The following is a 72,089-nucleotide window of genomic DNA, read 5'->3' on the forward strand; positions in this document are numbered from 1 at the left end:
TGTCCGTATGTGATTAAGGATTGGACCAAGTTGCATTGGCAGCCATAGAAAATTCTTACCCCGGGCTAAAACCGGATGTGACGTTTTTGGGCGTTCCTGTCTTGCTTCGTGTCAGTGTATAGAACTACTGTACTATTTATGAGAATGCCTTTCTGGTTGTTCGTTGTTCCTAAATCTCTTTTATCAATTATTTTGGTTTTCAACCATACGTATCCAATATTTGAGTCTGTGCAAACAGACCACTAGGGGGCACGCCCAACACGTTTGCACAGCTTTTTGAAAACCTTATACCCATACCTAACAGCACACCAAAAAACAAGTCACCAAAAGCCCAATCTTGCTGATTTCTTACAAGTCCGGCCCCTGCTTTTACTGATAATGTTTGCATCGCATAAGTTCTCCCTTAAAACACTGGCACATGTGATCAGGCAATCATGTTAAGACATGCTCTCCCTATAGTTTTTCTTTAAGCTTCAACAGTTCATCAATTTGAATAATGTGTCTGCCATTATATCTTGTGTTTCCTGGTGCTTCACACCAGCTGGGAGAGACAGATAGATGCTCTATGACAATCTGTCTGCATGGGTGACTCTGACACAATACAAGGCATCTAGCCACTAATTTTCAAAATGCACTTGAATGTTTTCATATTATCCTTATCCTCGCCCCACACAAATAATTAAGAGAAGACAAGAGAAGTTTAAAGAGAGGGCTGAACATGTAAAGACTAAAGAGGGTTGAAAAACAATATTGCTGTAATCCGTACATTTTTATCTCCGCCAGCGGAGATCATGCATTGGTCCTGTTTTCATGTAAATGTGTCTTGTCTAAGTCTGTCGACAGTAATATTGCTTTTGCATACTAGAGCGTCATATTTGTTGTGTACATGGAGATAGCAGGGCAAGGACCTCAATTCTGTAATCATTATCAAAACTGCCAATGACAAATCCAGCGTAGCGATAGTTCAGGTAGGCCCGGAAGGTAGGAGGTGTACATTGCTAGCTCACACCGGACCCCCCCCCCCCCTTCCCCAGCCCCATTCAGTCGCTAACAACTACAAGTTAATTCATACATACATCCACAAGTCAGTCTCTCTCCACGTTCAACCTCACTTCATTCTCATTCGCTAAAAGCTATCTCACACACACTTTCATTCCCCCAGTGCAACTCAGGTTGTCCTTTTAAGCGGTCCTATGTTCACCGTTCATTCTACAGAAATTTGAAAAGGGCACCTTTTTGGAACAATATGGGGAATAAAGTGCTTTAACTTAAAAGAAAAAAGGACACTGTGGCTGCCTCACTGCTTTAAGTGTCCTAAACAAACAGCCCATAGACTTGGCTGGCACCCTAAAGCGCTGTAAACACCCAACCAGCCACTCTGCCCTTTCACAACCCAGTAGCATCAGCATCACCTAGAGCTATTCAACATGTAGGCTATATTTACTCTGCAACGAATAACGATGGAACACAACCCTGTTTTATATCACTTATATGATATGGGCAAGTTGCCCTGATCATAAAACTGATAATATAAACAGAAACCACCACCCAACCAGTCTGGAGTGTGCCCTGCAGCCCAAATTACTGCCTGGTTATCAAAGTAAAATGAGCAGCTGCTTGTGTTATTTGTTATAAATATTATTAAGTATCACATTTGCTTGGTTGCCTAGAATGCAGACAGTTTGTGTGATCACACGAGAGACGAGAGAGAGGAGGTCCCTCGTCCGGTGCTCGGTCCATGCGTGAGTCGTGACAAATTATTTGAAATGAGTAATAAAACCTTTTCTTGTCCACACTAGGGCTGTCAGAACGAATTTCATAATATGAAAGAAATTCGAATATTAAAAAATATATATATATTCGAAAGCTAAAATTGCCATTCGAATGGAGCTTTTATCATTTATTAATTCTATTTAATATTTTTATTTTGTTTTATGTTATTTTATCCGCTCACTAAATGTATTGAGTAACGAATCTACCGCTGTGAAATCTCCCATCTGCACGCACACACGCGCGCCTCGTCACCTCCTCCCTCCTCTGCACGCATGCACACACGCACAGTCGCACAGCGCGCTGCAACTAAGAAGAATCACTCACATGTTTTATTAGTACCGTCGAGTCTGTCGCATATTGTGGACAGTTTGAAAATGCGGGTCCTACGTGCATTAAACCATTTACGTTGGTCCGGCTGGTTTCATTTTGTCCTACGCGATTACGTGAATCAGCATGGCTGCGCCTGCAGTAGGCTATTACCAAAACAAACACATGGTAGCCTACTTTTGTGTTGCACATGGAAAGCAACTGAAAACGACCATGGATATATTAAAGACAGTTCCCCTGTGCACAGCGGAGATAATGCAAAACTCCAGGTACGAACAAAAACACTGACTGTCTGAAGCTGATCATCCACGACTAACTATCTCCAGACTAGTCCTGCAGTCCCGCAATGAAGGAAAGACAATCTCGCCTCTCACTATAGTCCACTACAATGCCATTCTAGCCTTAAAACCTACATTTATGTGTTATTCAACAATTACTTTAGCGCAAAATATAGGCTTCTCTATATATCTTCATTGCTATTTACTAATGATGGCCTGTTCATCGTGACAGCATTCTGTTTAAAAAGAAAAAAGAAAAAGTTCATGATTCCTGACTAGCCTACTCACTACTCAGACTATACTGTATCAGAAGTATACAACGTTCACTGTAAAATGCATTTGCACTATAGACAGACAACAATCTTACCGTGCTGAGTGCACTGTGCTCAATAAAACAACAGTTTAAACGCTATTTTGTGCCGAAAACCATTATTACATGGGCTGAAAGTACTGCTTTGTCGTTTGGAAGGGGGGCCCCTCTAGTGGACAGAACGTGCAACGTCAATCTGTGTATTATTATAGGCTAAATATGAGCTAAAATAAACAATGTAAATATTCGAATATTTTCGAAAATTACAAATAATGAAGCAATGAAATTCAAATTGGATTATAGAGGTGAACTGACAGCCCTAGTCCACACACATACGTGACATCTTACACGATCGCGTGGCAGTCAGCCGTAGCCTGTGTGCACTCAACTTGTGATCAGCTCGTTTGATTCTTCAGCTGTGTATACTTCCACTTTGTTGTGCGGAGGCGGTACCGCGGCCGATCTACAAGCTCACAACGCGTTGCGCTGCAACACACTCTGAGCTTGTAGATCTGCTATAATTCTGTGTGCACGGCTGCGCGCACCACACCCCCACACCCCCACGGCACTGCGCTCAGTTATGTAAGATTTACTGCAGATGCGCGGCGCTGATGATGCGGGCAGGCAGGTTCAGAGCCCCCAGAGGGGCAGAGGGGAATTCTTTCAACATTAAATGCTACATTTCAGTTCAGGACGGAGAGGTCAAAAGGGCCCCCTCTCATGTATTACTGTGCACGTCCCCGAGTACGTGCTCAGCGGTCACAACTTGTTGTACAGCTGTCAGTGTTCAAATTCCCTCCACCTCCCCAGCCTCCTCCCTATGTGGCATTGAGTTTCATATGATTATAGGATGATTATGTGGATTGTACTGTGATTCCATGGATTGTACTATGATGATGTGGTATCTTCTTAACCCATGCAATGTTCATGTAAAAACGGTATATTATGCTCTGCTCGGTTTTGTGATCTCAGATTCTCTGTCATGCTTGCGCAGGTAATCTGTAGTATCACAGGAGCAGAGTCACACCACCAAACTGAATGCAATAGCCAATATTTGGCATGAATCTTTGGTAAATGGTTACTCCTCCTGAGCTGAACTATGTCATTAGTTTTTATTACAAATTGGAGTAATGGTCCCCCAAGGCTATGACATAAGCATCCTCTCCTATTTGCTGAACTGCAATCCGAGGTGAGAGGCCACTGAGGCCAGACTATCAAAAGAAAATGTATTATTAAATTACAGACCAATCAATTTAAAGTATGGTGCTAAGTTCTTATTGCCTTTTACCACTTGTTTAGGGCAGCGAAATCCAACCCTTACATGTTTGTCATGACAACACCCCACTGCTTTTCAATGTTCTCACTCTCCAAAGAGTTGTCTACTCTAGCCTGTCTGATTTCACCATGCTAATGTAATCAGAATACTTCATTACAGGCAGAAAGATGGAGTCAATGCATGTATGAGAGAGAAGGAGACAGACAGGATACACTTTAGTTTGCATGCATTCAGGTAGAAATGCAACGTAATGTGTGTGTGTGTGTGTGTGTGTGTGTGTGTGTGTGTGTGTGTGTGTGTGTGTGCTCGCGCGTGCGTGCGTTTTGTATAGTCAATTATGCACTGGTGTCACACGCCAAAAAACGATGTGATCCATTGCAAAGTTGTAGATCAACCACCAGATCAACTCTCTACCCCAAAGCCATCACAGTCAATTCTTTGACACAGATTGTACCCAGTCCTCTATGCTGTCGGTCAGGAGCATGTACTGTAAGTCTGCCCAGCAACGGCGGCCAGATGTCCAAAGTGTCTGTCAAATAGAAATAATCCCCCTCAGTTAGAGGCAGGTATTAGCTAATTATTAAATTTGTCTGCGTGGCAATGATTAGTGATTGCAATCTGGTCACGCATGTGGCAGCTGCGTGCTCTCGAGCTCTTCAAGAGCGGGGAGGGCTGAGAGAAAGTAATTTGCATATCTGTGCACGCTAAATCTGAATTGTCTTTGTTTTACATTAGCTACAGCATAATTCTGTTGTGTACATGCATTTGTGTGCACTTAGTCGCACGTTGACCTTCTCTGTGACTTTGTGTTAGGAAAGACAAGTCAGAACATTGTGTCATATTAAATATTAAATGCCAAACATTTCCACTATTTACTTCTGTTGTAAGGGGTGGAATATGATTCCTCATAATCCATTGCAATACCAACTGTGAAAAGAATGGTAAGTAATTAATCAGGCATGGATTAGAATTTAATGGAGAACAATAGCCAGTGATAAATTAGAATTTGCGGTTCATTAACATAGTGAGGTCTTATTATTTACTATAACGTGTCAAAAGTCAGCCATCTTCAGGCTCACACTGCAATATTCTGCATCCCGGGGACTAATTATCATGTGTTAATGCATTCTGAAAAGGCAGCCATTTCATTTTGAAAACAATTAATTAAAAAGTGTGATAGTACATTGGATGCGGCAGAGTCATTATACAGCATTCAATGAGGCTTCAGGTATTGTGTGTATTACAGATGCTGCCTTCGCTCAAATTAAACTCATATATGACACCTACTGACAGCTGTGCTGATCTGTTGAGATAGTTAGAGGCAGCTCAGCTCCTCAACAAACGTTATAAGGAGGATAATGGTCTCCTCAGCTTATGCCAGGAGCTCCAGTATACTCTGAAGGGGACGTCATCGCTATATATGGGTTATTGGAAGCCTCATGACTCAGTGTGTACAAATGGAACTCAAGAGTTTAATTAACACATGTTACAGTGTAGAAAGGGAATTATCCACGGTCGTGCCATGTGTCATCCCAGACCAATCTAAAACCTGTCATGGCTCAACGTAAAGGAAAGGAAAGGTTTACCCAGGGTAACAAGACTAAGCTCAAGAACTTGTTTACAGCCAGGCCCTGCTCATATAGAACATTTCATGGTAGGGGTTCAATGCCTTGTCCAAGGGCACTTCAGCGGTGGTAATTTGAACGTGCCGGTCCGGGGATAGGAACTAGCGACCTTCCGATATCAAGACCGTTCGGCCACCGCTGCCACGAAACGTGCCGAAACCTTTTTAACAGGTTGTTTTCCATCGCCAGTTAGCGGTATTACTTAACCCAGGATCGATAGCCATGTCAGCTACCTCCCAGTGGGGGAAAGGCTCAGCTCAACTGACTCAACCCAACACGTGCCCACATACTCACGCACACACACACACACACATAGTCCTTCAATAACGCCGACCTATTTTGTGGAGATGTCAATAATGGGAAGGTGCTTGTCTTGCTGACATCTTGCTGAATGGTTGACTGTTGGTGCTGCAGGTGAAGGTTGTCTTTTATTACCCCATTTCGACCCTTACATACCGGACCGTAGGAATGAAAATAAATCATATGGACAGTACAGAAAAGTGCAGCACACAGTAGTATAGTGGCAGCAGCACTTCAACTACAACTGCTTTCTAATTTGGAATGAAAGTGCCATTGTATGAATATGAAAAGTTATGAAATGCTACACACACACACACACACACACACACACACACACAGAGACACCAGGCTTTCCTCCGAGGTGCAAAGCCTGGAGACGCGAGGTCAGTACACACTGCATAGTTTATTTTTTAACTCATTGCCCGACAATGACGAGATTTTTCATCATAAAGCTCTGAGGTCCACACTGCCAATGACATCACATCGTCATATTTTATGTTCTGTAGTTTTACACTAGATGTATCGGCTCAAATCATCAATGCCATTCATATTTTGTATTCGTAAACAAAATATGTGCATCTGTAAAAGAATAATGTGAACTTGTAAATAATATTTGGATCGTCCATTCGTGTCTATCTATGAGCTTTATCTTTTTGGGTCTATTCTGGGTCATTCCAATACATTGACACGAAACAAGACATTTACCCTGGCAGAATTTTCTATGGCTGCCAATGCAACTTTTTCCAATCCTTAATAACATACGGACAAACATCTATGCCGATAATATCTAACTTGCGGAGGTAGCGTGCCTTGTCCACGGGCAACAGATCTTTCAACGTATGTCATTGCAAATAAGTTTGATAATCGCTACTCTGCGCAATATTGTTTTGGAAATGCCGCAAATTACATTGCAGTGAACGAGAGCAAATCACAGTTTACCCGGGGGGTGGTGACTCCGCCCTGAATACGCGTTTTCGTGTCAATGTATACAGGCTGCTATGTGACCCTCACACCTACATCCCACCGCCGATCCGACTGATATGGCCATATATGGAGTTCTCTGTGTCTGTCCTTGTCTGACATATACTGATGTCATGAGTATATGCCCATATATGGGCATGCTTATATGTCCATATGGAGAACTCTGTATCCGTTAAGTTCTATGCCCATATATATAGAGAGATCCCTGATGTCATCAGTGTATCCCCATATGGGACTACGCCCTTTTGTGCCCACACATCACTCGTCGGGTCAAAGTTGATGTTGACATTCCGAAAGAATAATCAATGGCTGAAGTAGACATCGGGAGTCATTGCCAAATCGATACATGCAATCAACACGATTTCCTGCCTTTTGTATGTGATTCATGTAGCGGCATTTTCTGCCTTCAGCACAGAAGCAGAGCATCCCATTCATGTCCAGAGGTGTCGGTTCAAAGGGAGTGTCAGACCTCGGGCGGCAGTTCACGCTATCCATGTTCATTACAAGACTGCAAGGGCAAAGAGCTGTTACCGGTCATATGCCCACAGTGTGAAAAGCATTTCTGTTTGGCCCATCGGCATCAAGATGATCACAAGTGTGAGAAACTGGAGACGCCCAAGCCTCGCATGGCCGCCACCAAAAAGCTAGTGCAAAGGATAGTGGCGTCAAAGTCGGCGCCCACCAAAAAGGGACGCGAGGGCGCAAAGAATAGTGCGACTGCAGCAAAAGTGGCATTGATGAAACTGAAACTGCATGCTTTGGGAGACAAGGGACTGCCACAGACGGAGAGGACCTATTTTCAGGTGCATCTCCCCAAAGCGTCAGAGGACTCCAGCAAACCCATGTTCTTCTGTTCTAAGTGGAGTGTGGGGAAAGTGGTGGATTGTGCTGCCACTCTAGCCGGCCTCAAAAATAACAACAATGTCATGGCAGCTAAGAAGCTGCGGTTGTGCCATGCCCAGACAGGTGCAGCTCTGCGGATGGACGACACGCTGCAGTCCCTCCTGGCTGCCCCAGAGACACCCCTATACAGTGGGGCTGATGTGATCCTGGAGTACCTGGACAATGAAACCACATGCCTGGAGAATGTGCTTGAATACTATGTGCCTGGGTGACTCACTGCATGGGTGTTTTTGACCAGAGGGGTCCCGAGGTGTACGTCATGTGGCAGCCAAGTCTATGGACTTTTATGCCCCCCCCACCCCCTCCAAAAATAAGAGCACATGATGTGACGTCATGTGGCAGCCAAGGCTATGGACTTGTATTGTTTGCTTTAAAGGGATAGTTCAGTTCAGTATCCCTTTAAGCATGTTTGTATGTCATCATGATAAAAGGTGCCCCTCACTTCACTTTACACAACTGATATTTTTTAGGACGATCATGAACACTCTCTCTCTCTCTCTCTCTCTCTCTCTCTTGCTCTCTCTCTCTCTCTCTGCCTGCCTGTGTTCCGTCATTCCTCGACTGTTTGCTCCTTCCTGGCAGCAGATGGCCTCTTGGCCTTAAAGCGTATAATCCATTTGCCAGATGATTTTATATTTACATTCGCCCCCAGCCTGTGTGAGGAGTCAAAATAATATGCAAAGCAATTATTAATGATAAAATGTTTGAGAGCACACCACTGCACAGTCTCTCTCACTCTCACACTCACACACACACACACACACACACACACACACACACACACACACACACACACACACACACACACACACACACACACACACACACCAAGAAAAAGAGTAAGCTTATCCCAGCTTTCTATTTAATCATTTGTTTGCTTTTTCTATTCTAATTGAAAAGCCTTTAATATTCTGATTTATATTTCATTCTCAATGCATTCATGGGATAGTGAAAAATCTCTTGGTCTTTGTTAACTGAGACGTCTTTCCCCCCCACATTTGATGTCAATTAAATAATTTGTTGCACAGATGTCCAAGGCTTTGCTGCAAGTGAACTTGTGCTCTCTTTCTATACAATATTTGAAGATGGAGTGCCGTGATGTCTTTCCACCCTAAAACATGTTCATCAGGTCTTATTGTTATATAAGGAGGTATAATTCTTTCAAAAAAGTGTACAGTATTTGTTAAAATGTTGTTTTTATGTGGGCACGCCCACCAGTTCATTAAGTATGCCTGGTTTGCCTGGTGGGTGGTGATGGGTGGTGGTCCACCTGAACTGAAGCCGCACCCACAGCTGTAGTTGTATGATAATAGGGGAGGGGCTGATAGTGTGATGTCACTATATTACTGTTTATTTCATTGGCCCGTTTTACTGTCAAGGGTTCAGCCTCCAGGAAGAAAGTAAGAAACCCTAAATACAAAGTTAATACACCATTGCACATAGAAACGACTCCAGGGTGTCTAATGAAGTAATGTCACGGCTGTCACCTCACAGACACATGAAAAACTGGAAAAATACCAAAATTGTGGCACTCCCTTTTTAATATCCACTATTTAACAGAGGCAAAAACAGAGCAAGCAAGGCCTTGACAAGTGGTTCCACTGTGGCACCCAAGGGCTCGGCCGACATGGCTAAAGCCACTATATGGGGATTTAGCCTCAGCCTTAGGGCTTAGACGATGGAACTCGTATTGTATGCTTCTGTCATTTTCACTGATGCTATCTCTACATGTTCAATTGACTCAACACTGCTAGACCCAGAGGCTACAAAGCCGTGCGTTGATGATTTTCCATTGCTGATCATGCAATATTATAAATCTCCAAGACCCCACCCTCTCACCAGAGCCATCCCTCCAAAAGTTGATGTAGTTTTGATGTTTGCAGCACTTTTCAAAATTGCTTTCTTTCCGTCGTGCTCACTCAGGGAGGGCAACACTGGCCCGTCTGGCTTTGATCGTCACCAGATCACCCGTCATCATCATCATAGCGTGCGTTTAAACGTGGCATATTTCATTTAGTGGTGTGTTCATGGATGCAAAGCTATCTGTTGGGAGCAAATATCATTCTATCCGAAATGGAGCTGCCTCCTCGCGACACTTCCCATTTCCTCCGAATACAGAAAATGCATGGATCATCATTTCTGCCATGTACTGTATATCTCCTTGTGCCTCATTCATATGCATCAGCATGACACTATACCAAACAATCAGAAAAAAGTTAGAAACCAACACAGTGGGTGCGGTTCCACTTAATAGCTTCTTTCCTTCCTCTTCTTTCCTAGTGCAACCCCACTGTGTTGGATTCCATTAGAAACTTAAGTCATAGAAGATGGATGGATGACAAAAATGGCAGTACCTGCAGCTGAGTAGAGTGTGTGAAGGATCAGCCAGGCATACTGTGGACTTAAGGTCTACAGTGAATAATGGGGTGGGGGAATAACGGCACAGAGCCGTGCAGTTAAAGGTAAAAACAGGCGAGGTATAGCGCCACCATGAGGCCGAGTTGAAAATGTTCACATGGCATTTCTTCCTCGGCCTAGTGGGAATGTGCGTGCACAATTTCACGGAAATCACACGATGTGTTCATGATTTGCAGCATTTTGTTTGAAACTGAGCATTCCTGCGAACTTTGGAAGCCAATCTTAGCCAATCAGGATGGAGTCTGAGAAATCTGAAAGACCCGTTTCGTTGAATGGCTCACACACACACACACACACAAAAAACATACTCTCTCCCCATGCCTTCGGCCTGGTGGAGACAATGAGAGAGACAGATAGAGAGGAAGGGGATGAGAAAGTGAGGGTGGACAGTAGACAGAAATAGTACAAGAGACTACATTGCATTACATTATAGTACACCAGGATTTGCCTGCGGTGTCCATTATGTCTTAATAAAACTAAAACACACACACACACACACACACACACTACTCTGTACTCTGTACTCTGTACTCTGTACTCTGTGTGTGTGTGTGTGTGTGTGTGTGTGTGTGTGTGTGTGTGTGTGTGTGTGTGTGTGTGTGTGTGTACAGTATGAGTGTGCGTGCGTGCATGAGTGTGGGTGCGTGCGTGCACGTCGTGAGTGTAACGTGGGTGTTGAAATATTCCTGCACCAGTATCAGCAAGGCCTTCCTACACAGTTACAGTAATTAGCAGATAACGTGATTGAGATTATGAACCCAATCCCCATGCCCAGCGCCCTCTACGCCGCTCCACTCCATGCCACCAATTCCCTATCCAAAATGGCTGGCGAATACGAAAGGCAGCGGCTGTACCCCGCGATGAGGATCTGACGCCAGCCACCCTGGTAATAAATCAATCCTTCTGACCTTTTCACATCATGAAGGAGTGCCTCCGCGTTTGATCTGACCAAACTAAAGGCCTGGTGTTGGAGGACGCCGTTGGTCCGACATGGCCTGGAGACCTGTCAGCCTCAATAACCCATTCTGACCTGAGATCAGATTCATACGAGGTTTCCACTGGACACACACTGGTCTGATTAACCCATTCTGACCTGAGATCAGACTCTAAAAATGTCAGTCGTTCTTCGATTAAAAAAAAAATAGCAGACCTACAAGCTCGTAGCGCGCCACTCGGTGGCGCGCTATGAGCTTGTAGATCTGCTATTTTTCAATAGCTAAAGCATAACATGATGCTAACACCAAAATGGGTTCCCGTTCAGAATGGGATAATAGATGGCTGTTGTTCTATACATCAGCATGGATGTACTGTGGGCATGTAATCGCACCATGCATGCATACAGTACACATACTTGTGTAGACCATAGAGCTATAATATATCTAGAATGGATTGAGGAGTGATAGTCCCTCCCCCTGCTATTCACTCCAATGGAAGTTGCTCAGTGGCGTTTTTAAGCCATATAGAAGAACGACAGGTGTATTAGTACCCCTCGAGCGTTGATATGATTGGTTGGCTCCTATCATAGAATCCCTCGTGCTGTTCTTGGCGTACCTCTGTCACAAATTCATTCATACATTTAACCGGGGCCCAGCCCGCCTGCAGACAGTACCACTTTTGACCAGTATAGGAGAGACAACTTCAACCTTGCCCAGCCATTCTGAGGCCTTGGTGTATACACGGACAAATGGAGTAAATGCATAGATATGCACACGCCACACATTTTTAATTCTTAATAATTATTCCGCCTTTGCAATGGTGGGTAGTGGGATTTAACCCATTCTGAACGGGCACCCGTTTTGGTGTCGGCATCATGTTATGCTTTAGCTATTGAAAAATAGCAGATCTACAAGCTCATAGCGCGCCACCGAGTGGCGCGCTACGAGCTTGTAGGTCTGCTATTTTTGAAAAATCGAAGAACGACTGACATTTTTAGAATCTGATCTCAGGTCAGAATGGGTTGATCATACCAGTGTGTGTCCCCAGTGGAAACCTCGTATGAATCTGATCTCAGGTCAGAATGGGTTGATCATACCAGTGTGTGTCCCCAGTGGAAACCTCGTATGAATCTGATCTCAGGTCAGAATGGGTTAACTCTAGACAAAAGCTGGCAGAGATATAGGAGATTATGGCAAGGCTGTTTACGTGTATTCTTTGTGTTGGCCAATGTTTGCAATTTGTGCCTGTATACGTAGCTGTTCTTTTCTTCTTAGTTAGCATAAATACATAAAAAACAGACCAAGGATTTCTTTTACTATTTAATTATCTTCACAAAACAATCTATTCCTTTATACATAAAATGTCACTAATTAATTAATGTTTTTTTTTACCTTACTATTGTATGCTTTCAACATGACTCAACACTTGAGACAGTACTTAAGAACACAAGAATCTAAATCCTTCCATTTCCAAGCGATCAATGTTTTGACCTTGCTATGCTTTCAAGTCAACATGATTAAACACTTGGTATTCACATAATAACGTTAGCTGTGAAAATCTCAATCCCTCCATTTCCAAACTATCATGAAAGTTTGTTCTAAACTCCAGCAAGAATACAAGCCTCGCTGAACGCCATGTGGAGTGAGCCAAAGCGGTTTGCCGTGATGTCACGGACTCACAACAGATTGATTGATTGATTGACTACGCCCCTGGTGATTCAAACTTAACATACAAAACTAATTTGAGATGGTCGGACACATTTATCAGCTTCTGTTTTAGCTCCTGCCCACTACTGCCAGCTACAGCACATCATGTAATATTATGTAATATTCTGTAATCCGCCAGTGACAATCAGACAGAGGTCCACGTGTACAGCACTGAATCTTGCACATGGACATTTTGACAGCTTGACTATGTTAACCCATTCTGAACGGGAACCCATTTTGGTGTTTAGCATCACGTCATGCTTTAGCTATTGAAAAATAGCAGATCTACAAGCTTGTAGGTCTGCTATTTTTGAAAAATCGAAGAACGACTGACATTTTTAGAATCTGATCTCAGGTCAGAATGGGTTCATCAGACCAGTGTGTGTCCCAGTGGAAACCTCGTATGAATCTGATCTCAGGTCAGAATGGGTTAATTGGTTCTGAGTCTCCATCTTCTTTGCACCATTATTAGCTGGGCGGTTTGACATATGGTCCCCCGCTTATGCTAGTACTGTAATGGCGTTATGGGAATACGAGTGACAGCTGAGGGCAATCATCTGTTTGATTGGCCATCGACAAATAAGGAAAACCGTCGCCTGTTTGACAATCTGTGAATAAATGGATCATGTTAATGGTTGATGCATTTCATGTGGGATTTAAGCTAGTTGGCTAGTTTGTATTCAGGGAAAATGAAGAAACATTGTACAAATTGTAAGCTTAGGATTTACATTTCCTAACATTGTTGTCTTTGCTCATTCCTCTAACAAAATGTTAAAGGAAAAATAAAGAAACGGTATAAGACCTAAGAAAAGTAGTTTGAAGAACCAATAATGTGTGTGTGTGTGTGTGTGTGTGTGTGTGTGTGTGTGTGTGTGTGTGTGTGTGTGTGTGTGTGTGTGCGTGTGCGTGCGCATATTTTCAATCTTTCCAACTAATGTTCCTCATTGCTTCCTCATTACCACAGAACAGGTCACTGAAACACTGTCACACATCTTAAGTGGTTGCTATGCATACCGTATGATGTACAAGTTACCATAGAATAGTGAAGGACACGTTGTGCATCTACAGTGAGAATGTACAAACATTCCTGTGTCATTTCATCCTTGTTCCAAACTTCTTTACATCTTTGACAGCTAATTTACAATGTGTTGTTGTTCATGAAGAGTCCAGGGATTGGGAAGTGTCTGTGTTTAGAGATTGACCTTATCTTAGATGAAGGCTTACGACCAAAGTCATACCTACATACCATCTCAGAGTTATAGATTATTTCAAATCAAACTTTATTTATAAAGCATGTTTAAAACTACCAAGGTTGACCAAAGTGCTGTACAGATCAGTGGCAAAACCTTTGTTCTGGCAAAATAGTGCTGTCTCTGCTATAATTGGCAGCTGCCATATGGCAGAGACACTGGTTACTGTACTGATTGACATTTGAGTGGCGGAGCCGGAGACACTGTTATTGTAGTGAGTGACATGCTTATTGAATCATTTAAACTTATTACGCCATGATGCTGTGAATGTAACCTTACTGCACATATAATATTTGTGTCCCTGTACGTTTCTCCTTTATGTGGACATAAATAAATGGTTCAAATGTGTTGTATATGGTTTGTAAAGTTTGCAGACAACACACCCGTTATTTGTGTGCATATCCCATTCTTACAGAAGGAAATATTATTCTATGCAATGAGTATAGTATAAATGGCCTAGTATATATTCTGATTAATAACATTCCCATCACTATCACTAATCAAATAATTAACCTGTCTTATACAGTATATTTTATACCTACTGTATGTGTGGACTATATGCATGTGTCTATGCCATCATGAATATTTGATATTGCTTTCCAGTCTTTATTTGCTTTGGGAGAGTGGGTGATAAAAGGACAGACAGAGAGAGAGAGAGAGTGATAATCACGCAATGATGAGACAGCTGGCCACAATTTAGGCATTTAACATACACTCTTACCCATGTGACTTACAAAGTGTAAGATCAGAGTAAATGGCATGAACACTATGGTGTCAACAAACGACAGGATAAATTGTCACAATAATACAGTGCAAAGCCAAGGGACACAATGTGCAAAAACTGTCACCACAATAATTGACCTTGCTGCTGTAGGAACTCACCATGTCAAACATGGACAAAACTCGGCTGCCAGATATGGTTGCTCCAGATGGTGCGGTCAAATTCTCAAGTGAAGAGACGGTAAATGTTAAATGGGTGCAGAAGAACTGAAACAACGCTGAAACAGTGACTTTTTTAGAGTTCAAATGCCTGTGTACCAATGGCCTGAACCAAGTTCATGAAATTAACTTTTTCTCTCCTTTCTACGATTATAAACGTAGCTAAAGCTAAAAGGTACTAAAGGTGCTATGTACGTACATGTTCGTAGACAACCGTATACTCCATTATATGAAAGTGGCGACCATCAATTTACCTTTTAGCATTGCTCCGGAGAGCCTCCGTCCCCACCAGCTATGGGATTTTTAAATAAATAACGATAACCTTTATCATAACACATTATAAAGCTTATTATACTGACTTATTAATGTCAAGTATTATAATGCCTAAAACACTTTATGTTTGGAATATACACAGTAAAAAAACACTTTGTGTTTGAAATAGACACTTGTGCTTTCTAAGGTATATTTGGGGCCCTAAGGATGAACAATATGAATATCAACATCCTAATACTGTCCAATAATTAGATAGGGAGGGGGGTGAAATTATGACAGGCTGTTTCTGCTGTCAAAATATGACTCCCCAGTCAAAAAACCTCTGTTTTAAATAGACACTAGTGCTTTCTAGGGTAAAAGAAAATAGACACTCATGCTTTCTAAGTGATTTGGGGCTCTAAGGATGAATACAAAATTAATATCAACATCCTAATAAGGAGGGGGTGAAATTATGACAGGCAGTTACTGCCGTCAAAATATGACTCCCCGAGTCCCCAGTAAAAAAAAATATATATATAATAAGAAAATGATTGAAATAGACACTTATGAAGTATTATAATACTTGATATCGACTCTGAATAAGCGGTTGAATATGGATGGATGGAACCTCAAGTGGGAAAAGAACCATAACTCTATCACCAAGAGGTTCTGATTTGCTACTTCCTCTGCTGTCTGTGCAGACAGCAGCAGATAACTCGGTCAGCTGAGTGACCATTCTCACCCTGGACATGACCTCTTCCAACAAGTATACCTGCATGTAGACTTGAGTGTCCACTGTCCACATTGAAGTGAAAGGCAAGCACAAGCTTCCTAGCTGAGTGGGTAGAGACTGAGAGGCCGTTTGGGAATCGTAAGATCGCCTCGGCCTGCCCAGTCTATGTGTCCCAGAGGAAGAAACGTAATCGCTCTCCCAGTGCCGTTAAAACTGGGGACGGGGACAGGGACGGATGGATGGACGGGGTGGTGGTGGAACGTGTGTGTCGAATTGGAAGTCGACGGGACAAAACAATTCTCGAGTTACGTGGATTACAACCGTACACACAGACAGAGCATTTAGTTAGATATTCTACTGTTAAAACTGATGGGCTACTTATGAACCTAGATGACTATTTCTATGCATAATATGATGTATTACCTTGTGTTGTCCATGTGAATGCTTACTGTAGGCCTAAAGTCACTCTGGATTAATTGCTAAATGCCTAAATTGTACACACAGTATGCAAACATGCATATGGTGCACTGCACATGCATACAGTATGCACACACACACACACACACACACACACACACACACACACACACACACACACACACACACACACACACACACACACACACACACACACACACACACACACACACACACACACACACACACACACACACACACACACACACACACACACACACACACACACACACACACACACACACACACACACACACACACACACACACACCTCTTTAATTGAACACTTCTCTCCGCTCCCCGTTTCCCACAGCCAACATTTCCATCAGGCAGTTAGTGAGATTGAAACAGGCATTTATGTTATTGCATACTGTGATTATTCTAATAAGCATCGCCTGGCTAGATATTGCACTGCCTGTAATATTGAGTTTACCACCACAATGAGGCCAGACAATTAAAGAGATATTTGGTCCCTCGACACAAAATGTCACCTCCAGAACGATTGAGCGAGCATCTCTCTGGCTCCAGAGAGAGCTCTGGTATCGCTGCCGTGACAGACGGACCGCCACAACACTCTGTCCCATGCACAGTGGTGCCTAGGGAACCACACGGATCCTCACTACCCGTTAAGACGAGCATAATACTACACAGGGAAATTGTTTGCAGGTCAATTATATATATAGTGTTGATCTGCTGCTGGTGATGTGTGTGTGTGTGTGTGTGTGTGTGTGTGTGTGTGTGTGTGTGTGTGTGTGTGTGTGTGTGTGTGTCTGTCTGTGGGGGGGTCACATCTTACAGAATGGTCCCAGAGTGCTTTGCCGTTTGGACAGTGGCGATGATAAGAGTGCTTTTAATTGGATCATTCAGAATCAATTCAACATTGCAATTTACATGGGGGGGATAGTTATCTTGATTTCCTCCCCTTCATGATCACAATTATTTCAGCTGGGGGGGAACTGTCGGAACACCTATCATATTTTTACAGAGAAGTATAAAAACGATGTTTCAGAACTTCACTAGCTAAGATTTAACTTGTCACCTGCCTGCAGGCTTTGTCTTTTCCTCTAAAGAATGTGAATAATCACAGGCTCACGATTTTCTAAACACTCCAATCACTGCTGAGATATAATGAAGGCAGTCAGATTTTGACAAGCTAAATGTGAAGGATCCACTTCTATAGCTGGGGGGAAATTAAGTAATTATAACAAATTAAGACATTCTACGCCCAGTGTAAACACACTTTTATAACATTTTCTGTGTAAAGTTTAATGCCTTGTCATATAGATTACATTTAACTTTGACTGCTGCTTTGAGCTTCTCAGTGCCTAGCTCTGGTCCATAGCTCTAATGCCGTTGCATTTAGAGCTTTGTTGCCAATGACTTCCGGGGCTCGCATAAAAACCAGCCTCTCGTCTTTAGCGTAAATTAAAAAAAAAAATTTGCTACTCACCAATACAAAGGCGGGTTGTGTCATTAGAAAGCCTACTTTCCTTAGTGGAAGCCTCGCAACACACGTATAAAAGGTACTTTTTGGCCAGAAAGGGATTTTTTTTCACTGCGCAGTGGAGTAATTAAAGTAACTGTTTTCCGGTGGAAAACAAATCTCTTTTTGGCCAAAAAGTACCTTGAAAAATCACACCCGTGTGAATGTGAACTTAGTGGTGTAACTCCACTCTCTCTCTCTCTCTCTGGCACATCAGCGCCCCTACATAGTCATACTGGTGCTCATTAACACACACACACACATTAACGTCACATAGGTGAACACGGACATTGCTGTTCCTTGGAGTGGTTGCACCACTCAAAAATGACCAACATGACCAATTTGTGTGAGTTTTGGACACAAGGGGGGGAAATAGCTTGATGGGTAGAGAAGCCATCTGGAATCATAAGGTCAGTTGAGGTTTCCCTGAGCAACACACTTAAGCCCCAACTGATCCCCGGGTGTTGTATTAATAGGATGGCTTGAATGCAGAGGACACATTTCCTTTAATTGTCAGAGTTCGCTCCAGTGCCTTCCTTCTTCTATACATACCAGTGCCGCTCCCGAGATGCACCGGGCCAGCCTGAATTTGTCTTGAGTGGGTAGAACCCCTTTGTTCGCATTATTTGCAAATGTACTCTTAACAATACGCCCTTTCCCTTGATGGAAATACTGCAACTTCCCCATGCTGTAGCCAGACCCTATCCCAGCATTCCTTGCATTTAAATAACTAGAGCTCAGGGCCAAAAGCGTCCTTTATGTGTGTGCAGGAGGCAGGCAAGTGGAGACTCAGTATGGCTATAGCCATAGGACTAAGGGGGAGGAAGTCAGGAGTGGCCATAGCTGAATGGGCAGAGAGACCACCTGGGAATCGGAAGGTCCCTGGTTCACCCTCAGCTCGTACAGTCTATGTGTCAAAGTGTCCCAAAGCAAGACACTTAAGTAACCCCTGACTGCTCCCTGGGTGCTGTATTAATAGCACCCATTGCTCCTAATACAGTAGTTTAAAAAAACATGGTAAATGGAAAGGATACATTTCACGTATGTGCAAAAATGTGACAAATACTGTATCTAAACCACAACTAAATAGGGGACTGAATTATTATTGCTGTTACTAATATAGTACTAGGTACTCACTTTTTTGTTAATGATCCTTTCATTTCATATGAAAGAAATAATAAATGCAACGATCCCAGTCACAGCATTCAGTCACAAATTACATAGTTAGAAGGAATCATGGATTCCCCATTACAATCCCATTAACAACGAGTGTTTCATGAAATGAAATCTAACAATGATATAAAAGCTGGACTAATTAAAATCCAGATGGCACACTGATGCATTCTTCTCATATTTTCATTCATTTCATTCATTATTAAGGCTTCACTTACAGAAGAGATAGCATTACATATAAGAGCTAGAATCACGGCTCACAATAAGAAGTCTATTTAATCAAGCGAGGCTGTGTGTTGAGGCCTTGTTTTGCGGCAACGCCGTGCAAGTCTCCATTTAACCCATTCTGACCTGAGATCAGATTCATACGAGGTTTCCAGTGGACACGCACTGGTCTGATTAACCCATTCTGACCTGAGATCAGATAAAAAAAAATGTCAGTCGTTCTTCGATTTTTCGAAAATAGCAGACCTACAAGCTCGTAGCGCGCCACTCGGTGGCGCGCTATGAGCTTGTAGGTCTGCTATTTTTCAATAGCTAAAGCATAACATGATGCTGACACCAAAACGGGTTCCCGTTCAGAATGGGTTAACGTACATGCAGCTACCATGCTCTCTCTCATTGCTTAATAATTCAATGGGGAAATGAGCAGCGTGTTTTCATTTGATCAACAAATCACAGTCAACACGACATTTCCTCGTGACTTCAAATAAAGTTGCGGCTCATTATTGCAAAGCTTCCTTCCTGACCTCACTGGAGAAGCTTAATTACATGGTTGGTGCGAATTCACGTGCACAATTGCACATGCACTTGCAGCCATAACAAACCCACGCATACGGCGGGTGTTTATGCCCAAATTATGTTCATATACACACAAATAGCACACACACACACTTCACATTCACGCTCGCACTCCTCTCATTTACTTTGTTCTACACACAGAATTACCTTAAATTCTTAATGAGCAGGAGAGAGTGAGGGAGTCATAATGAGGAAGAGATATGAGATCAGATAAAAGGAGGAGTAAGCATCACACTCCTTTGATGTTAATATGATTTTTCCCTCTCCTTACTAGAGCAACCTGGCGGCAAGTCTTAAATCACAGCCAGTCGCCGCAGGGCCTTGTTGGTGTCGTCTCCTATCTCCACTCAGCCCGTCTGTTACATCAATAGTTCTTAAACTTAAAAATATATTCTGACAGGGACGCCCTGTTAAAATGTTTCAAATGTATTTGACATCTATAAGACCCTCTGTGCACATCTAAAAGCTCACACTATTTTCAAATAGTGGACCCCAGGGTCCATTAAGGACCCCTGGGGGACCATACTTTGAGAACCACTGTGAAAAGATATCAAAAGAAAACACCTGCAGTGCACACATCACACATACACACCTAATCACATTCGTGTGCTCACACACCCATGCAAAGCATTCCAAAAGCACATCTGCATGCACCGTTTTCACAAACAAATATAAACACACTATTTTTGGAGGAGCCTCAGCAGAGATGACTCTTGCGCTCAGCATGAGAGTAGATGTTCATCAGAGATGTGGATTGAATTTAAAACACACGCACCCCTCCCATGTTGACAGCCAGATCGACAAAGCACAGTCTATCAAAGCTGGCATCTTTGCCCCACAGGCCACAGTATGATCAAACAGTCTGTTGACACGGTTACTTTCTGTTCTCTAGTGATGGCACTGTCTTACCCCAATGTCTTCCGATTGCGAGAAGACGAAGGGGCAGCTGGAGGCTTTAGATGCATCCATTTTTCATTACAACTTAGGCAAACAATCATGCTTCTCGCCTCTTGCCAGCTCAATGTCCTCACAAGCTTGAAAGCACAAAATGTCAGCTTGTTCTACACAGGCACGGTGAAAAGGACCAGTGTCAAAATGGGATTCATAAATGGGTTCCCACAAAGTGTAATCTGTCTGGGTGTATATTGACACTTGCTTAAAGGTTCACTGCTAAAATACAGCTTTTCAGTGTCTTACCACTTTGGAGCTGCGGGGTAGAACTGGCCATAAAGAGTTGCCAATATACACAGTATCCTTGATGTGATAATGAAATATGTATCCCAGTATTTGCACTCACTTCCTGCGAGGAACTTAAGTAGATGTAGCCTTGGGGCAAAAACATCTCCCCACTGAGTTTAAGTGCTCTGGGACATCAGCCCTTTGCCCCAAAGTTGAATTAGTGTCACTTTCAATGCAGCACACCAACTTACGCATCCCATGTAACAAGATGGCCCTGTCCTGAGGAAATATCCATTTAAGTAAGCTAATGGTGCTCCCTGTTGGCCTTTCTTTCTCATTGAGATATTCCAAGCAGTGAACAAATTAATTCCAGACTTATTACCGCATACACTAAGTAGGGCCTAAGGTTGGCCACAGGGAAGGGCTTAACATGATAATCCGAAGACACCACGTCGACTTCAGTAATAATGGAATTTATGACGGCTGTGATAAGGGTGCTACAGCTCTGCTCTTATCGCAACAGTCCCTGTGAAAACGTAATGAAAAACAGACTACCGGGCCCCCGCTTTGCATTCTCTCATGATAGGCTTTGTTACTGTAGCACATCAGTAAAACAAAGCTCACGTGGCACAGTCCTGGAGGGGAGCGGCAGTCTATGGGATGAAATGTACACTGTGGGGTCATCAATCTCCGCTGTTTACATCCCCGTCTGGTTGATTCTAAGCCCCCGTCGTACTCCCACCAAGATTAGATGTTGTTTGGTCAGCATAAAAAAATCACTCCCCGGGGGGAGTCCAGAAGCAGGGGCTAACCCAGGCCACTGCTACTGCACTGCAATAATATATCAGCACTCTCCAGTGTACAGGAGACAGCAATACAGTATGCTATGAAGCTATTGCGATATAGCCTACTCTGTGGTGGCAGGGCCATGCAGTTACTGTATAGGTACGTACTGGTGGAGAACAATTAATGCACTCTTCCTTTCTTACAGTAAGGTACAGGTATGTGGGGTTGATGTAGTGCAGGGAAGGGAAGGGCAACTTTGATGATAGAGAGGGCCACTATATTTCCACACTCATTCCAGAGGGCCACAATCTTTTTTCATAATTAATGGCCTACTTTGTCATTCTATGTACACAAAAGTAGCAAAGATAGCAGATTTACAAGCTCAAAACGTGTCGCAGTGCACACATTTTGAGCTTGTAGATCTGCAATCTTTTGCAATTTTTTAAATTGTAATCCTGAATAAATCTTTGGCAATTTTTCAATTGTAGCCCATTTAATTTCAAATGCATTATATATACTTATGTTAACTTTATGAACATAAGTATATGTTCGTGGCATTATTAAATAAACAGATGTAGATGGGGCGGCGGTGGCTGGATGGAACCCGGGCTGGAACCCGGGCTGGAACCCGGGCTGGAACCCGGGCTCCCTCAGAGTTGGTGTCGAAGTATCCTTGAGCGAGACACTGAACCCCTCCTGATGTGCTGGTTGGTGCCTTGCATGGTTTCCACCTCCATCGGTGTATGAATGTGTGTGTGAATGTAATGCACAATCTATGTAAAGCGCCTTGGATAAAGGCGCTATACAAATGCACCATTTACCATTTAAATGCGCAATACAATGTGCTCTGCTCTGTGGAGAAAGGACTGAAATGCCTTAATTTCATATTGTAAGTTTGTGTCAAGTGGAGACCACAGTGCAGCAACGTGATGAGACATTCCGCACCTGAACTCTATTAACCTGCTTACTGTACATATGTACTGTATTGTATATACCACTTTCTGGGAAGTCTCTCTCTCTCTCTCTCTCTCTCTCTCTCATTGAAGAGTTTTAAAGTAGTTTGTTTCAATAGCTCAATAGTCATTATACACAACATTGTGACGCAGAAATTTCTACCATAATACAATACTGCAGTTGAAGCAAAAACTGTCTACAATCATGAGCTATTATGAGGTGTCTAACGAGACAGTGCTTGTTTTTTTTAATGTCTGAGAACAAGGTGCTGTAAAAACTGGACGGCAAAGCTGTCACACATAATCCTCCTGTGTCTTAAATCTATATGTGGCTTCTACCAAATAAAATAAAATACTCAGACAGTGATGGTGTTTCAGCTCTTTCATAAAGGTGACATTACTGGATACGCTACAAAGGAACAAACTTCCCCCCGCCATCACTACTGGTAGTTGGCACTACAAAAAAAGTGCACTTGGGGCATTTGGCCCCTTCCTACGTGAAAGTGTCGCCCATACCCCCCAACACTGCTGGGCCTCCTCCCAACTGTCCCCATCACCTTCGTGTTGTCATCTATATTGATCAGGAATATGGTATAGAGGTAGTCAGCAATAGTTTTATTTCGGAAAGTTGTTACTTATGAATGCAGAACGTTTTTTTTTTTAATTATCAAAACTATGTTATGACAAACTTGCGTTTGAATGAATAATGTTTGCCGCTGGTTCTCTTTCCCTTGGAGAAGGTAGTGTTGAGCTGACCATGAGCAAACACAGACTGAAGCAGGTATAGCTGTAGCAGCGCTCCAGTCTAAGGGGGTCCCTACATCCCACAGACTGAAGCAGGTAGCTGTAGCAGCGCTCCAGTCTAAGGGGGTCCCTACATCCCACAGACTGAAGCAGGTAGCTGTAGCAGCGCTCCAGTCTAAGGGGGTCCCTACATCCCACAGACTGAAGCAGGTAGCTGTAGCAGCGCTCCAGTCTAAGGGGGTCCCTACATCCCACAGACTGAAGCAGGTAGCTGTAGCAGCGCTCCAGTCTAAGGGGGTCCCTACATCCCACAGACTGAAGCAGGTAGCTGTAGCAGCGCTCCAGTCTAAGGGGGTCCCTACATCCCACAGACTGAAGCAGGTAGCTGTAGCAGCGCTCCAGTCTAAGGGGGTCCCTACATCCCACAGACTGAAGCAGGTAGCTGTAGCAGCGCTCCAGTCTAAGGGGGTCCCTACATCCCACAGACTGAAGCAGGTAGCTGTAGCAGCGCTCCAGTCTAAGGGGGTCCCTACATACCACAGACTGAAGCAGGTAGCTGTAGCAGCGCTCCAGTCTAAGGGGGTCCCTACATCCCACAGACTGAAGCAGGTAGCTGTAGCAGCGCTCCAGTCTAAGGGGGTCCCTACATCCCACAGACTGAAGCAGGTAGCTGTAGCAGCGCTCCAGTCTAAGGGGGTCCCTACATCCCGGGGACTATAAATATCTATTTGGGATTTAAATTGATTCGGGACTAGAGGAGTTTTTGCACGGAAAATGTGCATATCGTGCGTAACCTACGGGCAGCATGAGACTAGCAGTGCTGCATAAATGTTGCAGCGGCAACACTTCAGCAACAAACTATTACTACAGAGAGAAACCCGACTGTCCAATGACTGTCAAATAGTTATTTTCTATGATGATTTTTTAGTGATTTCTTTCTGATTTTTAGTGATTTTTAAGTACATTTTGAGTGTTTCTTTTGTGATTTTATATATTTTAGCCTAGACAAGGGCTATCACCTTTTTTGTCTAGCCCCCTCGATAGTAGGGTGGGGTGACTATATAGAGGAGCAGATGCAACATGATTTGTCTACAGTGGCTGGGAATCTATACACCAATCAGGAACCAATGGTAGATGGGAGACTCTCTGGATGATTGGTCCACAGTGATTGAAATCCATGAACCAATCAGACTGATAGATGGGATGACTGCTGGATACCCACAACCAATCATCTGTCGGGCCTGGCACGCTGATTATGCGACCTGCCTGCTGAATGCAGTTGCATTCCAGTGGGTGCATGTGTTTGGTCCGACGTACTAACAGTCCTACAGTCATGAGTCCGACACCCTACGCAAAACACAACCCTAAACCTAGGGAGCCCATGACGTCTGGGGACGACTTATTACGGTCTTTTTTAATGATATACAGATGTAAAACCAGATTGCTAAAATCTATTTTTTATTTTGTGTTTTTTTTGCTTGGCCATTCCTTCTTCAGGGCTCCTAGACAGGTTTCGTGCATGTGCACTGCCTGAACTAGCTCTTTACTCTAAATCTATGGTGCTCTCCATGGGTAAAACTGACCTAACCAATCATCTCGTTTGGAATAAAAACACTTCTAGAGAGAGTTGAGATGTGGCAGCGCAAAGTAGTAATGGAAGATTATACTTATATTTTACAGAGTAAAATCTTCCTCATCTACTTGGCACTCTATCTCCTTTATTCTGAAAAAAAAAAAGGCACACTGGAAGTGTTAACCTGCTGCACATGTCGGGAGCCACGCGTGCGTGCGCACGCGCACACGCACACACACACGCACACGCACACGCACACACACACACACACACACACACACACACAGTGTGTGAGAACATACACACGTAAACACACGCGGACACAACCATGAGAACCAACCTGAATTAGAACATTGCACGTGTGCATGTGCGTGCTAGTGCTATGACGATGTTAATGATCATGTAGGATATGCGGTTGTCTTGAACGGCTGATCCAACCAACATCATAGCCTGGCTTTCAAGTATAGCATAATGGAAACGGCTATATGTCAGTAATTATCGCTTCCAGCCTAAATAATACAGGCTTTGTGTAGAATCTCCCCATGCAGGATTCGTTGTGCCTCGTTTCAACTAGCCTTAATAACCAGAGAAGATGGCAGCCCCTCTTTCTCTTTACTACTTTTTCTTCTTTAAGTGTTCTTTGTACAGTAGCTCTAGCACATCCCTTCTCGTTGCACTTTAAACTATTCTATAACTGAATTCGAAGGGCACTAACACCCGATGCATGACTCAAAGCATGCCATGTATCTGTCAATCTCTGAATCACTTCCCCCAGGTGCAACTCTTGAGTCATTATATCACATAGCTGACAGTCAATTTCACAACCTCACACAGGTCTGCCCACATAACCTGCTTGAGATGCCGAATTAATCAACCGGATGGGATTTGAATCGTGCCATAGTATGTTCCATTCTTTCCTTAGTGGGTCCTTGAGGGGGTTCCAGGGTGTCCCCAGCAAAATGAGTTAATATAGCATACAAATAAGTTTAACTATTGCAAAATATCTACAAGCTCACATCTTGTCGTATCACTATGTGTTGAGCGCTTCTAGATCTGCTATTAACGAAACATTGATTTTCATGGCACAAAATCTTTTCAAATGTGGGTCCACAGACCACAGCAGATGGATTCAACAAGGCAACAAGTGTAGCTTTGGAGCCCTCAGGGGCTATGGGCCAGCACAAACTTGGAATCACAGCTATCGTATATACTACAACAGGTACATAACTTATTACTTAACCAGAAATATTTTCAATATATTAGGCTACTTCAAAAGTAGCCCCCAATACATTGCACTGTGAGGCATTGTGAACTTGTAGATCAACAATTTTAGATTTTACATTCGCCTATAATGAAAATCATTCTCAAGCCATAAATCGGTTAACGGCATAGGACCAGATGTGACCATATGGCACTTAACGATTCGGGGATACCCGCGATGACGCATGCTGGCGGGGGAGTGATGATTTACACAGACTTTGCAGCGCTCATCGCGGCGACTCGCTCAATAACGGCTTTGCTCGGCAGAGCCTTTCCGTGGCCCAAGTCCGCTTCAGCTTTCGTCATTTCATTTCACAGGTTTTTACGGAGCCACCACCCTTTCTACATCTGGGGTTTGAGAACGGCACTTCTGCATTCCAGGATAGGCCGGTATATTGGGATGTTGTAAAATGATGTGAAGGGTACCCCCTGCAGAAGGCAGTTGCATCTGCCAAAATGTTTTTGTTTTTTATTTTAATTCTGTGTCCATAAAAAAGTTTGGGTTGTTGGGCAATTAAGTGTGTGCGCGGCCACTTTGATCTCTCCAGAAGACTAGATATGTGAAGGGTACCCCATCATTTGCCGCTAGGTCACATCCGGTCCCATGCCATCACTATAGTGTGAGAATTGATACCTTGAGTCTGTGAGAATATGTTGTACAGTAGTAACTAGTGGTTCTCAACTATTTCAGGCCCGTGACCCCCAAAATAATCACATTTGAACTGGGGAAGCCTCACCCTGACAACCAAGCACTTGGAATTCTAGGAGTTCAGTTTGATTTAGTTCCATAGCTAAATATTGTGAAAATAGCAGATCTACAATTGCGAGGATTTGTGAGCATGTAGATCGGCTATTTTCACAATTTCTGCCCCTTTCTTATATTATTTGACAATTTGGCTGATATTTCACCAGTTTTTATAGTATAGTTTGTTGATTACTTTGTATGCAGTAATGTGGTTTTTCCTTTCCTTTCTTTGTCATTAAATTGTCATTCTACCGTCATCTGGGGACTCCTCCCCCCACCCATTGCTTCTTTGTTTTAAATACTGACATGTCATGACTCATGATGCGTCTTTGATATCCATATATGGATTCCCACGGTCAGCCATGTCCAAATATAGAGTCCATGATGTGACCGTCATCTCCATATATAGGGTTCTGGGTGGTCGTCATACCCAAATATGGTGTCAAACCTGACATCCACATGACCTTTCAAGAAGCTGGACTAGACTTCACATTTAATCTAAATCCTATTGATTCTCCAGACAATTGTTCAGTTGTAATTCATTTCTAAAACTCAATTGAAATGCTTTGCGTGTCAATAACAGCTTGTGGCAGAGGCATCGCTAAAAGGTTGTCCTCATCATTTGCTGGTAAGAACACAGTCCCGTCCAATCTACTCATACCCCCAAATCTTGTTGATCCATCAAGAACAAAAAGACCGCCACCGCCTATAGATTGTAATCTCCCCCTCTTGAGAAGGTGCAATGAGGTGATCCCGTCTCATCTGAGCCCGGTAGAGACCTGGGTGGACACCCTGAGGAGGTGCGACAGTGACCCTGTAGGTTTGGCTCAACTCCATCCGGATGTCTTCGCAGTGCCTGCCAGGCTTGACATTCTCTATGAGGTTGAAATGTGGCAGAGGAGTTACCAGAGAATTAGCCACGCCTACACAAAGGTTAGGTCAGAGGTCAGGGGTGGTGGCAGAAAACCATGGAAACAGAAGGGAAGTGGACGGGCTCGCCACGGAAGCATCAGATCACCTCTATGGAAAGGAGGTGGGGTCGCTCATGGACCTAGAGGTCCAACCCAGTTTCTATTACATGTTGCCAATGAAGACACGCGTGCAAGGACTCAAGGTGGCTCTCAGCTCTAAGCTGACGCAGGACTACCTCCATATTGTGGACTCCCTGAACATTCCCACTCCTGACTCGCAGTATCTAGCGGATCTGATCAGAGACAGACGCTGGGGAGAATCTGTGTTAATGGTAGATGTGTGTGAAGAGTTTCCTGAAAACATCCTTCAAGCCACAGCAGGTCTGAAGACTGTGAATGTCATTCCAGCAATTGGCCTGAATGTCCACAGCATGTTGAAACACGAGTCTCTCGTCCTCACACTGGAAGCGGTTACGTTTTTGGAAAATAAACTACTCTGGCACGACCATCGTTATTCGCCTCTGTACCCGTTTAAACTGCCTTACTCTGACCTCCCATAGGACCTCCGGGAAAGATGATCATGTAAATTTATATTCATCAACACCTCAATATTGGTTTCATGACCTATATTGTTACACAAACTTGCCAATAAATAAAATGTCAATGGGTGCTTTACATTCCTGTTCCACAGATGAACATTGTGAAAACAGAACATTTACAAGCTTACAATGCCTCACGTTGTGAGGTGTTGTGAGCTTGTAGATCAGCTATTTTCAAAATGTTTTGCCCCTTTTTTATATTATCTGACAATTTGGCCAATGATCGTATTTTTCTTTTCTTTAATTTTTTTTAGGTATTAAAGTCTTGTCACTTCACTTTAGTATGGGGACCCCTCCAAAAAAATCATGTGGGGACCCCCTGGGGGTCCGGACCCACAGGTTGAGAACCACCGGTATAACACTCCCAAAATCGGGAGGCCAGATTTAAAGTGGTAAAAATGTAGCCTCAGCAATACGGGACACGGTTTAAATGTATTTGTTCCTTGTTCCTGCATGTAGGTAATGGAGAGTGGCACAGGAAAGAAGATAACGGCAGATGAGATGCATTACACAGCGAGATAAGATTGCATCACCCCACTGGTGAAAAACAAACCAATGTCAACTGCCTGTTGATTTTTCAATGAGGAGAGAAATCAATTGTTCTGAAAGCTATTGATGACTCAACACCCCACCAGTGATGTTGGTGATGCAGCTCCACGCTGGCCTGCTAAGGTGCTGGGGAGGACACATACTGTACCGTGCAGCGAGTCAGCCATTGGAAAGGCTTCTAAAATGCATCGTGTCACCCCTCCATATGTGAACGTGGTTTATCCCATTCTGAACGGGAACCCATTTTGGGTGTCAGCATCATGTTATGCTTTAGCTATTGAAAAATAGCAGATCTACAAGCTCATAGCGCGCCACCGAGTGGCGCGCTACGAGCTTGTAGGTCTGCTATTTTTGAAAAATCGAAGAACGACTGACATTTTTAGAATCTGATCTCAGGTCAGAATGGGTTCATCAGACCAGTGTGTGTGTCCAGTGGAAACCTCGTATGAATCTGATCTCAGGTCAGAATGGGTTATAGACGTGTTAAGCCACCCGCACAATGACTGATGGTCTGCAGCACAACTTTAAGCTCACTGACTCATATCTTATATATCGGTTCTAGACAGGTTATTCCAGGCAATATTATCTCAGTAGTGTCTTAATATCGCTTTCGACCCCGATAATTAAAGAAGAAAAATCAATATCCTCGTGGCAAATAGTGTGCGAGACAAGTGTCAGAGAGAATATGTCCTTAATTTGTTGATGTCTCACTTGGAGAGCTGAGAGGTTTTAACACATAGGGAGTGGGACATCATCCATTAGCACCAGGAGGTTCAATGCATGAAAGATGAATGAGGTTTTTAATAGAGCGCAATTATATTGCAATGTGTTCGGATGTACCCTCCAGGTTTTAAAAGGACTATTTAATTTCCTGTATATGAGACCACACAGTCATAAGAGTAATTACGCTCAACGGAGGCCTGCTGCTCATTGGTTTCAATTCTCCTGTGACAGGACTGCGTCAAATTCCAGACTGATCAATAGATTTCCACTCAGTTAATTAGAACCGGGGCCCCTACATCCATCCTGTCTCTCAGCAAAAAGCGACAGAGGAGAAAAAGCACACAATGCTTCAGGAGGAGAGAAAAAAAACACCATAACATTCATTAAAAATAGAGAGAAATAATAAAACAGAAGCACTTTCTGTCACAGTGTGTGTGTGTGTGTGTGTGTGTGTGTGTGAGAGAGAGAAAAAACAACAGAAGAGAGAGGAGATAAGTAGACAGCTCAGCTTCATGTGACTCTGGCTAATTAGCAGTGGGTGAGGCAGAAAAAAGTGCTGCTGCATGGGAGATCTCAGCCAATGCACTTCATTACAGCCACTTTATACTGTGTTGGTGGGTGGGCACACATTCACAACAAGCTTTTTCTGTAGAGAATTATAGCATGGAAGCCGCCGAGGTCAAAAAACAGGGTGGTTATTTGAATTAATAGCTTTATGATAGCGACTTTGAGTGATATCAGGTGGGAATATTTCCCACATATGCACAATGTGGACTCTTGCTTAGTTTACTTTAACCCATTCTGACCTGAGATCAGATTCGTACGAGGTTTTCCACTGGACACACACTGGTCTGATTTAACCCATTCTGACCTGAGATCAGATTGTAAAAAATGTCAGTCGTTCTTCGATTTTTCAAAAATAGCAGACCTACAAGCTCATAGCGCGCCACTCGGTGGCGCGCTATGAGCTTGTAGATCTGCTGTTTTTCAATAGCTAAAGCACAACATGATGCTATAACACCAAAATGGGTTCCCGTTCAGAATGGATTAAAAATAAATATATTAAATAGCCACGCAATGACAGCCAAATTGTTATTATAGCTACAATAGGATTTTTAACCTTCATGCAGTGTTGTTGTAGGAAGGTTAAAAAAAGGTTTAGTCTATTAAAATCAACTAAAAAACACACTGATTTGTCACGAAATCTGAAGAAGCTGAGGAATGTTTTCGATGGAACATGACGTTTCAGTGGGGATGGTGAGTCATGCATAATTTAACGCATAATTGAACGCAGCTCGTACATATTTGGGTTTTGGACGTATAGCTGCTTTGGGGACTCCTTATATGGTTATGGCTGAGTCATGGTGACGTAATCACTCAGCTCCATACATGGGCACAAAAGCGGGACAGACAGACAGACACACACAGACAGACATGATCTGCTAGGTCTCATAGTAAGTGCTCACTGCGTTCACGATGAAACTGTCACAACATGGCCATATATTGACATTCACATATATGGGCTTAATATTGATGACATCAGTGATCTCCATATATGGGCATAACAGGGAATGTAGGTGTGACATCACGAGGCGTGACGTGACTTGGCATAATAAATGGACTGGCAACCATTTTATGGAGGCGTGACTAAACGACTGACAGGTTTTGCATGTTTTCATAGTAATCTGCGATAGTTGGTCACAAATGTGTTAACTTAAAAACTTCAATGGCGTTTAGAATGGGGGAAACAACTCTATGACCTGGGGGTAGCGGAGGTGATGTCAGGAATTCTGTATAGTCTACCTGTAGATAGATATTTTAATCTACTGCAGTACCAGTTCCTGGTTGTGACTGAATATGCTGTAAAGGTAAGATACCAAAATTGATATTCAATGTCAATGTTTGTCATGGCAAAATGTGCTGCTATAATGTCTAGTTACATGGTCAACTGTCATTTCTCGACCGTTTCGGATGCGGAGTGGCTCGCCAGAACCAGGCCGGCACCCTGGGCTCGTTCCTGGAATCTGGAATTTCCTGGGGGACGCCCTGAGGACCCACACGCGGAGTTGCACCACTCACTTCACACGGGTGTGACATTAATCTTCATTTGATTCGGAGAGTAAAACCACACTAACTTCCATCAGAGAAAAAGTGATGAGGAAATTGTAACATCATAGGTCACATTTCAGATTTCAGATTCAAACATTGGCCTCAGCCCTGGAAGCTTTTAGCGCAATGGTTATTAGACTCATCTATGAGCTGCATCTAGTCCTTGGCAATAACAGTGGATGCTTTCAATGTACATGGCATGGTGTTCATGGAATAGATCATTTCATCTCATTGATACCACAAATACAAGGGCTTGAGCTTGAAATACAGTATTAACAGACAGATCGGACAAAGTCCGACAAAGTCTTGTCCTCTGAGATTCAGCTCTGTGCTGGTGACTGGGTTTACATTAAGTTTATATTGCATGTGTGTATTGGGAAGAGTGAACTGGCATAATGAATGCTAAAGAGAGTACATTAAATTCAATAGCACTCCTCCACCTCTCCATTTAACTTTCATAGGAGGGTTATCATTTGATAAATGTGAGGATTGGAGCATCACACTGCACCTGTGCTCCAGAAATCTTTTCTGGCACCACTGTTTGCTTATACCGTGAGGAGGCAAGTGTGGCAAACGATAACATATTAAAATGCTAACCTGTCAGCGTAAGGTGTCTCTTATGGCAAGTCTCTGAGCCTAAAACATCACCTTTTTTTCTGACAAGCAGAAAGACTCCCTGTGAACTTAAAAGAGGGAAGGTGTCTGGAGAATGTTTCAAATTACCGTCAACAAGCACTTTGATGAGAAGAACAGAGGGCTGCTTTCCGAGTAAATCTTTTCCTCTGGCATTGTCCCCTCTTTGCCTCCCTTGGTGAGATACATTGTGGGAACTTGCCATGCAACCGCCAGCCCCACAGGAGGTGAATTGTGGTAGGTTTTGGATTGCGTTAGCTCACCAGATGGATGGAGGAATTGAACAGGCTTCTCTGTTTTTAACCGATTCTGACCTGAGATCAGATTCTAAAAATGTCTTCTACATCCTGACAGTTTTCTGAAAAAGCCATGTTTCTATGTCAGTCGTTCGATTTTTCAAAAATAGCAGACCTACAAGCTCGTAGCGCGCCACTCGGTGGCGCGCTATGCGCTTGTAGATCTGCTATTTTTCGATAGCTAAAGCATAACATAACGCTAACACCAAAAGGGGTTCCCGCCTAAAATGGGTTAACAGTGCAGTGTCAGCTAAATCACCAGTATGGATGTGGACGTGTGGATGTGCCGTTTCTTGCCATGTATTATTGAGCCATGAAGTTTTACATATCCACCTGCTGGATGTTAGACTGTTGAAGCATCGCTGGGCCACAACACAGGATTATTTTTTATGACGTGGCTACAGTATTGGCAGTTGGCACTGTCACTTATGTATATTGTATTGTAATATGTAACTGCCTCACTCCTACTTTTAACCACGCACATTATCAAACACCTTATATATTTCACACTGACAAACCTTTTTTCTGTTTCTTTCTTTTTCTACCTCTTTCCACCTTTCTTGAAATAGCAATGATGGAGCGCTTGTTTGACAAATAATGTCACTTATTTTGTTTGATTTTAGACATTTAAACTAATGCACCATTTGCAATGAGTGAGTTAATTAGTAAAGTTTCCCTCAGCTGTTGCAGCGATTGACATTTCAGTATGGTCTCTTTGAACGACTGAAGGCTGTTTTGAACTCAAATGAAAAAAAGTGTTGTCCAACCGATATTACCCAGACAGCAGACATAGAAGTTTCTGAAGGAAAAATGGCAACCTTGCAGGCATATAACAGGAAGGTGAATGATGCCGATTTACGCAACAGTGTTGTTTTTTTCTTCTTTAGAAAAGTTTACAAAAAGGTACCAGTCATTGCACATGGCAGGTCATTTAGGCCAACTAACACTGTATGTCCACTAAGATTGAGCACTTACTGCCATATACAGTAGATAGTTACAGCTTCCCTTTACCAAAGTTCCTGCAACTACGGCTAAAAAGAGGGGAATAGTGTGTACTGCAGAAGGTTAATCGTGTTGATATCGGAAGGTCGCTAGTTCGTATCCCCGGACCGGCACGTTAAAATGACCACCGCTGAAGTGCCCTTGGACAAGGCATTGAACCCCTACCATGAAATGTTCTATGAGCAGGTCCTGGCTGTTAACAAGTTCTTGAGCTTAGTCCAGTTACCCTGGCTAAACATAGTACCTTTCCTTTCCTTTTTTGAGATGCTACACGTTTTATCAGGCAGATACTTGACTGCCACGCTTTTCTTTTGGTGTGTTACCATTTGTTACTGGTGTCTGAAATATGTGTCGTAGTAAGGGTTATATCAATAACATGCAGCCGAAGCTAAACATTAACCTTCTGTGCTGCCCAGGCTGCTAGACAGCGCCTACATTCTTCTTATCGTGAGGAACAATGTGCGCGCCTCCCATAAGGATCCACTCATTTTCCTTTCTGTTGCTTGTTTTCCCCCGAAAAATACTCCAAAGTTGTTGTTTTAGTCCAAACCGCCCGGCGTTCAGATGTAAACAGTGATTGAGGGATTTCTGGTCGCATCGCGCCAACCATGTTACCGCTTGTTGTGAAACCTAACTGCTGCTCGAAAAAGTCTTTGCCCCTCCTCTCGTTGTGTTGGGCTTCTTCTGTCGTATGTCCTTAGACCTTTAGCTCCGTTGCAGCAAGCCAGTCCAGTGTTTCATTGTCTAGGTCAATTAGCCCACGGTCACCATTCGGTGGCCGGTATATAGGGCAGCTGGTCAGCACATGTTCAACAGTCTGTGATGGGTCCCCACATTCGCAGTGGGCACTGTCTGTGAGACCCCACTTCTGCATAGATGCACAAGTGTGTTGGGCTGTATTGACGGTAATAGAATGGCGCCTATATAGGGGATATAGCTGGCTCCCTGTGGTCATTTCAAATGAACAGCAGGGGGCACTGAAAGTGTTTTAAGGGCTGTGATATTAGACACCATTGGTGTGGCCGAATTATTCTTTTTGTTCTCACAATCCTAAGCCTCAGATGTAGTTGTGACAGTGGAACTATGCGTTGAACTGATGGATGTTTGCCCTATATGACATTTTATTTTTGAGGCGCGCTAGCCCCTCATATGTCCAGCTTTTGGTGTGTGTGCACAAACTTTGTCCTACACTAACATTAAATGCCATTGACAATGGATGGACAATTTTGAGTGTTTGTGTAAACACAAACATTGAACACACATACACAAACTATAGTATCCTAATTAGCCACAAAACCGCATGAGGCAAACATCATGTAAAATAATTAAATAATGGATCAGAATGGCCCAGTGTTCATTAAGCCCACATGTGCAGTGTTCATAATGGGTAATCAAGTGTTGAATAAACGCTCTAAACATGTACTGCAATGTTCATTCGGTGAATGGGAAAAAGTCCTCTGAAAATGAGCCATGTTTTAGCCTGTGGGTATAGTCTGTATAGATGCTTTGATGGTAGGCCGCGGCGCATGTACAGTTAGCAGTACATCATGTAACATGAACTCTCTTTGAAAGTGATAGAAAACTATTTTTACTGCAATATAATTGGAGGAAAAGTATCACTGCTTTAATTATCTGACTTTGGAATGGAATGTTACAGTACGGTGCATTTTATACACTTAATACATTGGGTTTAAAAACGTCGGAAAAAATATGTTTTCACACTTTTAGAGCATATGGTGGTCATCATATGGGCATACCTAATACCTATGACAAAACAATGGGAACATTTCCATTTGTGTATTTTTATAACAAAAGTCCATAAAAAGCCAATTTTAATTACTTCCTTTGAACGCAAACGTGATGACACGTAGAGTCCCGCATGAATAGAAATGAATGTTGATTTAATACACCCGATTCCCATTGCAGCAAGTTCCTCCAAACTACACTACAAAACGACTCCGTTTTTAATCTCATTCACGATGACATCAAGACAGTATTACTAATTTTAAACTTAATCAACACGATAAAATATGTATGTGAAAACATCTTAGCTTAGAAATAAGCCACGTAGTAGCAAAATTCACTTTGCTGGTCGTCTGTCTGTCAAAACTCACTTTGCTATCTGTCTTGTAATCACAGTGACTACTGGCCAATCACAGCAGGGTTCCCTGGAGCTGCAGTGGGATTCCAAATCGCGCGCCTGCGACATGGGGAGTCATGTCGCAGGCGCGCGATTTGGAATCCCACTGCAGCACCAGGGAACCCTGCTGTGATTGGCCAGTAGTCACTGTGATTGACATTTCTCGTTTTTGCAACTACGCCTAACCCTAAACCTAACCTCAGTAAAACGATGCTTGAACCCAACCTTAACTCAAACCCTAGGCAGTGGCTCAGGGGTAGAGTGGCTGGATGGAAACCACAAGGATGCCAGTTCGAACCCGGACTCCCCCAGAGTTAGTGTCAAAGTGTCCTTGAACAAGACACTGAACCCCTAATTGCTCCTGAAGTGCTGGTTTCTGATTGGTTCAGAAACACAAAGCCTTCCAACTTCCGACACGGATTCCCATTTGAAAATATATGCCAAAGAGAAGAGAAGATTTTTACAGCTCTAGCAGTGATTTTCAACCATTTTCATTTCAAGGACCCCCAGTTTGATATGCAACAGGCTACGGACCCCCATTTAATGGCATTTCTATCTCTGAGACCCCAATTTAGGGGGTGTACAAATGGACCCGTCCATTTGTACACTCTCAGAGTTACAGACCCATAAGGGTCCATTTAGTTACAAACTATCATTTAGCTGGGAAACCCCTGAGACTCCCCAAAGGACCCCTATAGGGGTCCCCGGACCCCACTTTGGGAACCACTGATGTAGAGACAGAGAGCATTAGAAGACCCATATCAGTCACCAGAATAAATGTGTTTTCAGTGACAGTGAGTCTAATGTGCATGCAGGTTCAAATGGAATTTGAAGGGGTGCATACTTAGTTCAGACTAGTCATTGGTTAGACATGGGTTAAGGTTAGGTTTAGGTGTGCTGCCCCGTGGGAGGTTAGGTTTAGGGTGAGGGTTTGAGATAGGTTGTAGTTGTAGGACTAATGACTGGTCTAACCAATGACTAGTCTAAACCAAAAACTGTCTAAACTAAGTACTGCACCGAATTTGAAGTTACAATCGGTTTAAATAAGAAGGCACGTGACTAATAAAAACAAATATCTGAAAATGTGGAGTCCACACAAAGGCCATAGTAATGTTAAAATGTGTTTATATCACTTTAAAAGTGTTTATATCCCTTTAAGCCTATAGAACGTGTTTCTGTATATTTTGTTTGTTGTGAGCATGTGTTTTATGTCGTGCTCCAAACTTATTTTCTCACTTGGGAGCATAAAAGCTTTGAACTTGAATGACTATTAGCAACAATGAACAATGTCACTTTTAAATGGAAACTTTTTAATTAATTAGTTATTGCCACCTCAGGCCTTGAAAGCATTGGGTCATTTGGAACGGTCATTGAGAACATTTAGCTTGAGGTGTCCATTATATGGGAAGATAATGTAGTCCCTCCAGTTAGAGAGAATTGGACTCATGCTAGAAGGTTATATCTGAAACATTTTATGTAATTCTTGCCCTATTCTTTTAATAGCACTTAACATAATATAAGTTGATTCTTCATTATCACACAAACCGTTTCTGACCGTTTCATGAGGAGCAGGTTTCTCTCTCTTTAAGTGGCAATATGGTGCTATTGTTTTTACTGACTGTTAAACTTCACACACACACACACACACACACACACACACACACACACACACACACACACACACACACACACACACACACAACGGTGCAGTACAGCACAGTCTGCTACAACACTGTACTGTATTGTACAGCACGGCACGGCACAGTACAGTACAGTACAGTACAGTACAGTACAGTACAGTACAGTGTTGTTTTTGGCAGCACTTTTTGATTTTAGTTTTAGTCATACTCATAGTCTCTTGAATAGTTTAGTCGACTATTTTTACTTTTCAACTTCAATTTTATTTCTTTCGATGGAACTGTTTCTGTTAAACGATCAAACGTTTTGGCACAATAATGACTCCATAGCCAGCCCAGGACTGTCTTCATTATGCCTTAACGATCCAGTCAACTGATGAGCTCCTTGTAAATGGGTAATTATTCAACTCCTTAACGAACTTGATTTCCTTCCGTCATGTAATTGACTAGTTTCTACTCAAGAGCTTGAGGGCTCACCAAATACCAAGACACTTTATCACCGGACCCTGCTTCCACTGCTGTTCTCACTGGCATACAGAGAAACACATGATTAAAAATAGCCCTTACTTGCACACACGTGCTAATTGTGTCAACATTAATCTGGTCCTGATTCAGTGATTGATAAAGTGTTCACAGGAGTAATACATTACAGAATCCCATATGTCAGATAAAGCTTTTGTCTTTGTTGAAGTATTTGTACAAAGAGGCCTGTTCCCTTTGAAAGCTCTAGGGACCAGTGTATGTGGCCAGTAATCTACTCACGTCTGCTGGCATATTCAATAATATGATTCTCTCCCAACCATAAAGAATTGATAACACCCATTTCAACCTAGCAAGGGGTATAGTGTTCTATCACGGTGACATCAATACCACCTTAGAAGAAAATAGGACACCATTTGCCAAATTTCTCCCACTCATACTGTATACCACACACACCCCCCCCCCCCCCCCCACACACACACACACACACACACACACACACTTTCTCAACCTCACAACCACATTATGTTCCTTCTGTCTTGCTCTCCCTCTCCACCACCAGCTGTTTCCAATCACACTAGCATTCTAGAATGAAGAGAATTGATAATTGGCAATGAGCACATAAACATATCCATGGCTGCCAGTGTGTGAGGAGTGTAATTGAAAACAGTTTGACTCAAATTGGTTTATTTCTTTGTTGTCATTCTCTGCCCTCTAGGATGTGAGCCTGCAATGACTGCTGGCATTCACTGAGCCAGTCGGGCTCATTCACTTTAGATGGTGCTGCTGTGCACAGTGAGCAGTGGTGCTGTCCTAGGTACTGATCCCCAAAGCAGAAGGAGAAAGAAAGGAGAGGGCACAGAACAGTGCAAAAAGGCCCATAATGTGCACTGTCCATGGTGCTGGAGTCCCTATAGCTGTTTGTTGAGAATGCAGATGTTACAAGTTACATGCACTTAACATGGAAACTCTGGTTAAACTTTTTGTGTACTAATATTTTTCACATTTGTCACAGGAGGGGTCAAGTGCTTTAACTGAGTTAGTTGAGTTGAGTAGATGTTTGATAATCATGGTTAGAAATGTGTATGCCATGTACCACCTTGAATTGAAATGATAGTATTTGTATTTAGCTGCAAATGGGTAGAGAATGGCTTTTACAGCTCACTTCCCATGCATGGTCACTCATGATGGTGCTTTAAAGTCAGTGTGTAAATGAGAGCATGTTGACGTGGGCCAGGAGACATAGTAAAGTTTTATGTAGCCTTTAGAGTGTGTAGAGGTGATATTTGCCCGATTTGAAATGCATAATATGTTTGGTCTTATTTTGACACTGATTGTCAAGAGCCTTTTCTGCCCTGCTTCCCACAGCTGTAATTGAAAAAAGAACCCGAAACAAAAAGAAACTGAGGTGTCTCTGTCTATCACAACAACCCGAGAGACAGAAGAAAGCCAAGACAGATTAATTAAATTCTTTCTCTTGTTGCCTTCCCTTTGTTTTTGCTTTTCTCTCTTTTGTGTGTGTGTGTGTGTGTGTGTGTGTGTGTGTGTGTGTGTGTGTGTGTGTGTGTGTGTGTGTGTGTGTGTGTGTGTGCACGTGGGCACACTCCAAACTGAATTGTCTCTTTGTTCCCCTGAATCTAATAAGAGCCTGATTGCTTTTCCTAATCATCCTGTTTATTCCTGCTGCCGGGCCAGCCCCTCTTATTGGTGTAATTAATTTCAAAGATAACTTGTCCTCCGTTAGGATTGGAAATGGCGCAAGATAAGAGGATGTCAGGGATGGGCAGAAGGGGGAGGGGGGAATGTCGAAGAGTAAGTGGGGCGGAGTTTTGCGTAAACGTGTGTGCGGTTCGCAAGCATGCGAGTGAGTTCATGCCGCCTTCTATGCGCGTAAGCTACTGTAATTGACAGAAAAGACAGCGAAGGCCGACTCCATCTGTTGCTCTCTAATGCTTAATGCTCCCCTATTCCTTTTGTTCGAGAATAATAGAGAATTCTGCACTTTCCAAGGTCTCAATCTATATCTCTATCTCCCCAGCTGAGCCAATGTGTACCTTGGTCTGAAATAGAGCATACTCAGGTGGGACTGCCATGCATCTTTGTATTCACAGAGAGATCATCAGCTAAATAGGAACTAAATAGGTAATTTTCTCTCTTGCCCCTCCTGGCCCATTTTGCTGAACACAGACACTGAAGTGGTGAAAGATACAGTATTAAAGAAGGGTTTGGTTAATATTCTGGAAGAATGATGCCCCTCCAGGGATTTGGACCCAGTCCCTTTCATTTTGCGCTACTCCACTTACAGTGTATGCATGTTTCCATTACGTGGGAAGCGGGGATTGAACCCGATTGAACCAGACCAACTCGCAACCCATTGTGCCAATAGGGCTGAGCCCCATTGGCAGGGCTGTTGCGGGCTGGGTCTTGGCTGGGGGCTACACATGCAAGCGCACACACACACACACTCACTCACACGCCACGCATGTGTGACCTAAACGAGTTAGTGGTGGGTTAGGATTGGGGTTACTGTTAGGTTAAGGAGAAATGGAATAAATGTACATGCACAAATGTAGCCTACCTGGGAGACAATTTGCTCAGTAGTGTGTGTGTGTGTGTGTGTGTGTGTGTGTGTGTGTGTGTGTGTGTGTGTGTGTGTGTGTGTGTGTGTGTGTGTGTGTGTGTGTGTAAATATATTTCACCCATTTCCAACCTAATCTCCATATCATTTTGAAATTTACCACGAATATCCAGTCATCCTCTGATGCAAACCTCTCTCTCTCACTCCAGAGCGACTTACAGTAAGCAAGAACAAAACATACATCAAATACATTTTAAAAAATCATCAAGATTCATACGTAAATTAAGAACTTGGGGAAATGTATTAAATATGTGTGAAACATGTACAGAGTGCAGGTTTTTTGTCTGAATGTCTGTATATGGCTATAAATAAGTAAACAGTGAATCTCTGCCAATTGAAAGTCAGAATCTCCAATGAATTAAATTCAATGTACAGAGATCTCTCTATGCAGATAATGCAGGAATACATAATATGATTAGTAGTCTTTAGGGTGGTTGTGTTCCATTTGATCCTCTCCATCTCTCTCTCTCTCTCTCCCCCCCTAACTACTTACTTGTTGAATTACCCTTCTTTCCTTCGTTTTTATTTTAAATCCAATTATTTCCACCAAATAATGAATGAATGAACAAAAATCAAACATAAATAAAAATCACAAGGTTGAGAGAGCAAGTGACTGGCCGGAGGCCCCCGGATCCCCCGCCCCCCCAGCTCACGACCGGCTACAAACCGGGCACCTAGACTTCTTTAAAGCATTTTTACAGACACAACAAGCACTACACATGACACTTTTACAGACCCAACAACCTCTACACCGAAACACCCAAATACAATATCACAGATATTGTTCCAATTCCCATTTATACTTAATGTACCATGTGTTTTGAGAAATATCATCCAGCGCTTTATATAAAGTATACCTCAATGTCGTTTGGGTTCTTACTAACCAGCTCTCTCTCTCTCTCTCTCTCTCTCTCTATGATCTGTGATATAATGTCTTATTTGGAAATACCTAAATAAATCACTTGAAGGGAGTTTAAATTGCGTCTGGAGTTGAGCAAAGGATTTAAAAATCGTTCCGTCAAATAACTGATTTATGGTTTTAAGACCCCTATCAGCCCATCGACTGAATCCAGTATCACTTATGGATGGAGAGAAATCAATATTACCCACTATTGGCATTGCCCTTGAAACTGACCCTGATCCCCACAGTGTTTTCCTAACTGCTTCCAACACCTTTAATGTATGCTTTATCCATTCATTTCCTATTTTAATTTTGTTTTTATCAATTGTTTTTTTATCAAGGAAGGGTAATGTTCAACCTGTCTCTTCATCATTACTTATCCATGATGCGAAAATTGCAGTCAGCTGAGCTGTCCAATAGTAATGCTTTACATTTTTTGACCAACGATATGCTACATCTTTGTTTAGTTGTGTAGGCCAGGACCCAGAGATCATCATTGCCTCCGATTTGCTTTCGTTTATTTTATAACCTGAAACGGAACCAGTGGATTTGAATTACCCTTCTTTTTGTTAACTCTATTCCACGTATAAATACGTGGAATAAAAAAATATTTTTATTGATGTGATTTGTGGCTAAAATAAAAGAGCTGTGCTGTGCCAGTTCAAATCACAGTTATTCCTGTTGTATCTATCTATTCTGTTCACCCGGTTGTATCTATTCTCCCAGGTTTTGTTTTGTTTCAAACACCTAGTCTAGGTTCTACTATAGCTACATATTCATGCCATATCAAATTAAACCTGAGGTTGTCAAGTGTAATTGTAAAAAAGAAAAAAGAAAAAGTTGCATTATCAAAATCTCAGCCTCTAAAATGCAGCATGAATGTCAACATACAGCTTTGCTTTGTGGCCCCAATCCGACTTTGACTGAAATGGCACATGGTAGAAGATGAATTCTTTTTTTGGCTGGAAGTGGACATTCTACGCTGTATTTGGATATGCATTATGTTCACATAGCAATAGCAGTACAATGTCTAGGGATGCACGTTTCTCAAAAATCTGTTTCTCTCATAAACAGATTTTTGTCAATGGTAATTTAATATATCCAGTCTCACTTGACCCTTGATTAAAAGCTAGAATTGTTTTAACTTGATTGTGTAATTAATACAAAAAATATATTTTAGTGATAGAGCAGGCAATTATTTTTCACCCACTTTTTCTCCCGATCCTAATCCTCCTGTGTTTTGCCATTGCATCTTACCCAACCCATGGACATACTGTCGTGCCTTTGTCCTACTCCCATTCAACATTCCCGTTATATAATAATAATTATTATTAGGGATGTCCCGATCACGTTTTTTTGCTCCCGATCCGACTCCGATCATTTGATTTTGAGCATCTGCCGATACCGATTTTTCCCGATCCGATATTTATATTTTTATAGAACAGTAATTCCATATCACAATAGCACAATATCCCAAATCGCAGACAATATCCAGTCTAATATCATGATGTGGATATAATATTGATACTAGGAATGTCCCGATCATGTTTTTTTGCTGCTGATAATGCAGATGACCAGAGCAAAACTTATGTTAATGTAATGCCATAAGGCATAAGCCAACAATATTGTACTTTAGCCAGACAACAAACTTTGCAGTGCACAGATCTCCCAAACTCTTGCCTAAAATGAATCAACTTTTACAACCAACAATCGATCTTGAGGTTAATTACACCACTCCATCCCCCTCCAGATCACAACCACTCCTGTACTCTCCTCCACCGTGCCTGCAAGTTCGGGCACCCTCTGACAAACATCTCTGGAAATGTCAGACACCCAAGCTACTGGGGATAGCACTATACTGTTCTATATAGCACTATGTCACTGGGACTCTGGGTCAGGTTCTGAAGGGGCACTGTAAAACAACCAGATGTTTTAGGTCTCTCTAGGTGAGAGGAACCTGAAGTGTCAGTGCCAGTGATTGCATACATTAACCAATGGTGTAAACACACACGTGTACTGTACTTAGGCCTACTATATATGCACAACCACATAGACTAACACTAGTCACACATGCATAAAAACATACTATAAAAAATATATATTCGCAAAAAACCGACAAAACATTTTTTCTTCACTTTGCTTACTGCACCGTTTTAAGTCACTGTAACTGCACTCGATTGCTCCCCACTCCCGCTTCTTCTTTTTGGCATATATCCATTTGCAGATTAACTACTATTTTAAAATTAGCATATTTCCGCCTCTCCTTCCTTGGTTGTGTCAGTCGGTTAATTAGCAGCATCGCTATGGGGATGCAGAGAACAGATGGCACAGGGAGACTTCGGCCAGTGACAAAAATAATCATCAGGCAAAATCAGAAACAGACTGATTCCGAATCTCATCACGACATTTGTGATCGTGCATCTGATTGGATAGCGACGACCACACCAGCATAATAATACAAGACACCTTTCAGTTAATTTGCCCCTATTCTGTCTGTCTGTCTGTCTGTCTGTCTGTCCACTGACATCATTGTATGGTGAATGAGGCATTTGGAAATAAATAACTTTGTTCAAACACACTGGTTCACATGCCTTAAGTGCAACTGTACAGTAATTAGTCACTAGGGAATTAGAAGACAGAATACATGGGATGGGAGGCTCTTCCTATATAATACTGTATGTGTGTGAGGATGGCTGATTCTTCTTGTTTGCATCGATTAGGTCGATTGACAACAGGTGCATAGTCACTCCACTTATTTTGACCCTACAGTCACATTTTTGTAAGAAAGAAAATCAGGATATTATATAACTAATAAAGGAATAAAGGAAATAGGCCTGTGGCACATCCGCATGATTTTTCTTTTTTTTAAAGAAACTACAAATCACAAAGAATACCAAAAAGAGGGAACGTGCTGCAGGACAACCCATACGTAGTCCTCATTGTCACAACTAAAATGCCTGGGTTTCCGAGGCTACACCAGATATGATTAACACACACCATCTCTAGATAGTTTGGGCATCCTAGGACGTAAAGATACGTCACCACCACACCCACAGGCTTCTCCAGATGCAACCATACAGGTATACTTTGTTTGCAAAATAGAATCTCACGACTGAAAAATAATTCTATGGCCAAGCCCCCCACACACACACTAGTGCCGTTTCCAAATAGCATGCCTGAAATCAGCCGTGGCGACTGAGAACTTTAATCCATGCAGACCAATTATACGCAATTATACGCAATGTATACTGGCCTTATTTCCATCTCAGCAAGGCCGAAAAGGCAGGGGCCGAGGCTGTTTTCACTGCCGTGTCGTTTTTGATTCATCCAAAGAATTATAATGAACAACACCGATTTGAACACGCGTCTGTCCCCTGGGTGCCTCTGATACGGCCATGTACACTGTATAGGCAATTAGGCATATCGGTTAGGCATATGGTTCAGGACACTACGGTATGTGGCCCTCACATCTAGAGGTCACTATATTATACATATATATCACTAATATATACACTACGTATATAGTAGTATACACGACTACACGTCCATATTCAGGCCGCTACTCGGTCCACATTCACATATGCCATATATGGACATAGATCGATCGACAACTGTATATCAACTTTGCGGTGGTCACCACACTCCCTCGAGTCCTTGAAAATGGTCGGTTCTATATAGGTATACAGGTATATATGACCGTATTATGTGCATTTCCGGTCAAATCTGTGGCTCTGGACAACCAGATCTCCGAACGTCCGAAGTCGTCTATACTAGTTTTAGAAAAGACCAGCTAGGAGCAATAGACCTGTGAGAGCAATGCTCATTCCTCCCGCAGAAGCATGTCGTCCACTGCAGAATGTTAACCAAATCACCTAAGCTGAAGAACGGTTGGCTCACCATTAACTACAGTGTAACTAATGGCGAGCCACAGTAACCGTTACACAGTATACACGAGGCTCTGTGTCTGATTAACAAATAGAAGTGAGAGCCCTAGCTGTCCACATGCCTTACAAGATAATTTGGCAGTTTAAATTAGCGGCTGTCAAACGTGACAGCTGAATATGATAACTGCGTGTGTGCGTGCATGCAAATGCATCTTACGTGTGTATGTAGCCCACTGTAGTCTGAATGTAATGTATGTATGCACACATGCACGCACGCACACACACACACACATGCTTACTTGATTTGTGTCGTGTACTATGTGTGCGCATGCATGATTTACCATCACCATGGCAACCCTCAATAGCCCTCTCCCACCACCAATTTCAATCCCCTTCCTATTGACTGATACCTCAACCATCCCCAACCTTCCCTAATGCATCTGTCACAGCCACAGGGATATCCAGTTTTGACAAACATTTAAAAGATGACAGAGGGCTGCCTTTTACTACAACAGTTATTTATTGAAACTGAAATTAAATGTCACCCCTCTCCTCTGTTACATGTTCAAATTATACTCCGTTTGGCCCAGGCAAGGGCGACCCTAGAGTCTGTGGGGGCCCTAGTCGAAGATTTACAAGGGAATTTTGTGGGGGCTTTACAGTTATGTTACAGCCCAGGAACTTCACACCAGGTTGTATCTCGGGTCCTTAAATTGAATCATCGTTTCCTTCAGTTGGGTCCTTTCTAAAAAAACATTTAGGAATGTTTACCGTCTCCTCGCACTGGATTCTATGAGTTTGGACTGCTAAAAGTAATTTCTAATTATTTTAATACTTTATATAGGCCTACTTTTTATTAGGAACTGGAGTGTAAAAAAGCATGCACACAGGGGTGGGAGTGGGAGACCCCCCCCCCCCCCCCCCCCCCCATGTCTCCCTTATTTCTTTATTATTTGTAGCCCTGCTGAGGAATGAAAAATAAGCTATTGTGAAAAGACTGACAGGTCTAAGCTGTGCTTTCCCCGTCTAATCCCTGATAGGATGTTTTCTCCCCTTGCTGTAAATAGTTCCCCCTTTCTTCCGCTGGAGAACATGTTTGCCATGTAAATCATTTGTTAGCTGCTGACTTTCTATCACACCCACCCAGGTGGCTTTGATCCCCTTTGGATGGCGTACAGTTCAATTCTCTCTCAATCCCTCTCTCCCCCCCTACCCTCTCTCTCTCTCTGGCTTTAAAGAAAGAAGCTAAAAGTAAAAGCCCAGGTTAGACATTTTTCAATTTAGATTAGCCGATATATATATATGTTTTTTTTTTCTCGCAATTTATTTATGTTGTACTGTTGTTGTACCCTACTGGCTTACCTGCCAGTGAGGAGACCCCACCGGGAGGACATAGTGCCACTGTCCTACCTCTCCCGCCCAACACTCCCTGCCGACAGATGCCGCCCCAACCCGTAGGATTGTGTAGTGACAAATGTCAGCCTCCCCACCAGGCTTCCATACCGGAACAAGGAATAATTGTGTTTGTATAGTGATACTCAAACTCAGGCCTGCGGGCCACTTCCAGCCCGTGAAGGAATTTTTATTGGCTCCTAATCAATTAATAAAATAAAATAAATCACACCTGTGTGAAGTGAAGTTTTACAGATATGTATATATATATATATTTTTTTTAACTCTTTTCTTGTTTGTTCTCTGCCCTGTAAAGCACTTTACGATGCATTTCTGTCATGAAAAGTGGTATATAAATGAAGTTTAAAAAAAGATATGATCATATCTCTAATTAAAGTAATTTACATTACATTAAAAGGAGCGAAACATCAGTGAAGGGTCTCTCCCATCTAATTAGAGCTACATTGTGCCTGAAGCCGGCACAATGGCATTGTTGGAAGTGCGTCAGGTGCTTAATGTAACTCTAATTACTTTGATTACATGTACTGTAATAACAGATTACAGATAGTTACAGATACAGAGTAAGGAAAGTACTGTCAGATACAGAAAATTGGTAAGAAAGAATAATAAGAGGCATTATCAATAACGGTATACAAAAGTATGCACCTTCACTTAAAAGTCTTAACTGAAACTGACCTGCATTTAAGAATATCCGTATTTATCCATCCTCCATTATTTCACAGAGGATACTCGCCTCTGTTACACTTCTGTTTGTGTAAACGTCTGTATTGATCATACAGTAACGTTTCAAGATGAATCCCTAATTTTTCTATACCATGTCATAGTAAAAAGAATTGTACCACAAAATACGAATGTTACAACTGAGCTTTTGTGATGTGTCTAACATTTCATGGGAGATGTACGTACATGTAGCATATGCAAGCATGGTGAAAGTAGACAAGTGACAGATTGTGGAGTTAGTGAAATCTCATTATTAGTCATCTCTGACTTATGTAGGGAGACATTTAAAAACGTCATTTTCTTATTCCTGTGGCTACCCACACTCAGACCACAATTGTCTGACAGCACAAAGGGAAAATTATTTCTCACATTGAGCTCCAGGTATTCAAATGCAGTGAATTCTGGAATAGGGGTCTGTCTAGAGATTAGCGAGCACAAAAGACCCTTTGTTATTTTTAATTACTAATTCTTGTTCTAAAACAAAAGGGCAGATGTTCATGTTTTAAAGATAGGCTGATGAAAGAACATGGTAGGATTGCTGCAATTGTTGCAGTATTAATTGTTAATGAAGAAACATGGTAGGATTGCTGCAACAGTCTTTCACCATCCTATACTTTATTGACAGGAGTCCACCGGTGTCTATTCTAGGCCCCCTCATTTATTTCCCTACACCAAATTACTTTACCAAATACGTTTGAGATGCACAGCCCTACCTATTGTTTTAGAACAACAATATAAATCAAATCAACAAAATATTTTTTGTTCTCACTAATCTCGCCAGACCCCTAGATTTCATGAAAATCTGCCCATCTGACCTATTCAACAGCAAAGGGCCAGGTTTTTCATCATTCCCACAAAGTTGTACCTTTTCAACCCAAAAGTTCTCTCTTTCAGGGCAGCTAGCCTTCATTCCCAGGCAGTTTAATGGAAATCCAACAATTGGTTCTCAAGTTACTTTGGTAGCACACAGTACCTTGATCTTGATAGTGATTTTGTTTACACAAAAGTAATTCAGATCTTCAGGGTAACCTGAATTTCGACCTTGACCTTGTCAACACAAACATTAGTCACCTCTCAACCTAGTGATCATTCCCAAAACAGCTTGTGAAAATCTGAATCAATCAATCAGTTATTGAGATATTAATAGATAAGGTGAAAAGATCAGTTTTTTAAACATGCCCAAGCAGCCCAACCTGAATCTGGCTCCAGTGGAGTGGATGCAAACGTTAGCTCTGTTGCTGCTAGTCATGCTTGTCCCTTCCCGAGCACGATAGCTTGGCTATCAAACAGTCTCTACAAGACAAGACTGGTTAGTAACTGGCTGAACAGTTAATCACAAGATAATCAAAATCATAATTTCCAAATAGCAGAGGCTGCAATTACAGTAATTGTATAAAAGACAATATTTACCGGTAGTTCATGAATTAAGTACAATATTATTTTAAATTATTATTAATTATATTACTTTAAATTTACACTAAAAAGGACCATGTTTTCTCATGTTACACTCACCATCTGTAAGCCATACTGTACGCTTTACTGTAAAAAATAATTTAGCACCAACTGGGACTTGAACTAATGACCCTCCAGCCACTGAAGTTATGCTCAACTCCTAGACTATACATTGGCATAGGAAATGCACTGCACAGTTTGGTTTGTGTCGCTTGGTCACAGATTAATTTGTCTTATTGAGTAGGATGTCTCACTTCCTGACACTACCAACACTTTGTCACCGTCGCATGACAAATGAGACCTGTATTTTAACTATCTACCACAGCCTGTCTATGATAGCCGTCTGTGTCCATGATTGTGTGGAAGAAGCATATTCACGTAATTTGCCTCATAGCGGAGGCTATGTTAAGAAATGGCTTGAAACACGTGTACAAGCAACTAGGATTCACGTGGAGGCACAGGCAGGCTCTCGCGTGCACAAACACACACACACACACACACACACTCATATTGCAGTACCCTTAGGCCCACGCATATTCCAGTATGACGTCACTGAGCTGCGGTCCATCACCTTATAGGTGATGGACTACAGTATGTATTAAAACCACCGTTTAGGTGTGACCAAAAAGGTGAGTAGCTTATCAACTAAAACTAGTATGCGTGGTGGGTCTTTACTCTACCTACTATGGACAAGATACAGTTTCAGCCTGCTTTCACATTACACTGCCAGCACACATTGAATGCCAGGTCAGGCAGTCAGAGGTGTTTGCCATCATCAGTCTATTCTCCCCATACCGAACCAAAAAACAATACAATTATGTACATTACTTAGTCTCCTTTCCCCAACAACTTCCATTCTTTGTACCCATGCCCACCTCACCACATCACCCTCCCACAAGCTCATTACGTGCACAGGGTTATCATGTGTTCTGCAGAACTATTGTTAGCGACTGTTTGGCCATGGTGTCGGCTGAGGTACAGTAGAGATGGGGTTAATAAGGTAGGTTTGTTGAGAAACAAGTGGTGTGGGTCAGCGGTGGCTTCGTCTGGCACTAATGATCTCCATTAGGCTCCCATCACGGCTGGGCATAACTCGGCGCCTGGCTGCCCACTCTGACAGCTCCCTTGGCAGCTACAGCTAATCAGAAACGCTGGGCGTCACTCCTCTGAAGTCCCTGTACAGCAGCCGTGATTCAGTCTGTGACTTAGGCCACACAACACGCACACACACACACACACAAGCGCACACACACGCACACATGCAAGCACACGCTCTCACACAATCACTTGCAAAGTACTTTGCTACCACCGTGCCAGTTCTAGCAGAGCTTCTATTCTCCCCCTTAGTGATAGGTACAGTCAGTAATTAGTTAGAACCTCAGCTTGAGGGGAGTTTCACACAGAGGGCCAGTAAGGAATTGCGGCGGTGAGATGAAGCACGGGGAGAGAAGATAAAGAGGGAGTGACAGGGAGAGAGGGAGGAAGGGAGAGAAAGAGACAGAGAGAGTGAGACAGAGAGAGAGAGAGAGAGAGAGAGAGAGAGAGAGAGAGAGAGAGCGAGCATCTATGCAGAAAGGAAACAACTATGGCAGGAACAAAGTATTGCCATGTGCTCTTGCCTCCAGCTGAGTGTTTGCAATGCCGTTTGATAGCAGCACACTCTCAATGCACCAAGAGCCTTCTGAGACATACAGTAGAAGCAGAGAGAGACAGAGACAGACAGGAATAGCTTTATACAACTAGCCAACTACGAACTATATGTTCAGTTGTTCACCACTGAAGACCTATCTCCAGTCTGCAATAGAGCTCTGCAGAGGATCGAAGACCACTTGGAGATTATAGTGTATATGCCTGGAACAATGTCAGAACACCTTTTTAATCGCTACTGTATGTGGAAAGAGAAAAACAGACTGGCTATGGCAAAGCAGTTTGTATTCAGAGGAAGTGACGGCATTCTGCGCCAAGCAAGACCCTCATTAGCTGGGTTTTCCAATGCTGGCAGACACTGGAGCTAGACTGCTAAATGTAAATTAATGTGGGTATCCGTTTGTGTAATGTAGGCTAAATGAAATTTGTAAACAGTATAACGACATTCTGCATATATGCCCACTAGGCTCTGTGGCCTTGTGGTTGAAGTGTGCAACCTCCCAACGGGAGTCGGAACCCGTTGATAAAAAACGGAGCATGTTCGGTCGGTTGCAGAGAGCAGGCCTCTCATTCTGTGGACCTTAATGATCAAATTAATAGTAAAATAACAAACAAAAATTTTGGGTGACTGCGGGTCCCTGACTATTACTACGAACACAACTGGAAAAACAACTCCTTTAAAAAAGGTGCCATTCCTCGCCCATATGACTGAGACAGTGGTCACTGTTTCCACATCCGATGTGTGTTTGCTGTTGTGGCACTGTGTGAAATTGCCTTTGATTACAGCGGTTCATTACATTTCATTATGGCTGCCACTACACCCTACAGTACATTAAAAACTCAAACAGCCTCTACTTTTTAAGATGTGGGATATTACCACTGATTGCCATCTCTGTATTTCCACCTAGAGTTATTGGTTTTATTGTCAATTACGAAGGCAGTCCTTATGTGTTAGCAAGTGCTTTATGGTTGTTTTAGTGGTAGTGTTATGAGATTCTTTGCTATTACATCAGCTCTGTCAACACTGGTAAACAACTAAAACTCGCTAGGAAAAATGTGAAATATGAGGCAATATTGTGTGAATTGTTAACATCTCCGTTGGGTGTTTTTTCTTCTTTTTGTCCACACATAGTTCAGGGCTGTTCCATTGCTGTCACTTCACTCAATAAGTGAATACACGAACAAAACACTAACATGAATGTATTTGCCATGATGCAAGATGCATCCTTCAAGATGTATCCTTGGCCAGATGGAAGTTATTGTGGCAGTCTAAATGTCTTTTGATTTTGAATTAAGGCAGCTGGCAAATGTTCTTTGCCAGTTCTTTGTATCATGAACATTTTGTCAAATAAGTAGTCTAAGAATTAAGAGTGCTACTGTAAGAGAGCAAAGGTATGCTATAACCAGGATAACCAGTAAGAAAACACACACACACACACACACACACACACACACACACACACACACACTTTTGTAGGTGGATTTTCAGACAGCAGTATAAGATAGCGAGTAACCCGGTCCTGACCGAAAGGAGGGGGGATATTCCACAGTTTGGGAGCCCGGAGAGATACGGTATGTTGCTGTAGATTAATCCACTGACAATTTTGTCAGACATGTTAGTCTACCACAAGACAAAACTGCTGCCTCTCAGCTAACTACAGCAGAATTCTGACGACGTAAACATAATTTTGACTTTCCCCAGACAACCCCCCCCCCCCCCTTGGGGACAGGGGGCGCAATGGCTGTGTCTCCTGCAGTAGGTAGATGATCAGTTAAGAGACATGTAATAAACCCCTGGAACCATGTAGGATTTGGCCAACTAATTTCGGTAGCTTCTCTTCCCCTCAGGGACAGGCCACTGCTACGGTCAGCAGACTTGCAAGAGGACCTGACACACCTGCGTTAGAGGTGCAGGCAGTGTAACAGAAAGAGGGCGAGGGACGTATACTGTAGATAGAGATATAAAATGTTGGGGTGGATGGGAGGCTAAAGGCTCATTCATAGTCTGGATTTTCTGTGAGGTGACCACCGCTCCGGTGGTGAGGTGACCACCGGAGCTGAAATAACGTTGAGCGGTGGTGAGTAAAAACAGAGAGAAGGGCTGGGGCGGTGGGGGTGGTTTGCTCTTTACTGCGGCTCGTGACGTCATGTTGTAGTTCGGTGGACACCTCAGACCTCACCACGGAAAATCCAGACTATGATTAACGCTTAACCCGTTCACTGAGGGAGCACAGGGTCAGAAAAAAGATGCAGGGGATGTGGCATCGAGGCGGAGGAATGCGAGGAGAAACAGACAGAGCAAGAGATGGCGAGAAGCGGGAAGAGAAGAAAACAATGAGGATGAGTTTGAGCCAAGTGTGGCCCAGTCAAAAGGTTGACAGCAGGGTTAAACAGATAGCTTATTAGTGGCTGCTCATAGTCAGGGTGACGCGTGGAACACAGAACAGTCTCACTGGAGAGGCACTAACAAGCCCTGTCGCTGGCATGTCGCGGGTCGAACTCCTGTCACCTCCAAAAGGTAACCGCTGGAGAAGATGACATGTTCCACATTCTTTTCTTCTCTGTCTGCAACGTTTTCTTTCATTCTTTACTATTTTCACAATTACATTCTAAAAAGGCATTTTAGCTGCCATTCCGATTCAGCGGTTTCTTTATTTGAATTCACTGAGTGAGGGTGTGGATGTTTCACTGCATTTTTCTGAGGGGCATTTTCTCATAGGAAGAGCGGCCGTTTGATGCACGCACACATGGCTGTTGTGAAGACCTGACCAACCCAAAAGGTTTGCTGTTATTGGATGACCAGCTCTCTCCCAGTCCCATACAGGCCAGCCTCTCATTGTTCGAGTGGAAGCCTTGGAATGTAAGTGTAACGGTTCTCTCAATACAGCAACAAACAAGAATCATGTAACTATCATTTTTTTTCCATTCAGAATGAGAGCTCTGGTGTTTCAATTTTTCATGTTGCAAGCAATGTTGCAAGCAACAAGCACAATGCTTTTTAATCCTTTGACCTACTTTCTACAACCATGAAACATTCTTTCACATTAGCCACAATTTGCAACTCTAGATTTTTTTATAATAATATAATCTAGAGTTGCAATACCCTCCATTGACTCCCCACTCATCCAATTTGTGTTTGCGATCTGCTTGTATTAAACAACGTTAAACTCACCAACATTGCAGCTCTAGGCTAAGCTTGAATTATCCTCTTTCAATCTGCCGAGCTTTTGTTTCATAAAAATCCACCAGCACGACCCGTTAATAAAAACGAGTGCTTCCAAACTCCAACACTATAATAATAGCCATGAGGGAAAGGCCTACATAGACAATAGGTTTTGCCAACTCACAACCTTCAACACAACAAAACACTTCAATCTTCAAATCCAAATTAACATATAGAATTGATGCGAGTTATGTCAAAGCCCAAAACCTCTAGTTTGAACTTACTTGAAATAGCAAACTCACACATAGGATAATTGAAGTGACCAACAGCCACATACACATAATGTACCCTGTCACAACTCATCACCTTCAACATCAGAAACAACATAGCATACACAGAGATAGATTCAAATCAGCATTCAATCCCATGAGTGTGTTTCATCGCCACCCAGTCATTGGGTCCCACAATGACAGCAGTAGTACAACAGCTTGAATCACATTATACAAAAAAGGGTTCCTACCTTGAGTAGTCTTCTACATCTGTTGAGTAAGTGATGAGGAGGGACAAACTTTGGAACTCGTCATGGAGAGATAGAGCCCCCTCCCTCTAGTTCGTCCTCAGACAAGTCCTCCAGCGGCAGAGATAGAGCCCCCTCCCTCTAGTTCGTCCTCAGACAAGTCCTCCAGCGGCGTCTCCAGTCATCTCCAGAGTCCATATGGGGGAAAGAAGGAAAGAAAGAAAGAAAGATAAACCACAGAGCCACTTAGGGGCCTTCAACAATGTACGGTATTCAACATTATGTTTATTGAAATTAGTATTATGATTTAGTTAGTATTTCCTTACATTGTATGTTTTTAATCACTGTAAATTATGTCATAATTAGGCTACTATACTGCCATAATGGTTGAACTGCACTTAAATGATCATGAATAGATTGAGCAAGAGATTGAGTACTTGTTATGTAAACATATGTATAGAATGTTGTCACTGTCGGACAGAAATCTTGTATTTCTTTTTTTGTTTTCATAATTTATTAACAGTGTCTCACAAAAGTAGTAAAAATAGCTCACAGCGCCGACAGCACAAAGATATACATACTATGATCTTGTCTAGGGTTGAATAATATATATTTTCCTCATTTGCAGACCTTGGATATATATATATATATGTGACAGAGACACACACACACACACACACACACACACACACACACAGCACTTGCAACGCCTACAAGTTAGAGCCTACGTTACAAGATTTAACCACAACTAAAACGCAAGCACGCACACACGCCAAGAGTAAATACCAAGGGAGATATACAGTAAGTGAAATTACACATAATTCAGTATTTCAGTTCTATTTTATGTAGGCTAAATCTCAATGCTAAGCAGCAGCTATCTATATTAAAGCCAAGGTAGCCGGCTGAAACATGACTGTCGTGAAGTACGAGCGTCATGATGTGAACCATGGCTAAAGCCAAGGTAGCATGCTAACTCACCACCTGCCCATGGTGAATACAATCAATTGAAACAAAATGACCAAACCCTCTTGAGTCTTGACTCTAAAACTTCTCTTTCAACTCTCACAGATGTCTTCCTGATAATATTGACAACTACACTCAACTTCCTTGTTGGAATGTTACATTAAAAGTAGTTTATTTCACTCTAATGTATCAACACTATCAACAACTGTCTTGTGTTGTGCCGCTGTGCGTGGCCCCCCCGCTCAGCGCTCACTCTGGCGGTGTTACAGTGAAATTGGTGACTTGCCGAAATATGTGACCATTTTATGGACTTCACACAACTTACATACTTACATACTTACATATAAATAAAAACGTCTGTGTTTCCGAGGCTATTATAAACGTGGCCTAAATACCGCTAAGTTGAACTCTGCTAATAAACAAACTACAATCATTTACGTTCGGAAACTGATGTTATGTGATGTGATTTCAATCAATCAATCAATCATGTCTACACGATTGTCACATATTTAATCAGGTCACCAATTTCACCATAATTTGAGATATTGAAATTTGGTTTAGGAGTGTTGCCAGATTTTGGAGGGGAAAGAAGGATATCAAAGGAACACCAGGCAACAGTCGGTCTTGAGAGACTAAAGGAACACGAACCAGTAACCACCCTATAAAGACTAATAATCTTGTGTATTCCTGCATCAAGTGATCTCGGTACATAGAAATTGATTTATTGGAGAGCCACAAAGTATTTTCATAATGGGCAGGTCCTTGCCATGAAAATGTTTGGTTTAAAAGACATTTGGAAACAATTAAGAAACAAGCCTAAAAAAACAAAACAACTACTAATATTTACAATTAAGCAACTTTAGAGACAAACAAGCCCAAAATCGCTTTAATAAGCAGATATTATTGTTATTGAGTCTGACAATAACATGTACCGTATATTTAGTGTCTTAATAATAATAATAATAATAATAATAATAATAATGAATGGGTGGACCAAAGGAGACCAAAGTTTCCAGCTACATTATTCTTTTTTTTTTAGGAATATTTTTAAAATCAGCAGAACTGGCTAGTCTAGCTGGGATATATAGACTTGGCACACGGGCACCAATATATTCGTGTTTCGTTGATTATGTACATGTGTGTAATTTGCTTTAATTACAAGAACCCACAGCGTTTGCTGCGAAATAATATAAGATTTGTGCCACATTTTCACGAAAAATAGCAAATCTACAAACTTGAGCTATGAGCTTGTAGATCTGCTTTTTTTCAACAGCTAACAGCTTTTTAAATAATGGTTAAAGTGGTTAAAACTTAAAACCTATGAGGCGACACAGAGGTGTCCTATATGGTCTAAATGGGTTAAGCCAGTGGTTCTCAAAGTGGCGTCCTAAAGTGAATTCTCAGCAAAATGGTATCAAAAGTTTAACAAGCCTGGTTTTGGTTTAAATCCTGGATAATCCAAGTTTCGTGAAATAGGCCCCAGGTCACCCATGACTTGGGCTGTTTTGGAGAAGTTTAACAGATTTGTAACCGCCCTGTGTGTTTAAGGCCATTTTGCTTTGAGCGACCGACACATTGCATGTTCTGAGTTTTGAGTATTCATGCTGTCGTCTGTCTGGCTGTAACTCGCCAACATGACAGTGTTGCCATAAAAAACGGAAGTGGATGTAGGCCTAGTATAATGCATCTTTTCAACCAAATCAGAGTACACAACATTCTATGATAGTGTCTGCGATCTTACAAAAAATCAGTGGTATGTGCAACTGTCTGCGAAGGGTTAGGGTTCGACAATAAGACGCTCAAACTCGAAGCATAAATTGACCAATGGACGAAGTGACTTTTACAAAGGTGTTTCAGTACACAGGAGTAGGGTGTGTAGATTAAAATTGTGTGTGAAAGTTTAACATTTTAGGATTAGTTACATACTTAGGTTGATATTCACACCTGTTTTTGTTTTCCTGTGAGGAAGGTTGTGTGGTAAAATAAAAATCGAATTGCTGTTATCCCTACTCCATGTGTGTCGGTAAAAAAATTAAACTGTGCAGGTTGTTGGTACAGTATGTCATTCCACTATGGGAACCGTGACAAATTCTCGTACATTTGTTATACTTGGCAGATGAAGTGATGCTGATTGTGACACCGCAGTCCAAATTGATATTCTCCAGTGGTACCTCTTGTCTTGTCCATGCCCCGCTGACTTTAATGACTGGATCGTGTCTGCTGTTCCAGGGAGGTAATTTAATCGCTGCACAGATACACAGACCACGTCACAGCAGCCCTGACATCAAACAAATATTTGTGCAAACCTGACTTTATCTGGTCGGTGTGGCTCTGGTTGAAGTGATAGAACCTAAGAAGTTTCCCCGCCCTGGAGCTCTATCACCAAACTAATATAAACCAGTATCTAAAATAATGAAATGCCAAATCCCTAGATAACTCGTGTGAAACTAATGGATTCTTTTGCCCTACAGAATATCAACATAGCGTTCATGTTTCTTGATAGTGAGCAAGTATATTCTTGTATTCATGTGTATTCATGTGTATTTAAATTTCTTACCTGTGGAATTTGCAAATCTCATGCACATGCCGCTATGTGGATCTACCTAAATAAATAACATATTTTCACATAATTCTGCACCTGTAAACCAGTGATTCTTTCCAGTGATTCTTTCCAAAATGGCAGAGCTGCAACATCTAAATGTGTATATATATACACTATATATATGTACATATAGAGCTAAATCCTATAGGATTTCGGCAAAGATACTGGCATTTAGAAAAGTTTTGTCCCATTAGTCATACTGTAGGCATGTGGCACAGTGGTGACTGTGTGTTGATTGGTTCAGACCTCTTTCTATAGACTCACACTTCAGATGCAGGTGCTTTGCACCGCTAATTTAGTCTTGACTCACCCAGTGCAAGTGGCGTGCATGGTATGATACGTTCTCATTAGAAAGTTTTTTTTTTTCTTTTTACTTCCATGCTGTGAAACCTGTCAGATGGAGAAAGAACGAGAGATAGAGAGAGATATTTGCCTTTATCTTTATCGCGGTGGGTCAGGCAGGAAGTGGCACCCTGCTAGAGAAGGAATTGACAGATTCAGAAGACAGCCTGAATGTATGGCTTTTGTGTCTAATTAGCGCTCCGCTTAACAGAAATCAAAGACAAGATCCTGACATTTAATTTTCTTCTTGTTTTGTTCTTTGGAGCACGTTACTGTCTAGCTAATTGCACTGCTGTCATTATCTTAACGGTAAATCATGAGCAATAAATAGGACTACATTGTCCTACCTTTTTATATGACCTATTACCAAGCTGAGGAACAATTTGATTTGTGGTAAATGCAGGTAAATGATGTACTGCATTTTACATTCAAAGCTATATACATTCAAAGTAATACAAGTAGCAGCAAATATTGGCCATGGTCAACGTTGAGGAGGGCCTCACAGGCTCACACCACACAAGTCCTCCATCTAACTATAACATAAGCTGCTTTGTGCACTGTTATGCACTTGCACAATGTACAACTGTTTGCATGAAACTCCATTATTGCCTCATACTTTTGTAGACTACTTCCGGACGTGCTCCGACGCATCAAAACATTTCCAGCACAGCTGATCTACATGCTTACTGTTTTATATTCTTCAAAAGGTAGGTTATCCTCCTTCATTCACAAGATCATGTGCTAGCTATGGTTTTCTCTTGCAGTCTTCTAAGCAAATTGCTGTAGTTGGGATACTTGGATTCATAAATCAGGGAAGTAGGGTACTAAAGCCAAATAAGTTTGAGAACCACTGGGCTCTTCACGTCTGCAGGAGGCCTATAGCTCAGATCACAAACCCCTCATTCAGAAGCACCATATACGACCATGACAGTTATTAAATACCTTATCTATAGTCTGCCCCCCTGAAAAGGAACAATTCAAGTGGCACAGTGGCAGCAGAGAGTTCATTCAGCTCTTATTCCAAACTGATTTATCCATCAAAGAAACTGACTGCAGGAAATAAAAATCCATTGAAGATCATATGAATTAAAACATCTTCATGAACGCTGCTAGCTTTAATGTTTGGTCATGACCTTGTACAACCATTGGAAAGATGCCTGGAAGTTGATAAAGCACACACATGGCAGGCCAGTGATCTCAGTGTCCTCTGTGTGTATCAGGCACAAAAAGAAATACATTGCAACAGATGCCATGTATTTAAGACACTTTTATTAGTCATTATCAGTAAACTGACTTACAAATAAAAAAATCGATGTTGTTTATTTGAGTCCGCTGGCCTATTTTTACATTTGATAGACATGCCGTCTCCAATCCCTCCCCACTGCAACAGTGTTGTTTTCGTCGACTAAAACTAAGATGAAAACTAAGCTACGATGACTAAAATATATATATGACAAAATATATCGACAATTTTGTCAAGAAATAAAAACTAGCTTTGTAGATCGGCTATTTTCAGCAAGTGTAAAATCAGTCATTATGACGGCATCAAGGCCCGCCAAAATACATTTTAGTCGACTAAATCAACTGTAGATTTAGTCAACTAAAACCGCCTGACATTTAGTCGACTAAAAGTAGACTAACACTAAGACATTCCAGGTGACTAAAATGTATTCAAAAGACTATGACTAAAACTAAAATCAAATGTTGCTGCCAAAAACAACACTGCACTGCAAGCACCATTATTATTAGATCAGGAACTATACCATTCCACACAGGGGGGTGCATGTATTCTTGACTTTTGTCTCAGAAATAAAAAGAGGATTTAAATCTCTAGGCTGAGCAGTTACTGTAGGTTGGAGAGATGCTGTCACAGTCACAGATTGAAGTCTAATTGAAGTGAGCAAACCAACCGACCAAAACAATACTCATTTCCATGGCGTCTTTGAGCATTATAGGAGTAAGCCTTCAGTTGATCTGTGTCCCAGCCCCAGTAACACACAGCTCTACTGACATAATGGCTAATATTAGCCATGTTGGGAATCACATTTCCATGATACTCTACCAATAACATGTTGCTGCTTTTGTGCCACACAAGGCGTAAACAAGAGGCAGTTAATTCTATATATAAACTACATAGTTTAGTGTCACCCATAGCAGCAAGTCCTGTGCTCATTTATGGCAAAATCACATCAATATGGCTGCAGGTTAGAGGTTATGTGTGTGCAATGGTGACAATGACAGAGAGAAATGTCCAATAACCTCCTGACCGGAAGGGTCTTCAAAAGGTTAACAGTGAGTTAGCAGCTCATCTTTTTCCAGTCCTCAAAGCTAATAGTCCTAGTCCTACAGTATGAACTCTCAGCTATACTGTCGCCAGTTCAGCCTTTAGACAAATGGAGCAATGAAAGCCTGCAGGTTGGAAACGGCATAATTTTACGCCAAAATGAAAGAAAAACTGAGCATAATTTAAAAAGCATAATTTGGAAGGCCAAGAAATAAACAAAGGATGCAATTTCGTGTGACTGATACTAAGGCTTACTGTCAGTGTGTGTCTATATGGGGATATGAAATGATGCCAGATGAATTAGAGTGCTGACACTGATGGGGAGACTGGTAATTGTGGGGTGAGAAATGGGGTGTGTATTCTGTCTCTTGACATGCTGCAATCACTCAACGCGTGTGTTGGAATGGAGCCACAACAGTCTTACACTGATTCTTGCCTTATCAAATTCAAATGACACAAACCAGTCTTTCTTGATTACAGGTCATTATTAGATGTCCTTGTTGGATTTCCTATACCTTTTATGCCATGTAAGCCTTAGAATTAATTGAATTAGACAGGTAATGTATGCCTTTGTCTGCAATTAGGCTATGCTACCAAAGCCAGGTGGGATTCAGTGCAATGCATACCAAGGAGTGGGAATGTACGAGAGGATCACATCAGGGGCAGTTCAAAGTTATTTCCATCTCCTCATACGACAGTACAAACTGATGGGACAGTAGATAGCCCACCTGGAAAGCACAAGGTCCCATGCAGACTTGATTCCCGACCCCAGCAATGTGTCTAGGTGTCCCTGAGCAAGACAGCCGCCCCATAACATGCTTATTATTAAGTAATATAAGCACATGCATATTTGGTAAATAACAGTAGCTAACCCCATTAGTATTTCATACAGTATCAAATCCATACAAATCCATAATGTTGCATGCATGTTACAATTTGACCATGGCTGCGAAAATCAGTGCTGCAGAAGATATTATACAATTCCTCTGAGGTGGACAACAACGTACTTGCTTCAAGTATTTTGTGAAAAATTGAAAATAAAAACAAAATATATTTTAAAAAAAAAGAAAAGCAGGGCGAGAAGCAATTAAGTACGGAACCAGGGCTGCTACTGCAGCATGGTAACATCTGTAGGTGGATTTGGGTAGTGAAGCTGTGGGAGTTTTCTCTCTTCTCTGCTCTTTGCCTCTTTCGTACCCACAGCTGAGTAGATCACTCTCAGTTTGCTGTAATCTTTTTAAGGCTCCCATTATGCTTATTCCTCATTAAAATTTTATCAACTGCGGCAAATTGCAAAGATTACAGAGGGGTGGAGGGCTTTGGGCTCTCCAGCCTGTTCAAAGATTTATTTATTGTTGTGGATGATCCAGGCTTATCTGATCCCCAAAGCAAAGAAGGTTCCCATTGGAAAGGCAAAGGTCATGAATTCCAGCAAGCAGAAGGGAGCTAGCTTTCAGTATGGTCCACCCACACTGTGTTGGCCCTAAATAATAATTCATCTTACACATGAATACTTTAATATTATAAAGTTTTGTACAGCTGCATAATATGTACAGTATGCTATTGAATGTACTGTAGCTCCTTTAACGCAGGTCACAATGAAATAGAAAAAAAGAAAGTCAGCGAGAACAAACATATCTGCTCCTGAAGCTTTCAAACATACAGTACCCTATAGTGGAAGTGAAATGAAAAGACTGACTGACTGACTATCTCTGTCCGTCCGTGTGTCCAAACTCACCACGCGTGTCACATTGTTCCCAACTTACATTGTTCCTGAGTACGTCTAGTAGAGCGAATTGTCAATGAAGCTAAAGTGACATTTCATTTCAGGATGTTTGTTTATTTGCGTATGGATTTATTTATTTTCCGGTAGAGTACACAAGCAAATTAGTGCCTAACTAAGAGCCACTCATCGACGTCCTGAGACCAGATAGTGACACAGAGTTTATTGATGCCGCCGCAACGTTGAAACCTATCAACCATTGATGTTCTCAAATGTCAAGCCATCTGCGTTGTTAGCACAAATAGTCTAGCTGAAACAACATGTCGTAAATGACCGGATTGTCAGAGACATGGATCAAACGTGAGATTGATGAATAGTGCTCCGCTCCAAAAGTACAAATATGTTCTGCTTGACTAGCTCCCAAATTATGTAACTAGTTCTTGTGTACAACAACACGCAGTCTACGGTTGGGGAAAGCAACAGAAAAATAACAGAAAAGACAAAGGAATTTAAAATCTGAACATATTGTTATTACAAACAAAAATTGAAAAGTTACAAAAAAGCTCTAGAAAAAGAAACTGAAGAAACCAATAATATGACATAACTAAACAAAGACAATCAAAACATAATTAAGGAATCAGAGTTCTGGGGAAAGTTGGTCACACATCATTGTCTCTGAAGTATTCTAAAGACGACAGAGGAACAGATTCTTCGCTGCCGAAGCAGTTCTCTCCCTACACCTCAAACCGCAAAACATGTCACGTTAAGCACAGCTTGACACCGCAGCATTGATTGCCTACAGCTGGCCTACAGGGCACTCCTCCACGGTTTGTCTATAGTGGAGGGCTAGTGGCCGAGGCTAATCAGTGGCCAGGGCATTTGCAGGGCCAACCAATCAAATCTGGGGATCAATTCCACTCGTCTCTGTCAATTTGCCAATTTTTGTCAGTGAATGTGGCAATCAGCACCTGCAGTGTCCTCTCACCAACTCTCAGAAACAAAGCAAAAACAAATTCAGCTGGCTGTAACAAAGCGAAATGATTGTCCACCAAACAGCACTTATAAGTCCACTTTCTGTGGACAAGCGCCTATGCTAAAAGACACACATTCAATGTGTTACAAAAGGGTTGTTGAGTCCCAGTAACTGCTACATCCTTCGGCTTATTCATGACCAGATTACAGTGAAAGAATATAAACTTAAATTATCACCATAATTAAAAACAAGAGGAGGTCTAATAACGGTGTGCCTTCCCCGTTAATCTCTGATGTCATATTGACGATGTAATTTTGATGATGTCAGTCTTGCCCAAATATAGAAGGATAGGGAGTTCTGAGATTGTGAATGACAAGGCCAAGGCCAAGAAAATTGCTGCTGTTCAGTATAGTGGATTGCAAGAATATAGCCACGGACAGATGGGTGGACCCCCAACATATTTGGGGGACATACATAAGGTTAGAACCATTTTTCTTCACTGGCGCCCAGCCAGAAACACGAGACTTTATTTATGTACCGGTATTCATTTATTAGATGACACCTTATGTACGTACATGTGATAACTGGCAAGACCTCGGTCTGCAATAGGATCATTTAATTGTTTCCTGTGTTTTTGAGAAACAGTATTTGCGTTTTTTGGCATGAACAAAATCACCATTAGAACTCTACGTTGCATGCTATTTTGTTGCTCTATCAACTGAGTCTGTGACGGTGATAATCACATATCATTTTCAAATTAAAAAAAAAACATAACGGATGGAGACAAGGCACCATTCGCAATATTAACCTAGACCCGTATAATAACAGATACAAATGCAGTAGGCCATGGTCTTTACTGAAATATGACCCTATTATTTGGCCCTAGGCCATTAACGAGGAGAGGCAGTTTTCTATTTTGTGATGTCTCCGTCAGGCAGACGCCTGGGCAGGCAGGCCTTTCTGGCCCCGCTCGGCTTTTTCTTGGTAAATGGCTGTGGGGGTCAGAGTGGACGGTCTGGTAATGAAGCATTATGGGATGAGATAAGCGTTCGCCGGAGAAACCATCGCCGTGTTCTCATCTGGGATTCTCCATCAGTCAAAGGGCATGGCAAAAACACCGTTATTTACAGTCGGTAATGTGCCACCCCCTCTCCCTGACCCTGTCAAGAAAGGAAGGGAAGAAGAGAAACTGGAAATGTTGACTCGCCAGACAGGTTCAGTTTGCTCATGTTGATCGTATTTAAGGACAGCTCATATCTCTGCATCTCGATCACCGGTCTGAAAGGTTTACAAGTGCTTGTTTTCATGGCAAAATAATGTACAGACGAGGAGGCGAGGAGGCTCATTGGCGATTCAGGACCAAAGGAACGTATGGAGACGTTCACCACAATAAGCTGTTGTTTACAGATATAGCTCTCCCTCTGGAGTACTCACCAAAGATGCATATCTCAGATCAATATCCAGCTAAAGTCACCCAGCCTATCCATCAAAGGGGAGATGGACTTCTACTGTATATCAAGCAAGATGATGCTCCGATGGAGAGACTCCTCATTCATACTATTGCAGGACAACAATGCGCCTTGCAGACCATGAATTCCAATTAAACACAGAATGAAGAAAAAAGAAAAAAAACATTTTTAAGGGGGATAAAGCTAGAGTGCTTGCATAATTAATGTTTGTCCCCTTTTTCTTCTTTGAATGCGTCTAATAAAACAGACATCCATTCAATAATGCATGACCTGTGGTTTTGTTAATAGGCTTTGTAGTGGCAGTAATGGACTATCCTACATGGCTGATGGAGATTATGGCCAGCTCTCTTCGCTTGCCAGATATTGATCTTGTTTAATACCCACTGTGTCCCTATAGTCTTGATTATTCACCCCAGATACACAACCCACCATGCGAGAATCCCTGAGATATGATGGTGATGTGTTGGAGTTTGTTGAAAGAATAATAGTGTGGTTGTTGTGCAGGTAAGTGTGGCGAGAGATACAAGTGTGAGAGCGTGCACAGAAAATAAAGAGCTGTGGAAAAGAATAGCCTTAATCCTATAACTGTAGCCGCACCAGATTATTCCAATAATTACTGTAAAGAGAAATTGTGTTTGTAGCACGTGTTTGTGTTTGTAGCATGGAATGTGAAGATTGGATTGGGGGTGTGATTTTTGAGGGGCACCAGCCCCTCCTATACTGTATACAGGTTTAATGTTTGTCTTTAGTTCAAGTGAAGGGAAAATTTACGTCATGTGCATGCCTCATTACGTCATATTGTCTCTTTATTGTTAATGGCGTTTGATGTTTGTGTTGGCACCGTTTGTTTTACATCACCATTACATCACCTAATCAACATGAGTTAGACTTATATATATTAGCGCCCCTCACACGGTTGAGATTTTTTAATATTAAACAAACACTTAAGAGGATAATTCAAGTTTTTCGTACAGCTGCAATAGAGCGCTGAAGTCATTGTGGTCCAAAAATAAACAAACGTTATTGTATCGTTTGTGACAGTCAGTCACTCATATATGATACAATCTGTTTCTAGCGAAAATGTAACTAATTCAGCAGCAGTAACAATAGCATTTTCTCTCAGTCAGTTGATTCTTCATATCCATATGAGTGAAACGGCCGGGGTGACATGTTTATTTTTAAAACACAGTTATTATATGAGGTGATCCGGGGTTGGTAGTTTAGAGACCAGGATTACTGCATGTTTTTGTGAGGGTCAGATAGGACTTTTCTGCTTGGATGTATTGGTGGTCAAGGCCAGAAAGTAGTTTTTTGCCACTCAGTAGGCGTTCCCGCATAACCTCCGGGTATGATGATGATGTCACGTACATACCCTCTATAAAGGTTAAGTGACCAAAATGTATTTTCGAGTGGCTAGAATATGATTAGTATGAGCCCTAAAATAATGCTGACCTGCTTTTGAAGTACACACTGTGTGTATGGATTTGTATAATTCTTTTGCGGAATAAGCTCACATTTACGGAGTAACTTTTAAATGTCATTATGAGAAACACCATGCGTCAATGCTGTTATGCACCAAGTCTTCCATCAGACACACGAGAACGTGTGTGTGATTTATAGTTTGACAAAACTGGGGCCTGACAAGAGTTTGAGAAGAAGGGAGGGGGTACAATTGACGCAGGTAATGTGGTGAGGGGCCAGATGGCACCAGTAAGTGACTGGTGGAGCGGAGCATTTTGCCATGGTGATTAGCAGTAGAACAGGCACCCGGGAGGAAGACAAAGAGCAGCCTTGTTTTAGTTGTTCATCATTTAAGTGCAGAGCCCAAGGTGGCAGCATGGAAATTTCCCTGAGGCAAATGTGGCCTCTCCAGATAAGGCTGGGGGCCCGCATTGCACTCTAGGGTGCAGGGTTACAGCAGCAGGCACCAGGGGATCCAACCTCTGGGAGGAGAAAAATGAATGAAGAAAAGAGAAAGGACTCTGCGGTGTGGAACGCAGCCCTGTACTGAACTCCAAATTGAAGTAGAGCAACTTTGGCAAAAAGTTGCCTTTTCCACGTTGGCTCTGGGGAGAAGAAAGTCCACACAAGAACTTTTTTGACACTTGCTGTTCATTTCTGTAAGAGAACACTTGGAGGAGAGCTGGAACGTTGGGAGAACAATCACTGTAATATGCTTTGTACTTGGCTTCTGACCCTCCGTTGAAATGGGGGACATTACAGCAGCAGAGGATGAATAATAATATGCTCAACTGAATTTTGGTTAGAACCCAAATTGACTGGAACACCTCTCATGACAAAGAGGAGACGATGCCAAATAGGTGGAGAACAAAATGAGCGTCCAAAACCTTGATTGCTGGGTAATGATGCACTTCTCTCACTTTCTTTTTCCATTTACCAGAGCTGTGCTAAAAGATGCACTCCTTCACTGCTGAATCCAACCAACGGAAATAATTTAATTTGTGCTGGTCAGTGACAATTAGGGTTATATTGGCTCACTGACCCTTACATTATACGTTTTGTCACAATAGCATAAAACTAAAAGCTGGGCCCATCCAAATAAAGGCCAGTGGATCTGTTCCAAGCATGTCCCACAGTCCCACACACAGTGTCACATTGAGGCAAAACTGCAGACTCCCCCTCGGGTAGAAATAATCCCTTGTTGAGCTTCCTTGTTGGAGTACACAAGTATCACTTCACAGCAATATGCTCCCTGAATTGTATCATTAAGAGCGTGATCTGAAATGTATGTGCTGAATGATGTTGAAGTTTCAAGTGAATAACATGAAACATTATTTTGAGCAGAACTGTGGTGGTTGGAGGTGGTTTCCCTACTACACGTCTACCCTACCGGTGTTGTACGGGTAGGAACACTATAATGGTTAACACGAGGTATTACCTGAAGGAAAACATGAAAAACTGCTATTCACAATTTAACAAGCATTGCATCTGCTACAAGGTATTCAATGTTGGTTATGGCCTTTGGGAATGTACGTGAAAGAATTATCAGGCTCGTGAGCACCAGTGTAAAGCAAGTGACAAAGTCACAAAGTATGTGTTGCTGATGACACCCTGACACACCTACCTGTCGCTCTACACTGCCCTGTATAAAAAAAAGCAAAACTAAAAGCCTTATTTGAAGGTAAGGTAAAGTAAAGTCAGCCTTCAATCACAAACTTTAATCCAAACCGTTTTGGTTGAACTTTGAATGCCACGCCAACAATACTGATAAGAAAGATTATTTAAACACACACACACACACACACACACACACACACACACAAACACACACACACACACACACACACACACACACACACACACACACACACACACACACACACACACACACACACACACACGCAGAGAGAAAAACCTCTTTGTAAATTGTATCAAAGACCTCTATTACTCAAGCTTGCCCAACCACATAATGAACAAAGGCAGCCCTTGTACAGACTCAGCATAAGAAGATGTATGGCAAGATTGGAGGTGGATTGAAATTAATGGCTTTTCTAATTGGACCACATGTTTGCCAAAGTGACAGAGTGTCGCTAACATGAGTCCACACAGCCGCTCGCAGCTCACCTGCCCAGCAGGGAGATCGGGGAGGACTGGAGGAAATTAATGTTCCCCCAGTTGTGCTCAGCTCCCCCATGTCTGGCTGACGGCCCAGTTGGGACAGATGATGTCATGTGTGCTGTGGATGTTTTACAAAGTCCTGCAGAGCTATCCGCTGGGCAACACACTTCCCCATCCATCGTCTCTGACAGAGTGCTACTGTACACTATACAGTGTGGACTTCTAATGTGTGGAGTGCGGCAGAAACACTGTTTTAGAGGTTCCAAAATTGCCAGATTAACCTCTGTGATAAACGTAGCAGAGTGTCTGTTGATATACAGTGTATATATAAACAAATCTCTCCATCTTAACTCATAACTAAAAAAGAAAGAATAAACAAAGAAAAATTAACCGTATTTTGACACAAACACGTATTCTACTGTATAATCACAGTTTAGAGTTCCTATATGCACCCCTTATGCACCGTGTACAGCAACATCCATGAATTACTAGGATATACAGCTTTAATACTGAGAGACTTCTATTAAAATGTAGTCATTATGCCAAATAATGCATATACATTAATGAATACATTTCTGTGTTTTTCCGCTGCTATTGCACTCAACTGTACTGGATACAAAATATTGGGTTATAGTTGCGTTAGTATGTGTATCTATATTGTACCTTACTGTACTGGGCATGCCATAATAGGCGAAAATGGTGGCTCTACATTAAGCTCTCAGCGCGTTGCAACACAATCATCTATTTCTGGTGAAGAGTTTTTTGTTGATGGAAAAAGGGAGCGGGCGGCTAAATAGTGACCTTTGGGGAACCTCGGTCAACAAAGTATATAGGTTTAAGTGGTTTATTTACTGTAGAACAGTGTGCTACAGTATGTTAATATCACTTCATATTTTCATCCATATTTGATACAGTTCAATTACTGTACAAGGCTAGTCAAGGCAGTTTAATTTGCATAGCACATTTAAACAAGCCAATTCAATGTGCTTTACACAGAACATCAAGCAAAGGAAACACCATTATACAATGACATTAGGATGCATAAAACAAAAGAAGTAAAGATGTACAGATACAGTTACAGTGCAGAAGAGATAGAAAAAGAAAACAACTAAAGTAACTAAATCAAAGGCAGTGGCAAACAGAAAGGTTTTTAGTTGTGTTTTAAAAGAAATTGACAAGCACATATGCAGTGCATGAAAGCTAAATGCTGCTTCCCCACCAGGGCCAGAAAACAGACCATAACCAGATGACCTGAGAGATTTGGTTGACTCATGATATCATACAGTACAAGATCAGAAATATATTTAGCCCTAATCCATTCAAATATCACTGTTGTTGTATATATCAACAGTGATATTACATACACAATCACATATATGTCAGGGTGCAAAGGCATGGCGTGTTGCTTGTTCTTTGGATGCACATAGAAAACAGTTGATTAGTCTCTCCTGATTTCCCTACGGTGCATCAAGTACTGAAGCAAAACTTTCCAAAAGCAATTCTCTGCAGGTTCCCTATCCTATGTAGCACAGGGACACAATTTGCTTCAGCACCAATTTTCTCCTTAACTTCCCCCAATCTCTTCCTCGGGGTGGCCTCTGTTGTGTATTAATTATCATTCATTACCCCCTCGCACTCCTCATCTCATTTTTGCAAACTTTGGAATACAACAATATCAACTGTATACACACACACATATCAGACACTGATTTCTCCCATGGGGTATGTAGCTAGATTGACTTTCCCCCATCTCATACTGTATTTGGATAACTTAGTGACTCTGTATTTGCTTGCTTTTCCCACTTAGCAAATGTATGTCACTCTGTCAAACTCGTACACATTATCTCTGTACTGTGTCTGCCTAGTGGCTACACAAGCTGTGAACTGTGCAACAGTGAGAGCTGAACATCTTAACACATTCACCTCTCGCCGCATTCAGAGTGGACATTTCAGCTAAGAACTTTTAAAACGTGCACCCCATACAATTTTTGAAAAGTAGTAAAACTGTGACCATTAGCATTTCCATGACACACTCACTGACTTCCAATCGAAGACATTTAAAATTGATTTCTCTCCCTCAGTGCTGAGAGCTGAACTCTTAAGCCTGGAATGGTTTACAGGAGCTTTTATGCCCGTTCAGGACAGGGAAGATGATTTACCCTCTATACCAACATCATTTAGCATCTGAGGGATTTGAACACGAGCCTTTCCTCGTCTTTCTTTGACCTACTGTCTCCTGTGTATCCCATTTGCCTATTGTGTAAGAGTCTAAACATATCATCTCTTATAGCTGTCCCATGGTATCTATATATCTTTTCCTCTCGCTCTGCCCTGTTATACATATCATCTATCATGTGTATCTTGCTCTCCCTCCTTGTGCCCTCCTCCACCCCCAATATCCTCTCTCCCCTTCACTCTACCTGCCTCTCCATCTGTCCTTGGCCTGCACCGCACCTCTCCATCCTCATCTTCCAGTAGCTGCTCTGGGGTTGCATGTATAATTGACAGATAATGCCAAGGCGCCAATCAATCATCCTGCTACTGGAATAGATCTGATCAGTGGTAAACAGCATGCCTGCAAGGGGCTACACAGTATACATTCCAATGCCATCAACTCCCACGTTATGCCAATTAGGGCCTTTGGCAGGATCTGATGATGGGAGCTATTAAAAGTGATGTCTCCTGGAGGACCCACGAGGAATATATCTGACAGGCGTGCTTCACACTGTCGTAGTCACCCACTGCTCCTCCCCTCTCTGGCGAGGCTCACCTCCATATTTAGTACACATTTCAAATCTGCATTCGTTTGACAGCGGGAGTAAAGGAGAAGACAATGAAGACATGCATTTGTCAAGTCTATATATATCTGAATGACTATCGAGGGGTCAAGTACTGACCTACCTCTGCCCCGCTGCAATGGAAGACAAAGTTAGCCTCATGTATTGTACTACAGTAACTAGAACAACTAGAACAACTGACAGTGGTACATTCAAGTACAAAACATATACAATTCTGAGGTATTTTTTACTTTACTGGAATATTTTTCGATTTTCTGTACTTTTACTTCTACTCTGAGGACAACATTGTACTTTTACTTCACTACAATTACTTAAATTATTTTTAACTATTAGGATGTTGATAACCCATCAGCCAACACTCCCCACTCACAAGTAGTACCCCCCCCCCCCTCCCCCCTCCCCCAGAGAGGACGTCTAGGGCCTTAGTCCTACTCCTCCTCCCAGCCAACACTCCCCACTGACAGGTAGTTACATCAAAAGGGCATGTGAGCTCAAACCCACAATTCAACATTTTGGTTTTAAGATGTCGATATTCATTTTGTATTTATCCTTAGGACCCCAAATCCCACCTTGGAAAGCATGAGTGTCTATTTCAAACAAAGTGTTTTTTGACTGGGGGGGTCATATTTTGACAGCAGGAATTGCCTGTCATAATTTGACCCCCCTGTATTAGGATGTATTAGGATGTTGATATTCATTCATCAGTCAACACTCCCCACTGACAGGTAGTAACCCCCCCCCCCCCACCCCACCCCAGAGGG

General features: G+C 42.2%; 2 protein-coding genes across 2 annotated transcripts; both read left to right on the forward strand.

The window, feature by feature from the left end:
- Positions 1-7,175: 7,175 nt before the first annotated feature.
- On the forward strand, positions 7,176-7,985 carry LOC308322286 (AN1-type zinc finger protein 1-like; the record flags this gene model as incomplete). Its single annotated transcript, XM_080773488.1, has 1 exon — positions 7,176-7,985. One exon carries the CDS (start codon positions 7,176-7,178, stop codon positions 7,983-7,985), a length of 810 nt encoding a protein of 269 aa, XP_080629614.1.
- Positions 7,986-27,742: 19,757 nt separating this feature from the next.
- Positions 27,743-28,652, forward strand: LOC308322287 (large ribosomal subunit protein uL4m-like; the record flags this gene model as incomplete). Its single annotated transcript, XM_080773489.1, is given in 2 exon segments — positions 27,743-28,246; positions 28,248-28,652. Coding segments are annotated over 2 exon segments (909 nt in total).
- Positions 28,653-72,089: the final 43,437 nt, after the last annotated feature.

The sequence above is a fragment of the Protomyctophum bolini genome, assembly GCF_963924005.1.
Source record: "Protomyctophum bolini genome assembly, chromosome: 10".
Lineage (NCBI taxonomy): Eukaryota > Metazoa > Chordata > Actinopteri > Myctophiformes > Myctophidae > Protomyctophum > Protomyctophum bolini.